General features: G+C 47.3%; 1 long non-coding RNA gene and 1 other non-coding gene across 2 annotated transcripts; one reads left to right on the plus strand and one right to left on the minus strand.

The window, feature by feature from the left end:
• Window positions 1-20690: 20690 nt before the first annotated feature.
• Window positions 20691-42036, minus strand: LOC117803431. Its single transcript, XR_004627290.1, has 3 exons — window positions 41916-42036; window positions 40607-40653; window positions 20691-20772 (listed from the first exon to the last, which is right to left on the minus strand). It is a non-coding gene; the product is annotated as an uncharacterized LOC117803431 (long non-coding RNA).
• LOC117803580 lies at window positions 27151-27257 on the plus strand. The gene has a single exon (XR_004627528.1). It is a non-coding gene; the product is annotated as a U6 spliceosomal RNA (small nuclear RNA).
• Window positions 42037-72089: the final 30053 nt, after the last annotated feature.

Genomic DNA, 72089 nt, shown 5'->3' on the forward strand with positions numbered 1-72089 from the left:
GCGGAGTCAGTACGTGCATTTTAACAAGCACGCTGGTGATTCGGGGCCGCGTAAAGTTGGAGGAGCATCGACGGAGAGGCTGCTAGGGTGGATGGCCTCTGGGAGCCGGGCGGGCTCTGCCAGGGCGGCGTGTCACCAGGCGGGCGTGCCTTTGGTCAGGGCCTCAAGGCTCCCCACCCGCAGGGTGTAGAGGCCGTGCTCCATGGCCAGCCTCAGAGGGCCGCGACGCCCGGCGATGCCCGGATGTCCGACCCCGGAACCCGCTGCGGCCCGGCGCCGACGTCAGCTCTCGCGTCCGCCGCCACACAGAGGCCGGGAATGAGAGCTGCCTTCAGAAGCACCTGCCCGACGACGCCTGGGAATCGCAGGGCCTTGAGCTCATTCCTCGGCCTCAGCCTGTGCCCCTGCAGCGTGGGACCCAAGGAGCCGGGAACCTCGCGCCCCCCAGTCTCGGGCTGGCCTCGAACTGGGAGGCGCCTCCTCCGCCCTCTGCCACGCTCAGGGCGGGAGGGCAGGTTCAAGGGCATTTGGGGCCAAGGGCATTTTGGACCTGTCTCTAGCGCCCCCGGAGCTGCCAGGGGTCTTGTTGCTCTGGGTAGGCTGCCCAGGAGTGCCCGACCTACTGACTTCCCGTGCGGTCAGGAAGGCCGGCCCTGTGTCTGCCAGGAAAACAGTGGCCCTCCTGGTCTCGCCAGCCCTACCTCACCCAGAAGGCAACCCCGCTTTCCTCAGGTGCCTGCCGTCCACGCGCCCGGTAACGCGGCACCCTGCTCGGGAGCATCACAACACCACCGGCGAGCGAGACACAAGGCAGAGGCTCCCAGGGCCAAGCGAGTGCCAGTTGTGTGGGTATTTTTAGCCCCGATCCCTCTGGAAAGGCAGCTCATGAAATCCTACTATGTCAGCGCTCCCTTCCTCTCTTGTCCCAGGAGGAGCAGGTGTTGCCTTGGTAACCCGCAGTGTGGATCTGCTGCTCAGGGGACACCTGTAGCACCCCCACAGGTATCTGGCGGGGGGACCCGGAGGCCCCCAACTTCGGGCTCTGGCCTCCTTCCTCTGGAAAGAGTCCTCAGGAATGGGGCCCCAAAGCCTCAGGAATATGCTGGAAACCTGTGCAGTCTTCACGGTGGCCTCCAGGGGAGACCCTGAGACTTTGGGCTTTCAAAGATGTTTACACACACTTAACGCATTAAACGTGTGAAAACAACACGCCGTTAAACACGCATTAAAACAGCACGGAGTGCCTACTTCAGCTCGGGTCTTCACATTTTCACGGAATCCCCGCTGGCCAAGAACTGTTTCCTCAGCTTATTGGCGGCTTAATTACTCACGTGAGGTGATTCTGCAGGGAAACGGCGGTGGGAGCAGGGGTAGGCCCTGATCTCCTCCTCCCCCTCGTCCTCCCTCTGCTTCTCGAAGACTTTCTCCTGGAAAGGGGTTGAGGGCCAGGGGCCAAGTGTTGCTCTGAGTCCCACAAGTACTAGGTGGCAGCTCTCGCTCCTCTCGTACTGCTTCTTCACTTTAATCAGGCACCTGGTGCAGTTCCGCCCTAAACCTCTGGTTCATTGCCCTTGCATACCTAGCTCACACGTCCCTGCAGTAATGAACTTGGAGTGATGCAAAGGGGCTGTTAGTGACCCTGCAGTGCAGACCAGGAAGGCCAGGCAGCTATGCCTTTCCCAAACCAGAAGCGGGCGGGAATGGATCCCTCTGGAGCTGAGCAGCCCGAGGCTGGAAGGTGGATTTAGCTGTTTGACCATCTGAAGAAGAAATCATCACCATCCCCATTCAATCAGTCGCATCCTGCTTTTGAGGCTGGTCACTTGAAGGCCTGAGACCATGAAAGATATTAACAGAACAAACCACAAAATCTTTAGTATAATCACATTGATTTTCTTCCAGGATGAAAAGAGCTCTGTTGAATTTTTTTCATGGTTATATAAGTAATAACCTGCTTATTATTTTTTTTAAAAAAATTAAACATTACAGAAAGTTATGGGGGGGGAGCCAGGATCGCCTCCCACCCAGGCATAACCCCTGGCTGCCTTCAATGGCCAGCTTTCACATCTCGCACTTCTTGCCTATAGACGTATGCAATTTGACATAAACGGGATTATATTACAGAACTCCAGCTTTCTTTCCCTCTCTGTAACAGAGTGTTTGAGTTTACCTCACTGTCTTCTCATCTGACATCCCTCCCTAGGTACCCAGTGTCAACAGCCTGTCCTATCAGCCAGGCTCAGACTCGAGCAAGTCCCCATGCTCATATATGCCTTGAAGGTGTCCTCCCCTGCTCCTGGGGACCATCTCACCACACTCCCGGAGCTATGGGCCAAAACTATGTCAGTCTCTGTTCAGCAACCTGGGGAAAGTGATCCTACAAAACCCTAAGTCACTTCTGTGCTAGAAATGGTACAAAAGCTTTCCATCTCTCATCAAGATAATAACAAAGTCCTTGAAATAACCCACAGGGTCCTGCATGAGCCACCCCTCTCTGCGTGTCTTCTACTGGCCTTCCTTTGTACCCTCTGCTCTGGCACTACCCCCTGCCACTGGCTCTTTGCACCTGCCATGTCCTCTGCCTGACCCTCTTTCTTGAGGTATTCACAAGCCTCCTCTCACCTCCTTGTGATCTTCATTTTAGTATCACTTGCTCAGTGAGGCCTTTATTTGCCACTCCATTTAAAATTATATAATCTTCTCCCAACGTTCCTTTTATCTCCCTTTTTTTCCTCCGGACACCTTCCTCCAGCTGACATGCCATTATTTTACTTATTTATGATCCGTGTCACCCCACCAGGAGGTGACTCGGTGACAACAGGGTCATTGATTCTGTTTGTGCACAGCTGTACCTTCAGCACCCAGACAGCACCTGCCACAGGTAAGTGCTCAATAAGTACTTGTTGAATGTGTGACTCCATGATTGCTGGTTCCTCCTACAGCTACACTTTCAAGGTCAACTGGTTCTGTGAGCCTTGCTCTTCATAAGAGCAGGGAAATGACTTTTTATTTCTAGAGTATGCCCTTGGCTCCTCAGACTCCAGAAGCAATAGGTTACTCCTCTCCAGCTGAGTTAATAGTCCAGATGCTCCAATATGGGCTCCACATAGAACCATGGGCTACCCCTGCCTCTGAGTCCTTGAAAGGGTCTCCAATGGGCTTCCCCATCAGTGTCCCGTCCTCAAGCCCTTCCCACCTATACTCTTACATAGGTGTGGCTTCTGTGTCTTTCTCTGAGAGCCAGCCAGTCTTTCAGCTCAACCTTGGCTTGCTGCTGGCTGGTGGTCCCACATCATGGACATCCTTGTCTCTTGACCAACACTGCAGCTCACTACATCCCGCCCTGTCCCTGACTGCAGAGAGTAATCAAGACATGTCAGCCTCCTTCCTAGGGCACAGGGGAGGCAACAGCAGCAGATAGCTTGAACCTGTGGCTGGTTCATTTCTCTTGTGTTTTGGTTTGTGTCTGTTTGGCCATTAATTATTATTATGTAATATGAACTATCTTTTAAAAGCTTATTACCCAGATAACAGAGGTAAGGCAACAAATGTATGAAAGTTCAACCTCGGGATGCCCGGGTGGCTCAGTCTGTTAAGCGTCTGCCTTTGGTTCAGGTCATGATCTCAGGGTGCTGGGATCAAGCCTGGCATCTGGCTCCCTGCTCGGTGGGGAGTTCTGCCTCTCCATCTCCCTCTGCTCAACCCCTCACTCATGCTCTCTCTCTCTTGCTCTCTTTCTCTCTCAAATAAAATCTTTAAAAAAATTTAAAAAAGAAAGAAAATTCAACCTCTTTTGAATTTTAATCTGCTCCATAATTGTGGAAAGTGGTGGGTCTGGGTGTATGGATGGGGAGATAGTTAATCAAGCACTCCTCTGCCCCTGTTTTGAGACCTTCTGACATCTGGCTAGAGAGTCTGTCTATGGAAAGAACACACATACAAAGAGACACACACGGAGACACACACAGACACACACACCACATTCACAACCCAGATGGCAGGAGCCTGAGTGCCAAGCTGTCTCTGGCAAAAGGCTGCCTGCCTCCACTCACCCACCATATCCAGGATCAGAAACACAGAAGACTAGAAATTTCTGAGTGCTGCCCTTGACCTTGCTGTTGGAACACTCTCTAGAAGCAAATACATACTCCAGCTGCCTCCGAGGCCAGTCCAGCTTATCCTCCCTGATGCTCTCCACTGCCTCCTTGGAGAAGGAAGGCCAGCCCCCTCCCAAAGCCTTCTACCCTCTTCTTCCAGGGAAAAGCTGCTCAGACTTGTCAACAGAGGATCAGGAAGGCAAGGAGACTAGGGCACCCCCCCGTGCCCAAATCCCTGCCAGCCGACAGGCAGATGGCTCCCTCCATCACAGGAAGGGGGGTGGGTGGCCAAGGTGGATGTGGGCCCCTTAGTCAGTTCAACATTTGGAGGATTATCTCCTCCCGGGGTGCCACAGGATTAAGTTTTTTAAAACTAAAATATAACTGATTTAGAATAAATGTGAAGGTGGGAACAGTAGTGAAATCTGTAGTTCTACCAGTTGTAGAATTTTTTCAATGTAATTATGTCTCTTTCAACTACACAGAGTAATATGAACTCCAGGCTAGACATTATACATAGAACAGCTCATTTAATAAAAGCAGTCTGCAAGGTAAATATTCTGATGCCATTTTATACTGATGAGGTAAGTGAGGTTCATAGAGGCCAGACGCTAACAGTGGATAAGTGGTATCCCTGTAACTATTGACATTGCATTAATCTCAGATGGATGGATGGATGGATAGATGGATGGACGGACGGATAGACAGATGAATGGGCAGCTTAGGAACAGAAGAAAAGGCAACTAAACCACACAACTCCCCATTTCACTAAACTAATGAAATGGTAGGCTATTTAAAGGAATTAATTGGATTGATTAGTAATTAGTATTTCAGCCCTTGAGATGAAGGGGAGGCAGGAAGGGGAGAAATTCTATTCTTAGAACCTGTGCTCTGGGAGTCAGACTGCCCAGGTTCAAACCTCAGACCCACCATTCACTAGCTGGATAACCTTGGGCTAATTATTTAACCTTTCTGTACCTCAGTTTCCTTACCTATAAAAACGGGGATGTTATAAGTTAAAATGTTATGGTGAGAATTAAATGAGTTACACAAAATTATATGTAAAATATTTAGAACTTTGCCTAGCACCTAGTGATGCCCCACGAACGTTGCTATTGTTATCTACATTTTGTAGAAGGAAACTGAAGCCCAGAAAGGGAGGGATGCTTGTTCTGCAATGATTCCAATAACACCACTTTCCATATTGATTGTTGGCAATGCTTTTATCCGGTCATGGTGCCACAAGAACATTTGAGCCAACTCTAGCCAAATAATCTTCAGCTGTGGTAAGGATCTAGATTTTAAGGAAGGTCTAGATTTTTCAGGTACAGCTTTCCACATAACTTTAGACAGGTACACATTTATACCACTTGCTGTCTTAGGAGTTCAGAGAAACTCCATTGTGACTGGAAAAAAAAGATGGATCTGCATTATTTTTAAACTGCTCTAAATATTTGTTGGGTGAATGAATGTTATCTATTATCATATCATTTAAAACTCCTTATTCAGAGGCCATGATAAATTCCTCCCAGAATTCAAGGAGTTTATTTCTTCTGAAGAATTTCCTAAAACACATCTGAAATCCTATATCAGAAACCTTAGGAGCCAGATGCCTTTCAGAATTTGGACTCTCCGGAATTTTGAGAGCTTCTAGAGGGAAGACACTTTAGTTTAAGATTTTTATTTATTTATCTGAGAGAGAGAGAATGAGAGAGCACAAGCAGGGGGAGCAGCAGATGAAGAAGCAGGCTTCCTGCTGTGCTGGGAGCCCGATGTGGGGCTCGATCCCAGGGTCCTGGGATCATGACCTGAGCCGAAGGCAGTCACTTAATCCACTGAGCCACCCAGTTGCCCAAGTGCAGACACTTCATACTGTGTAATCCCTCTGGAGGTCCGGGCTAGCACGTTATGATTATACACCCTCATAGTTCTGCAGAGAACCTTCTATGTGAACTGAACATTACACTGAGTGGGATATCTAAAGACCATAAGCAGGTCAGCATCAGCTCAGAAACTAAATTGATTTCTTACAAATATAAAAGCTTTGGGCTTTCAGAGCTTTTTGGACGTCAGCATGGCAGACAAGGGATGGCAGACAGGCAATGAATTATACGCTGTGTTTCCCCCTCATCCAGGCTGCTGTGAAGAGTTTGGTTTGTGTCTCACCAATGTTTGCTGGACACTCACCACATGGGTGCTGTTCTCAGCTGGTTTCTGTGCATTGTGTCATTTGGTTCTCAGAACAACTGTAAAGGATAAGTAACCAGCCCACAGTCAAGCACCATCTGAGACTCTAGCTAATGAAGTTTCCCAGCCAGCGAGGCTTTTCCAGTAGAGCTGACCCTTGAACATCACAGAGGGTTGAGGCATCGACCCCCATGCAGTTGAAATCTGCATATAGGGGTGCCTGGGTGGCTCAGCTGTTAAGTGTCTACTTTCAGCTCAGGTCATGATCCCAGGGTCCTGGGATCGAATCCCGCATCCAGCTCCCTGCTCAGTGGGAAGCCTGTTTCTCCCTCTCCCACTCTCCCTGCTTGTGTTCCCTCTCTCTCTGTCTCGGTCAAATAAATAAATAAAATCTTAAAAAAAAAGAAAAAAAGAAAAGAAATCCGCATATAACTTTTGACTTCCCCCCAAACTGAACTATGAATAGCCTACTGTGGGCCAGGAACCTCACCAATAACATAAACAAGTAGCATATCTTTTGTATCTTGTATGTATTATATATTGTATTCTTACAATAAAGTCAGGTAGAGGAAAGAAAATGTTATTAAGAAAACACGCTGATGGTACTAACTGTATTTATTGGAGAAAAAAGCCAAGTATCAGTTGACCCACACAGCTCAAACCTTGTTGTTCAAGTGTCAGCTGTATTTTTTTCTTTCTTCCCTCACTTTTTATTTTTTGGTTCCTAGCAAAAAAAATAATAGTTTTTGCCATTATTTTCCCTGTGTTTTTCTTGAAACTAGTAGGTAGAGGAGGTGCCACAAAATGTTTTTAAATTATGGACCTCCATCTCATCCTTTTCATGACACAGACTAAGTCCTCGTGAGGTTTTCAGAATATAGCAAGTTAGCTTCCAACAACAACCACAAATCCTTAGGCAGCAGGACTTGCCAAGACAATTTCTAGTGAATAGAATTCTACCGAGATTAAAGCATGGACAAACAAAATATTCACTCCAGAATCTCAGGTGGTTTGAGGTTAAATTCAAGGTCTCTGCTCAATTTTGCAAATAAAGGGTCTCTTTTGGTTTTCTCTATCCTTTAATCTCATTTGCCTCCATCCTTGTCTAGGGAGCACCAACCACGTGAGACGCACAGTGCAGGAGGCCGGAGCTGTTACTCTGGAGCCGAGGGCCATGAATTAGGTGGAGAGGCCGAGGAGGGCATTCCACACCAAGGAAATTGCATGTGTGTTTGGAGAATGCAGAGTGATCTGGGCGAGGGCCTCCAGGTGGCCCAGGGAAGGAAGACCTTCAGGGTGATCCTTCTGACACCCAGCCCTCAGTTGGTCCACAGACTTCGGAAAGCTGAAATCTGACCCAACAATGCTGGTTTCTCCAGAAAGATCCATGCAGGGGTGAGCAAGTCAACCCTCCCCATGCTCATAGGGAAAGCCCAGGCTGAGGAATAGATCACTCACCCAGAGCCACAGAAAAAGCCAAACAAGACAAAGGTGGACCCCCCAGGAGGGGCCCTCTCTAGGAGTGGCTGTTATTCATAGAACATCCTCCCTCCCACCCCTTAGGATCAGCTCTCACAGGGCTCTACCTTAGGGTTAGAAAGGGACCCATTTATTGAGCACTTACTCAGCGCTCTCTGCACCAGGCCCTGTACTGGACCCTGGGGATACAAAGATGAATGTGACATGGTTGGTCCCTGTTTTAAGGAGTTCAGAGTTCCCTGGAAAAACAGACATAAATCCAAACAATTAGAGTGAGAAAGACTACACTAAGGATTCAAGGAACTAGGTGGGGACCACGGCAAGTCATTTAATCCTCCCAAACACTTTGAGGGAAGTGTTGTTAGCCCATTTTCCAGATGGGGAGGCTGAAATTATGATGGTTCAATCACTTGCCTCGGTTCACACAACTAGTAGGAGACCCTGCACTGGTGTGCCGGGGCATCCAACCCAGGCTGCCGGAGCGGATTTTGTGCATAGAATTCTTCCCAGCTCCTCATCCAGTGACATCACATTGGTTACCCGACTCCTCCATCCATTGGACCACAGAAATCCATAAACACTACAAATCAGGTGATTGTCTGGTTCAAACCCAAGTCTGAAAGCCAAGACTTTCTCCAGTTTCACCCAGAATCTTTCCTGGATTGAAGCATCCCCTTCTAAAAAGCCTGCCTCCCCAAGGGTAATCACACCAGCCTGTCCTGGACAAGGCCAAATCAGACAGTGGATGTGATCTGCCTTCTAAGTCACAGAGGGCTGTACGACTAAGTCCCCATCTATCCCCTTAGCTCTGAGCATGCATCTTAGCAGACACACTGGGGTCCAGACATGGCAAGTGGGCCTGGGATGGGAAGGGATGGAGTGGGGTCAGGAGGAAGTGGGAGCTGAAGAAGGAGAGCAGTGTTCCATTCTCCAGAACACTAATCTCAGGAAACGTCACTAATGTGACTGATGAATCTGTCTTCCCTCACTAGCTTCACAGAAACAAGGACTGTGGCTGGTTTTGCTGACAATGCAGTGCCAAGCCCCGTGCCTACAAGCAGAAAGCCCTATATTAACATTTGCTGAAGGAATGAATGAGTGAATGAGGTAGGAGGGCATCAAAGCTAAACTACACAGAGTTGCCAGGCCTGCCTCCCTCCCAGCACATCCTATAAGAGAGGAGGGGGACTGAAGCCCATCCCTGCCCTGAGGGAAGCTGCCAGAAGAGCCAGGCTGCCCCAGTAGACTCCCGCTTCTCTGCTTACTAGCTGGGGAAGCTGTGCCTTTGTGTCCTCAACTGTGCAGGGTGAGATTGTGGTGTGGATTAAATGCGTTAACCAGTGTGAAGTGTGGGGCACACAGTAAGTGCTGTGGTTTGTTACACAGATAAGGAAGACCCCCCCCCACACACACACACACACACCCCAGATCACTCCCTCAGGGCGCAGAGACATTTTCTTCTCTGTTCAAATGCATATTTTCCAGCCATTCTACTCCCAGTAGAGGAGAAACCCTGGGGGGGAAAAGGGTTGAGCCTCCTCTTTCTCTCCTCACCCCACCCCACCCTACTGGGCCCTACCTCCCAATATCCCAACCCATACACTTCCATCTCTCTTTAAGTGACCCTGAGTCTTGTTCTGCCCCAATGGGCCCCACAGCCTGGGAGCCGCCCCCCCCCCGGGGTTCCGAAAAACGCCCCCTTCCCTTTGCCTCCTCTCCCCAGAGCCCCTAGGAGCCCCACTTCCGGCAGGGGTTCAGGGCACGCCGAAAGCAGCACTCGCGCCTAGAGCTAGAGCTGTCGCCCAAGCCCCGCACACTGCGGCCGGCTGCGCCACCCAGTGGCGACTTTAGGAATCGGCGGCGGAGATGACCTGCAGAGCCTGGAGGTCCAGAGGGGACCCTGGCTACCCGGCCTCTGCAGGGACAAAGGGAAAGAATGCAAAAGAAAGGGAAAGTGGGCGGGGGAGAAAATATCACCAACAGGGCTGGTAGGCTTTAGGTCACAGGGAGTAATTAATTCAGTCGGGAAAGCAGTGATCCTGATGGGGGAACAGAACGCAAGCGAAGGACAAAGCAGAAACTGACACCCCGCAACCCCCTGCCCACGGCCGTGGGATGTACGTGACATTCCTCAGGCACCCCTGGCTGCCCTAAAGGAAAAAGAAATAGTTAACCTATAGAGACCACAATCCTGCAAGACTTGAGTCTCCCTCAGTTTACAAATGTCTTTAGCGGTCTACAAGAACAAAGCATTTCTATCAACAACCTAGCTTCCAGAAGGGAATGTAAATACAATTAAATGTCTTATAACCTGCAGCACATAGACAGATACTTGAAGCGGACAGAGTGTAATGTTCCTCCAGGAAGTTCCCAACTATCTTCACGTTAATGACTTACTAGAGGGGTAAACAACCTTAACTTGACAATAGCAAGGCCTCTGGTATCCTATGAGTCTTCTTTAACATATGAAAGTACTTTCTTGAAACCTCCCTTTTTCCTTACCTCCCCCAACCCCATAGTATATAATCAGCCACCCCTCACAACCCGGGGCAGCAGCTCTTTCTGCCCACGGGTCCTGTCCCCGTGCTTTAATAAACCACCATTTTGCACCAAAGATGTCTCAAGAATTCTTTCTTGGTAGTGGGCTCCAGACTCCACCCCACTGAACCTCGCCTATAGTCCAAAACCACATCAATCCCTTGGCAGGGCTGTCTGCTGAGGGCCTTTGTCCCTGTGGGTGCCGGTCCCACGGTTCCTGCCTTCTCCTCCCATGGCTGGGGGCCAGGCTCCTGTCCCCTGATTTCCCTGCCTTCCCTGTGCTCTGGGCTGATGAGGAAACAAAGACAGAGGCTTTCATGGCCCTAAGGCCTGAGCAGCTGCCCCCCCCACCCTGGTGTCTGGAGGGAGTCTGGATTCCTATCCCCGCTCTGCCCAGGCTCCACTCCGCCAGCCGTGCCTGCATTTCCGCACCTGAGAAAGAAGATGATAAAAATAAACACCTCCCAACTTCCTTCATACAGGGCTTGTGAGACTCAAAGGACAGAATGCTGAGGGAAGGATTTGGAAGAACCGCCACTATTTGAAGTTTCTGGTCCCCAGGACTTTAGTAGCCATGTGACCACAGACAAATACAAATACATTTGCTTAAGGAGTAAGACCCTCAAGTCCTGACTATGAAAAGCTCCTCAGATGAGAGATTTTTATTTGGAGTAGAAAGAAAGGAACACAGAGCTGAGATCCAAAATTGCAAGGTTCCATATGGGAAATTTAAATGATCAAGAATGTCTTCAGGATTTTACTATATAGCATGTAGCAGGCAGCTCGCTCTTTAGGAAACCAGTGCAATAGACATTATGACCCCCCAAAACATTTGGAAGATGAAGGAGAAGCCAAAAGAGTTGTCTAGGCTCCTACTCGGAACCACTTCAAAGGTAGAATCACAGAATCACAGACCTGACCTTGGCCCATGACAGCCCTGGCAGCCACGGCACCTATTCAGATGGTGGGATTGCCTCCCCTGCAGAAGCATAGGACCTGCATAAGAACGAATCCACCTGCTGGTCCCATTCTGCTCTCAGAGGTGGAGCCCCAGCCTCCTGCATTGGCCCAGCGTCATCAGAACGAGGCTTCCCTCCCCTTCAGAGTCCAGCACCTGGAACCTCGGGACAGGATAAGAGTTGACATCAGACTCAGGGAGAGAAATCAGCAGCAGCCCTGGCCCCAAAACGCACCCCAACACGGAGCCATGAGCCAACCACATTTACTCACTGTCTCTATACCACCGGCACAGTGAGAAGACCTGCTTTAGGAAAGAGGATTGGAGTGGGCTGGCCAGAGGCCAGGCACCTGTCAGGGCAAACACAAGGTGGCATTTTAGTTCCTCTGCTTAAGATGCCTCTTAAAAGTCCCCTTTGCTACAGGGTCCCTATGCAGGTCCTAATGGCCCCCTTCTTGCCCTTGCCTTCTTGTCTTCTCTCCCTAACCAGAGAGGGTCACATTTGCTGCTCTCACAGCCCATGTATTTCCACCTCCTGGGGATTTTGTCCTGATTCATTCTGCTTCTCAGGCTTTTCTTCCCCTTAGCTCACATGCCACCATGTAATGCCTTTTTCTTCTGTGATAGTCTTCCAGAGAATCTTCCAGAATCTTTGGGTATAAACCTTCATAGACATCACCTCTGAGTCCTCCAAGCCCAGTGGGTCATCAGCATTTATTGAGTAGTGCTGTGTTGTACTTGCATGGAGGTGGGGGCGGGGGGGATCACTCTGATGTCAGTTCCCATTCTGTCCAGAGATTCCAGGTCTGGCAGACACGGACCATCACCCAGCTCATGCTGGCAGTCCCGGTTTCTCATTAATTCAACAAGTTCCCATCGCTTGCGCCCTGTCTTCAGTACTAGAGTGGGAATTGGGAGACTTCCCAGGTAAGATGGGGAGATGCTCTCAGGACTCCCTCCCTGCACACCTCCCCTGTCATTCTGTCCCAAGGAGGGAGAACGCTCATCTGACTGTCAGATGGAAGGACAGCGATTGGCCCAGATTTGCAGGTGGGTGTGGTTGCTATTCCCAAAATGTGGGCTGGGGCTTGGCTGGCCTAGCCCTCTCCTCCATTCACGCAGCAGATGTGGTTCCGTGGCCCAGGCTGGCTCATCCTTGTCCTTCCATGTGGCTGGCCAGAGCACAGAAAGAGCAGAAATCTGGAGAGAACAAGGCCCCCAGACTCAGCCCAGTTCACTATGTGGGGTGTGGGGTCCATGCCTAGCCACCATCAAATGCGACTCTTTTTTCTTCACTTCTCTTCCTCTAGGTCACCCTCTGAGACTTTGTGGGTAGTGTTTGCTGGATTTTGGGGTCTGCCTGGGTCCTCTGTTGTAACACATGTCTTGGTCCCTTCCCATTGCCAATACTTTTGTTAACAATCCCCATGCTCTGGGAGGAGCCATTCAGCAGGGAGCTTAGACTTAAGGTGCTGCCTTACAAGGTAAGAGTCAGAATATCCAAGCTGGGAAAGGCTTCACAGAGAGAGCAGAGTTTAAGATTGGCCTTGAAAGATATATAGGACCCCACAGACATTTGAGGATATGGGGACAGGTATTCCAGGCAGAAGGAACTCAACAGCATTTGGAGAAGCATAGAGTCCAGTTTGGTGCTAGCTGCGCAGATGTGAACAATGGAAGAAGATTCTAGAAAGTTGAGTAGATCCTACAGGTTGGAATCCTGAAATGCTAAGTGAAGATGTTTTCACCTAATTTAGTAAGGCATCTGGGAGCCACTGAAAGCTACTGAGCAGAGAGGACTGTGGACAGGACTGAGCTCTGCCAAGAAGAATCCAGCAGAAGCATGTGGGATACATTGGAGCCCAACAAGACAAGGGTAGGAGGACCCGTCAGGTGGCCTATACAGTGACCCAGGCAAGCAGAATGTAAGGGCTGAGCAGAGTTACGCGAACAGAGGCCCCAGGTGGGAGGACAAGCACAGAACACAGGGGACTGGAACCCCGAGGAAGTGATAAGACAGACTGTAGAGGGCAGCCGGAAAGGTCTCCAGGAAAACGGAGGCGCCCTCCACCAAAAATGGGAGGTCAGGGAAAGGGGAGCTGCTCTGACAAAAATAAGCTCAGCCACCCGCCCTGGGCCTCTCTACCTCACCTCTGACCACTGCCCCCAGCCCTGCCATCAGCCCTGCCCCACACTGCTTCCATCAGTATCCGGAGTGTCCTCCCCCCAGTCCCCTCCCCTTGCTCGCCAGCCTGCCTCCTGCTTCAGCTCTCAGGCCCGCCTCTTGCTTACCTCCTCCCCAGCACGGGCACTGGGAGGACTACAGGCACTGGTTCATGGCTCCACTTCCCCAGCACCCCCCACCGAAGCCTTCTGAGGACAGGTGTTCCATTTGTTCACTACGGAGGCTGCAATGTTTACTGAGCACACCGGGGAGTAAGTGCACCCCTGCTCTCATGCTATGCTTGGTCTGATGGAGGAGGGAGGTGACCAGGTACACAGAGACTGTCCACAGGAAAGGGGGCTTCTCTCCTTTGGCTCTATCTCCCACCCTAGCAGGCCATGGCACAGAGAGGACTCCACAAATGATTGTTGAGTGAAGGCGGGACATGCTGACTTTGACATGGGGCAGGACATCCAGAAAGCAGCCGGAAACAGAGGGCTGGCGCTCAGGAGAGATGACGACAAAAGGGATATTTTGGGAACTTGGCCTGCTTCCCTGTAGGTTACGTGGGTTGTGCTAAACCTGCAGTAGACAGGGGGTCCCAGAGCTTACCGGGAAGATGAGGAAAGTGAGGAAGATTCTGCACTCCCGCCCTGGCTTAAATGAACAGGGGACAGAGCCTAACACCCAGGGAGGCTGCTGCCTCTCCAAACACATCCCATTTAAGGCAGCAGGACATGGAGTCGCCTGCCCCCGAGGGCCAGACATCAGTCAAAGAGAAAACGCTCACACTATGGAATGTTCCCGTTCAAGGAAGCACCAGAGTCAGCAGGTGAGGGAGGGTGCCTCCGTGCAGTGCCCCAGGCAGCAAATCCCATCTCCAGGCTCCAGACCCACCAATGATTATGTTTTTCCTAATTTGATGGGAGACTTCAGCTCCATCTGAATGCCTGTGGCACTGAGCAAATCAAATGTACATCCCAAAGTGACATCAAAAACGGAAAGAGCCTGTTCTGGGCATAGTTGCTGCTGGTCCTAAAAAAGAATTACCTAAATTCCCTGTCAAGAGCCCCGCTCCTGGCTCCCCGAGGGAAGCCAGCCCACTGAGGGCTCCATCCTCCTCCTTCCCCCTCCTCTGAGATGCGTTTTCTCTGTGTTTACAGACAGATCACAGTTACCCACAGTTCCTAGTTGTCTGAAAACACTTGCAGGTAAAAAAACTCCCCTCCCCCCAATCAGACTGCATGGCTTGGCTTTGGAGGATTCTGGGCTCCCTGCCCCTCTGAGCCTTTTCCCCACCCCATCCCACCTGTGTAGTGCCTTTGACCTCCAGCTCATCCTCCAGCGACACATTCAGCATCTAGAATCCAGACAGAAACTACATGAAGGCCGAGGCCATGTCGTTCTGCTCACTGTTACATCCCCCACATCTAGGACATCGCCTGGCACGCAGTAGGCCTTTTACAAGTATTCATGACATAGATTCAACAAATGAGCACCTCTCTTGTATAAGATATAAGATGTGCAGGTTGTGCTCCCTGCCTTCAGACCTGACCTTCGTCTTAGGACACAGTACAGAAAGGGCAGCCAGGGATCCTCCCACCAACAACCTACTCTGCGGCCCAGCCAGGGCCTCCAGGGAGGCACTGGGCTCAGAGGAGCACGTGTCCAGCCCCACCGGCTCCCTCTTCCTGAGCACGGGTCCACCGAAGACCCTTGCTTTAAACCTACCATGAGCACAGGCTGGCCTCTCCCCCCGCAGCTGTCCTCTTCCCTGCCACCCCAGCGCCCCCTGCGCCCTCTGGGATGTTTCCAGGAATGTCTGGCACCACCTCAGACAAGATAAATGGCATGGCTTCCTTACCAACCTGGGATACTTAAGCCATCCAAATTACTTCTGCCTTTGTTTTAGTGACAAAGTAGGACAGCAGAATTCCTCATCCTCATTAAGAAGGGTTAGGGCACATTCCAGAGAGATAGAGTGGGTGAGAGGCAGGCTGGATCGCCAGCATACCTTCCCTCCAGTCCTGACTCTGCCGCTTACTTCCTGCTGACACCGGGGAAAGTTCTGTGTCTCTGTTGGCCTCAGTTTCCTCACCTATAAAATGGGGATAACATTAATAGTTGCTACCTCATCGGGATGTTACAAAGATTAAATGATATAATCATGTACAGCACTTGGAAAAGTGAATATGCGATAAAAATTAACTTTTATTATTATTAGTTTCTTTTGTTGCTATTATTATTACTATTAATCATTATCATTATCTTTAATTAGTTCAGAAAGGCCCCCGCCAGAGGGTGCTTACCCCAGCTGACAGACACACACACACTGGCTCCCTCTTCTCAGTCTAGGGGGGGCTCATTAAACCTTACCCCTCAGCAGGACGCTCTTCCCCACTTGCTCATGAAACGCTTCTGCCAAATACCACTCCCCCCCCAACAAAAATGATCATTTTTTTTTAAGATTCGATTTTTAAGTCATGTCTACACCCAATGTGGGGCTCGAATTTACAACTTCAAGATCAAGCCTCACATGATCTACTGACTGAGCCAGCCAGGCACCCCCAACAAAAATGATCTTATCACATACTCTCCTATATGCTCTATACTAATCACCACCGCCTGACTGCTGTAACGGCCTCTAAAGCCAAGGGCTCAACTCAGCACAGGCTTGTTTTTCACTCATACTCTGACATATCAAGGGGAAGGGATGCTCTGCTTCATGAAATCATTCAGAAGAGCAGGCTCCTTCCTAGTGGCTCCACCATCCTCCTGGGCCTTGGGGTCCCACCTGGGTCCTTTGCATCCAGCCAGAAGGTGGGGAGAAAGCCCATCGAGGATCACATGCAGGCTTTAGGACCATACTGGGCAGGGGTGTTTTTCCCCTTATCTCCTTCCTTTGGCCAGAAACTCCGTTCTCATGACAGCACCTTACTGCAGTGGGAGCTCAGGGATAGTCTGTCCACGTGTCCAAGGGGAAAACGAAATTGGCTCGACGAACACAGCATTTTTTCCACTACCTACTCCTTCGGAAGCAGAAGTCTCTTTAGGAGGGGACTTGAATTTCTGTTCTTAAGGGCATCCTCTTAGAAAATAGACCCAAAGAATGCTCCATGTGTTTCCCCTCCAAGCCCATAGCAGACGATGCCCCATCGCACCCGGGCAGCAGACGCGGGAGAAAGGCGGTTTGGGAATGGGGCAGAGCCGGGCCCAGCTCTCAGCTTTGCCACCTCCACGGGCTGCTCAGCCCCTCTGCCTCAGCGTCCTCTCTTGCAAAGTGCAAGTGGTCGGTGACACAGGATGGTTAGCAGCTGGGGGCAGCGCACTGAAGGCCGACCTTGGCCCTCCTCTCCAGTTCTCCCATACCCCGACCTCGTGGCACCATACAGGACTGAGGTCAGGATGGACTGTGAGTGTACGAAGTACATGCAAAATCTGGAAACCCAAATCCCTCCCGGCCCCAACCAATGCCAGCTTGATCCTTTTCATTCCTCGACCCCACCCCCAATCCCACACTTCTTGCCCTGATGCAGATGGCCTGTGGAGGCTGAGAGCCAAACAGTAGGAGAATTGGTTGTCTCATAAGCTCCTACAGATTCTGTCCCCAATTGCAAACCCTTTTGGGACATATTCTGAAACAAGAGGCTTTGCGCTAACCTCTAGTTCCTAAGCAAATGAGCAAAAATCAGGGTATAGCCTTGTTCCTTACTCTCCCACTCGCCAGGCTCCTCAAACACCTTGCTTTAAAATAATTACTCTGGGAAACAAAAGGCAACACCCACCTTGTTCACCCCTCCTGATGCCACAAGTCACCTCCATCTGTGCTGGAAGCAGGAGGCATTGTTCTCCTAGCAACACGCACTGCCCCAGCTGCAGGTCGGGGATGGTTGGGTTACCCCGGCCGAGGGCATTGCTAGGAGAAGCTGAACTTGAGTTTAAATTTGCAACCTTTCTTCAGGGCCACCGCCCTTCCTCAGCTGCAGACAGACACCCACTCTACAGCCGGACCCACAGCCCCAGGCCCCAGACCCATAGCCCCAGGCCTCGCAAGGAAATCCCCAGCTCAGATAAGACTAGGGTGTGTCCTTTTTTTGCCTCTCTTTTTTTTCTTTCTCTCTTGATTTTCAAACTGATCCGACAACCACACAAATACACAAGAAGTCTGGAGAACTATCTGCTAGACAAAAGCGACTGACCTGCTATTGCAATACACAAGAAGTCTGGAGAACTATCTGCTAGACAAAAGCGACTGACCTGCTATTGCCAGGCATCGTTGTGGGGGACACAGCTATGAAGAAAAGAGGCAAATCCTTGCACTCGCCTGCATCCAGAGGGAGGGGGATGATACACAGAGAGATACCGCATCTACCAGGTTCCCCAGACAAACACAACCAGTGGGAATTATGTGTGTGTGTATGGATACGGATATAAAGAGATTTATTTCAAGGAACTGGGTCACGTGATTGTGGGGACTGGCAAGTCTGAAATCCGTAGGGCAGGCTGGCCGGCTGGCAACTCAGCCCAGTGCTGGGGCTGCGGTCTTGTGGCAGAACTTTTTCTTCCATTGGGAAATTTCAATTTTGCTGTGGAGACCTTTCTACTGATTAGATGAGGCCCACCCAAGCTATCGCCAGTGATCTACTTCCTTAAAGTCAACTGATTGTAGATGTTCCCACAGTTACAAAGTATCTTCACTGCAGCACGAGGTGAGTGTTTGACTGAATAATTGGATGCTACAGCCTAGCCACACTGACACCAAAATTAACCATGACAGTCACATATACCCGCCTGGGGCAGCGATATGTGCACGGGGGAATGGGAGAGCAGGGTGAGGGAGTCAGGGAGCCCCAGGCAGGGGGACAGGAGGAGACCCGCTGTGGGCAATACAGCATGTGGCTCAATATGAACCTGAATGAACAATAAACATCCGTAGGCGACGCGCCCAAAAACCAGACTCCTCACGCGGTTGTGCATCTGCTTAATCGTGACACTGCTGCTTGGTGACCAGGACAGGAGATGCCACATGTAGAACTCTGATCAGATTGCCTGATGGCCAAAGCAAGCCTTACAGGCTCCTGATCCCATTCCTTCTGCAGACAGGGCCCCCGTTGCCACAGCCCCCTGGCGTCTACCCGTGCTCCCTGCCCTTCACTGCCCTGCCTGTGCCCCTCAGATTCCTGGGGCACCCTGGCCTGCAGGCCCTCCCTGCCATGCCTCCAGCCTCTTCTCCTCTGATCTCACCACCTGAGTGCCCCTCTTCCTGCAGCTTGGTTCCCGACACTCCTGGCCTGAGCCGGCCTCAGGGCCTTTGCCCTTTCTGCTTCTGCAGCCTGAAGGGTCCCCTCGTGGCTATGGCCTTGGCTCTCCCACTGGAATTCTGCTCAGAAAGGCTAACCACATGATAAATTAGCACCTCCCTGTCACTCCCTGTATGTTAGCCTGTCTGCTTTGTCTTCACAGCACTTACCTTAAATATATATTTCTTTGCTAATCATCTGCCTCCTCTCGCTTGAATGCAGGGGGCAGGAACTCTGGGTTTCATGTAGAGGAGCAGTAAAGTAACATAAAATTTACCATTTAAAGTGTACAATTCAGTGACATTTAGTACTTTTACAAGATTGTGCAACCATCACCACCCTCTAGTTGCAGAACATTTTCATCACGTCAAAAGGAAACCCCAAACCCAGTAACCAGTCACTGCCTGTTCCCTCCACCTCCAGCCCCTGGCAATCACTAATGTGCTTTCTGGTTTTCTGTCTCCGTGGATCTGCCTATTCTAGACATTTCATATAAATGGAATCATACAGGGAAACAAAAGCAAAACTGAACTAGTGGGACTTCATCAAGATAAAAAACTTCTGCACAGCAAAGGAAACCATCAACAAAACTAAAAGGCAACCTACTCAATGGGAGAAGATATTTGCAAATGACATTTCCGATAAAGGATTAGTAACCAAAGCATACAAAAAAATTGATAAAACTCAACACCCAAAAAATAAACAATCCAATTTAAAAATGGCAGAAGACATGAATAGACATCTTTCCAAAGAAGACATCCAGATGGCCAACAGACACACAGAAAGATGCTGAACATCTCTCATCATCATGGAAATACAAATCAAAAGTACAATGAGATATCACCTCACACCTGTCAGAACGGCTAAAATTAACAACCCAAGAAACAACAGATGTTGGTGAGATTGCAGAGAAAGGGGAACCTCTTACACTGCTGGTGGGAATGCAAGCTGGTGCAGCCACTCTGGAAACAGTATGGAGGTTACTCAAAAAGTCAAAAATAGAACTACCCTATGAACCAGCAATTGCACTACTAGGTATTTATCCAAAGGATACAAAAATACAGATTTAAAGGGGTACATGGACCCCAATGTTTATAGCAGCATTATCAACAATAGCCAAACTATGGAAAGAGCCCAAATGTCCATCAACTGATGAATGGATAAAGAAGATATGGTATAAATATATAATGGAATATTGCAGCCATCAAAAAGAATGAAATCTTGCCATTTGCAACAACATGGATGGAGCTAGAGTATATTATGCTAAACAAAATAAGTCAGAAAAAGACAAATACTGGTATTTCACTCACAGGTGTAATTTAGGAAACAAAACAGATGAACAGATGGGAAAGGAAAAAAGAACGAGGGAAGAAAACCATAAGAGACTCTTAACGATAGAGAATAAACTGAGGGATGATGGAGGGAGGTGGGGGGATGGGCTAGATGGGTGATGGGCATTAAGGAGGGCACTTGCTGTGATGCGCAGTGGGTGCTCTATGCAAGTGATGAATCAACAAATTCTACTCCTGAAACCAATATAAAACTATATGTTAACAAAAAAATTTTTAAATAATAAAATCTTTTAAAAAACCCAGAAAATGAAAAGGGGACTCTGTTTTCATTATTCCATGTCCCTGGCCTGTGAACAGACCTGCACAGGGAAAGGCTCAATAATTAATAAAGGGCAAGGCTTGGGCATCTAATGTCCTCGAGCTTTAGGCTCCCCTTCATCTGCCGTCTCTGCCACAGCTCAGGACTGAGACCCCTGCATCTTCCTCTTCCCAAACCCACACTCAGCGTCCAGGGCCAAACCCCACCCAGCAGTGGGGCAGGGGTCCAGCCAGGCTCTCCCCCAGCTGCCCCACTCCCCAGAGGTAAGCATAGCCAGGCCATCGAGAGAAAGGGGCCCGTCTGAATTCTCATGCAGGTCCAGGACGCCTCCCACAGCAGAGCATCATTACCTTCAGGTAAAGAATGATGAGTAGGATAATAACAGGCCAGACGTTTCTTTAGGTAGGATAAAATCTTCCATTTCACAATCAGAAGACTCTAAAAAAGATAACATCCCTGGCATTAGCTTCCTCAGGCCACCAAAACAAAGTGCCACAACCTGGGGGGCTTAAAGCAACAGGAGTTTATCCTCTCACAGTTCTGGAGCTAGAGGTCTGAAATCAAGGTGTCGGCAGGGCCCTGCTCCCTGTGACGGCTCCAGGGGAGGCTCTTCCCTTGCCTCTTCCTACCTGTGGAGCAATCCTTGGTGTTCCTTGGCCCACAGCTGCGTCACCCCAGAGTCTTCCCCAGTATCTCCACATCATCTTTTTCTAAGGACACCAGTCATGTTGCATTAAGAGCCCTCCCGATGCCAGTGTGACCTTATCTGAACTGAATTATATCTGCAATGACTTTGTTTTCAGAAAAGGTCACATCCTGAGGTACCAGAAATTAGGCCTTCAACATACCTTTCGGGTGCCACAACTCAACGCATAACCTTGGGGAAGGTGTGGGATACATATCCTTAATTTCACTAAAGTGTAAATGACTGATAATGTATGGGGAGAGGGGACGGGGGACTACCATGCAGAAGAAGAGGGGAGAGGACCATGCATACACCGTGCCTAGATGGGTGGTTCCACTGATGAGGAGAAGTGGGGTAAGAGGGCCAAGGATGGAACCATGAAGTCTGGTTTCTTCATCGTTCTCCTGATTTAGCTGAGGGCTAACACTTCAGTGGGTACAGGTGCATTCCTCTGCTCAAAACCCCCCAAGGGCACCCTTGGCAGGTGGCCTGAAGTCCATGAGGCCGCACACTATCCACCCTCTGCCTCCACACACACTTACCTCCTCTCACTGCCCCACCACCCACTCCATGCCAGCCACACTGGGCTCCTTGCTGGAAGCCACACTGGGCTCCTTGCTCCCACTGGAAAGTGTCCTGCAAGCATCTTGCCCCCAAGCCTTTGTCCTGCTATTCCTCCTGTCTGGAATGTTCTACTTCCTTCAGAGATCATTGTGTCTCAAATGGCATGTTATCAGGCCTTCCCTGACCACCCTAGCCCCACTCCACCCCGTACTTTCTTTGCCCTCAGCTGGCTAATTTTCTTCCACAGCACTTACCAATCTCTGATACACATATACTTGTCCTCTGTCGTTCTTCCTCCACTAGACTATGAACCCCATGAGGGCAGCACTTTGGTGTTTCACTGCTGTATCCCAGGCCCCCAGAGCAGCCTCTGGCACGGATGAGGTGTTCAACAAATTTACATCAGATGAAGGAAACTGCTTCTGCCCCACCATGTGCTTGGAGATCCTGGTAGCTACTTAGGGGACCTCTGTGATGACAGGGGCCCACCTGGATAACCCAGAGCAATCTCCCCATCTCAAGATGCTTAACTAAATCACATCCGCAAAGTCTCCTTAGCCATGTGTGGCAGCATTCCCAGGTTCCGGCCATTCAGATGTGGATGTATTGGGCCGTTATTCAGCCTACCACAGGCAGGAAGGGCAGGCCAGCTCCTCAGCCCTTATCATGACATCCATCCGCAGCCCTGCCTGTAGTGGAGGCTGCCTGAGGTGGGGCTCCATCAGCCTCTCCCCAAAACCCAGCTTCAGGGACTCCTGGCCAAATGGCATCCCCTCACCCCAGGCTTTCTCACAGCCCCAGAGCAGCAGCAAGCCCCAGGCTCACACCTGCTTCTTCCTGCTCAGGCAGAACCAGGCCGGGCAGCGCTGGAGCCACCATCCCCACAGCCAGGACGGCAGCACCTTCTTCAGCTTGTTTTAGGGAGAGTGTGGAGGCAAGAGGGGGATGCAGGGGCACAGGTGGGTATCCCAGGGTCTCTCTTTTTTTTTTAAAGACTTTATTTATTTATTTGACAGAGAGAAAGACAGCTAGAGAGAGAGGGAACACAAGCAGGGGGAGTGGGAGAGGAAGAAGCAGGCTCCCAGCGAGGCAGGGAGCCCAATGAGGGGCTCGATCCCAGGACCCTGGGATCAAGCCCTGAGCCGAAGGCAGACGCGTAATAACTGAGCCACCCAGGCACCCCACCAGGGTCTCTTTTGTACTTTCCCTTCTATTCTTTCACCTCCTGCTTCTTCTCTCGCCCAGGACAGGCTCTGACTTTTCTTCCTCTTATTCTCTATCCTCCCCCACCTCAGCACTGAGGAGAGAGGGTGCACTGAGCCCCTGCTATTTCTCTCCCTCGTGCACATACACCCATGTCCACATAGAGGAATGACACACTGAGTCATATTCTGAACAATATTTACTGGAAAAGGAGGCCAAGGGCACGGACCCCACTCCATCTCAGCCCTACGTGGTGACAAGAACTACAGAGCTAGAAGGGCCAGCCCCGATGCCATCAGCATCCCTAGCTGGCTGTGAGGCCTGACCCCTGACACTCGATGTTCTCATCTATGAAAGTGGTGATGATAGCCCTACTGGAATGTCTATCCCTATTTGTGGTCCCCAGAGTCTTGGCATAACTGTATAAGATATCCTTGATGTGGAAGAATCTTTGTAACAACTGAACAAGGAAGAAACAGAGATCATGGGTGCAAGAATCTCCTAACTTTTAACACCAGTGACAATTTTGTGGCTATTGGAGAGTCACAGTTGGTTTAGAGAGAGGGATGCCATTAGCAAAGACTAGCGAACTTAAGAGGAATTCTAGTTTGGTTAACTGGTTGAATCATTTATTCACCAAGGATTGGAGTACCTGGTCATAACCAGGTTCTGCTATGAAAGGGAAGAGACATTTACATGTAAAACAGGATATTAATGTAAATGTAAAAACAGGATCCCCTCCCTTGGGCTCACTGTCTAGTAAGGGAGGTAAACCTGTAAACAGGTCATTACAAGGCAGTGTGATATGTGCTCACAGAACTCTCTGTGTACCCGGGGCTGGGGCAGAGCAGGGGGAGCAGCCAGCTCTTCCCAGGACTGTCAGGAAGGCTGCTCACATCCCAGGCCAAGAGCGGAAGGTGAGAGGCAATGGCAGGTGAACAAAAGGGGGAAGGGAAATGAAAGCAGAGGGGCAATATAAAATGCAGAGGGGGTGATACAAGCCTACCTCAAGAAGCAAGAAAAATCTCAAGTGAACCACCTCACCTTACACCTAAAAGAACTAGAAAAAGAACAATCAACAAAACCCAAAACCAGGAGAAGGAAGTAAACAATAAAGATTAGAGCAGAAATAAATGAGAAACTAAAAAAACAATAGAACAGTTGAATGAAACCAGGAGCTGGCTCTTTGAAAAAAATCAACAAAATTGATGAACCTCTATAGGACTCATAAAAAAAAAAAATAGAGAGTGAGAGAGGACCCAAATACATAAAACTACTAATGAAAGAGATAACCACCACCACCACCACTGCACAAATACAAAAAATTATAACAGAATATTATGAAAACCTATATGCCAACAAATTGAACAACTTAGAAGAAATGCATTGATTCCTAGAAACATATAGCCTACCACAACTAAAGCAGAAAGAAATAGAAAATTTGAACAGACTAATCACCAGCAATGAAACTGAATCAGTAACCAAAAAGCTCCCAACAAACAAAAATCCAGGACCAGATGGCTTCACAGGCAAATTCCATCAAACATTTAAAGAAGAGTTAACACCCATTCTTCTCAAACTATCCCAAAAAATACACGAGGAAGGAAAACTGCCAAATTCATTCTGAGGCAGGTACCACCCTGATACCAAAAACAAATAAAGACACCACAAAAAAAAGAAAAAAAAAAAGGGAGAGAGAGAGGGAACTACAGGCCAATATCTCTCATGAATATAAAGGCAAAAATCCTCAACAAAATATTAGCAAACCGAATCCAACAATATATTTTTAAAAGTCATATACCATGATCAAGTGGGATTTATTCCCAGGATTCAAGGATGGTTTAATATTCACAAAACAATCAACATGATATGTCACATCAATAAGAGAAATGATTTTAAAAATATATAATATCAATAGATGCAGAAACAGCATTTGACAAAGTACAACATCCATTCATGATTTCAAAAAAAAAACTCTGCAAAGCAGGTCTAGAGGGAACATGCCTCAATGTAATAAAGGCCATATATGAAAAACCCACAGCCAACATTATACTCAGTGGGGAAAAATAGAACTTTTCCCCTAAGTTCAGGAACAAGACAAGGACATCCACTCTCACCACTTTTATTCAACATAGTCCTGGAAGTCCTAGACACAGCAATCAGACAACATAAAATGAAAGGCATCCAAGGATGCCTGGGTGGCTTAGGCGGTTAAGCATCTGCCTTCAGCTCAGGTTATGATCCCAGGGTCCTGGGATGGAGTCCCACATCTGGGCTTCTTGCTCAGTGAGGAGCCTGCTTCTCCTTCTCCCTCTGCTGCTCTCCCTGCTGTGTGAGTGCTTGCACGCTCTTTCCCTCTCTCTGGCAAATAAATATGCAAAGTCTTTAAAAAATAAAAATAAAAGGCATCCGAACTGGTAAGGAAGGAGTAAGACTCTCATTATTTGCAGATGACGTGGTACTATACACAGGAAACCCTAAAGACACCACCGAAAAACTACGAGAACTAATAAATGAATTCAGTAAAGTCACAGGATACAAAACCAATGTACAGAAATCTGTTACATTCCTATACACTAATAATGAAGCAGCAGAAAGTGAAATTAAGAAAACAATCCCACTTATAAGTGCACCAAAACCAATAAAATATCTAGGAATAAACTAATGAAAGAGGTAAAAGACGTGTACTCTGAAAACTATAAAACACTGATGAAAGAAATTGAAGATGACACAAAGAAGTGGAAAAACATTCCATGCTCATGGATTGGAAGAACAAATATTGTTAAAATGTCCATGCTACACAAAGCAATCTGCACATTTAATGCAATCCCTATCAAAATACCAACAGCATTTTTCACAGAACTGGAACAATCCTAAAATTTGTATGGAACCACAAAAGACCTCAAAGAGCCAAAGCAATCTTGAAAAAGAAAAACAAAACTGGAGGTATCACAAGTCTAGAATCCAAGTTATATTACAAAGGAATAGTAATTAAAACAGTATGGTACTGGCATAAAAATAGATGCACAGATCAATAGAATAGAACAGAAAACCCAGAAATAAACCCACAATTATATGGTCAACTAATCTTTGACAAATGAGGAATGAATATACAATGGGAAAAAGTCTCTTCAACAAATGCTGTTGGGAAAACTGGAAAGCTACCTGCAAAAGAATGAAACTGGGTCATTTTCTTACATCATACACAAAAATAAACTTAAAATGAATTAAACACCTAAATGTGAGACCTGAAACCATAAAAATCCTTGAAGAGAGCAAAGGCAGTAATCTCTCTAACATCAGCTGTAGCAACATTTTTCTAGATATGTCTCCTGAGTCAAGGAAAATAAAAGCAAAAATAAACTATTGGGACTTCATCAAGATAAAAAGCTTCTGCACAGCAAAGGAAACAACAAAACTAAAAGTCAACCTACTGAATGGGAGAAGATATTTGTAAATGATATATCCGATAAAGGGTTAGCATCCAAAGGATACAAAAAACTGATAAAACTCAACACCCAAAAAACAATCCAATTTAAAAATGGGCAGAAGACATGAATAGTCATTTCTCCAAAGACATCCAGATGGCCAACAGACATATGAAAAGATGTTCAGCATCACTCATCATCAGGAAAATCCAAATCAAAACTACAATGTGATATCCCCTCTCACCTGTCAGAATGGTTAAAATCAAAAACACAAGAAACAACAAGTGTTGGTGAGGATGTGGAGACAAAAGAATCTTCATGCACTGTTGGTGGAAGTGTAAACCGGTGCAGCCACTACGGAAAACAGGATGGAGTTTCCCCCCAAAATTAAAAATAGATCTACCCTATGATCCAGGAATTGCATTACTGGGTTTTTACCTAAAAAAAATGCAAAAACACTAATTCAAAAGGATACATGCACCCCTATGTTTATTGCAGCATTATTTACAATAACCAAACTATGGAAGCAGCCCAAGAGTCCATTGATAGATGAATGGATAAAGATGTCACACACACACACACACACACACACACACACACACTCAGGAATATTATTCGGCCATAAAAAAGAATGAAATCTTGCCATTTGCAACAACATGGACGGAGCTAGAGGGTATAATGTTGAGCAAAATAAGTCAGTCAGAGAAAGACAAATACCATATGATTTCACTCATGTAGAATTTAAGAAACAAAATAAACAAGGAAAGGAAAAAAGAGAGAGAAAGAGAGACAAACCAAGAAACAGACTCTTAACTGTAGAGAACAAACTGATGATTACCAGACCAGAGGTGGTGGGGTGGGGGGATGGGGGAAATAGGGGATTGGGATTAAAGAGTCCACTGATCATGACGAAAAAAATGAAATAAAATTAAATTAGTACTCACTTCGGCAGCCCATACCCTGAAACTGGACCCATACAGAGAAAGTTAGCACGGCTCCTACCCAAGGATGACACTCAAATTCGTGACACGTTCCGTGTTTTGCGCAGTTTCCCCAGTGAACCGCCACCCTTTGCAGACTAACTCAAAGGAAACAATATGAGTCAAAGCCCAATGTGCAGCACTGAATAATGAAATTGTGATATTTCACTAGCAAAATATTTTTTAATGAAATTAAAAAAAAAAGGAATCTCGGGAGATGGCTGGGCTCCTGGGGTCAGAGGTCAGGGAATCCTCACATCCAGATCAAGCCTTGACCAGAAGCAGCTCCAGCTTTCATCACACATTACACACGGGGATAGCCGCAGACCCCTCCTCAGACCCCCACCACACCCCATCCGGCCAGCAGAAGGGGCCATGAGAGCTCTCTTACCTTGCTTTACCGCACACTGGTAAGCTGAGCGCTGCTCTTTGAAGAAAGAACTTCCCTGAAGGGTCCAGGCAGTGCCGGCTGCTTCCGTAGGTGTCCCACCTCCTCGTGCCTTCAGAGGCCATGTCGAGGGGGCACCTGGGGGGCTCAGTGGGCTGAGCATCTGCCCTAGGCTCAGGTCATGATCTCAGGATGCCGGGATCCAGCCCTGGGTGGGGGTCTCCCTGCTCAGCGGGGAGCCAGCTTCTCCCTCTGTCCCTCCTGCTACTTGTGCTCTAATAACTAAATAAAAAATCTTAAAAAAAAAAAAAAAAGCCACCTAAAGACAAGGGAAAGTGGGGTAAGAAGGCCTTTGTACGTTCACAGCTACCTGATGGTTAGAATTGCTCAGCTCCTCGTCCTCAGGTTCATTGTGGGGGTGGCTCCTGAAATCGTGTGGGGACAAGCTCACAAGGAGCCCTCAGGAAACACCAGCGCTCTCCCCAGCTGCCGCCGGGGGGTGCTCTCGGGCGGTTCCCCGGAGTCTCTGAGCCTCAGTCCTGGGTGACACGAGCTGCCCGCTGGCCCGACTACCTCGCGATACCAGATGTGGTAATGTGGGTGAGGGTCATCCTGCAAGGATGATAAGACACCACCCAGATGTTTTATGTAAACGAACAATGAGGAAGAAAGTAAACAAAATAATGTGTTAGGTGGTATATTAGTTGCCTGGGCTACCATGACAAAGTACCACACACTGAGCGGCTTAAAACAACGGAGATTTATGGTCTCACATTCCAGAGTCTGGAAGACTAAAATCAAGGCGTCTGCAGGGTCCTGCTCCCCCTGCAGGTGCTAGGGAAGGAACGGCTCCATGCCTTTCTTGTGGCGTCTGGTGGCCCTGGGTGCTCTTTGGCTTAGAGATACAACACCCCAATCTTCCACGCTCACATGGCGCTTCCCTATGTCTTCACGTTATTTTCCCTCCGTGTGTGTCTGTGTTTTAAAATGCACCTGGGCTTTTGGGTTTTATTCTGTGAGACCAACAGATCAGGGGATGATTGCAAATACGGTTGGTTACTCCTAGTTCCCGGGGGGGAGGGGGCACGCATATACCATGCAAGGCCACCCAGGGATGGTCAGGGGGCAGACAGAGTAAGGAGAAAGTGTGGCCAAGAGTCCGGGAAGGAAGGAGGAAGGCAAGATAGGCAGGCTGAGTAGGTTTAGGGTTAGATATGTTCGACTAATCTCAGCGAGCTCTGGGCTGTGGGGAGGGTCCCTAGTGGTCTAGTACTTGGACCCCAGGTGACTAGGAATATTACCTCCTGCAGTGTAAGAGCCAGATGGAGGAGGCAGTTTGGAATATGGGCTCTGGATGGTTAGTCTGCATACAAAAGGCACGCCCATGCAAGTCATTTGCTATCTCTAGGAATTGGTTAATCCTGGGAGGGCGTTCTCACCCCGTCACTGAAGTTCCCGTGTCTGAGCCTCAAAAATGCAAAAAATAAGAAAATATAATTAACATATTCTGTGTCCCAACTTCCCCTTTTTTTTTTTTAAAGATTTTATTCATTTATCTGACAGAGAGAGACAGCCAGCAAGAGAGGGAACACAAGCAGGGGGAGTGGGAGAGGAAGAAGCAGGCTCCCAGCAGAAGAGCCCGATGTGGGGCTCGATCCCAGAACTCCGGGATCACGCCCTGAGCTGAAGGCAGACGCTTAACGACTGAGCCACCCAGGCGCCCCCCAACTTCCCTTTTTATAAGGACAACAGTCATATTGAAATAGGGCTCACCCTAATGACCTCATTTTAACTTGGTTACCTCTGGGAAGCCCCTATTTCCAAATATGACCCCATTCTGAGGTACTGGGGACTTCAACATCTCTTTTTTAGAGGACTTAATTCAACCCATACAGACAAGGAACAGTAAGCTTTTTCAGTAAAGGGCCTGATAGTGAATTTTTAGACTAGAGGACAGTAATTCCTCTGTCACAACTACTCAGCTGCTGTTGTAGCAAGAAAGCAGCCATAAACAGTGTATAAATAAATGAGCATAGTTGTGTTCCAAAACACTTTACTTACAAAAAAGGTGCCTGGGTGGCTCCGCCGGTTAAGCATCTGCCTTCGGCTCAGGTCATGATCTCAGGGTCCTGGGATTGAGTCCTGCATCGGGCTCCCTGCTCAGCGGGAAGCCTGCTTTCTCCTCTCCCTCTGCTGCTCCCCCTGCTTGCTCTCTCTCTCTTTCTTTCTCTCTCTCTCTGTGTCAAATAAATAAATAAATAAATAAATAAGATCTTTAAAAAAAAAAAAAAACTTACAAAAACAGGCAGTAGGCCAGACATGGCTCACAGGCCGTAGTTTACCAACCCCTAGGTTAAGAGACAAATTTTCAAAACAAGAAAAAAGGAGTTTATGCAGCATTTCTGAGAGAGGGAGTTCAGGGAGCAAAATTTGAGTCCCCAGAAGTGCTAGAATGAAGTCAAGGTAGGCCTCGGCCAGGCTCTAACTCAGAATTCTGGCCCAAAATCAGAGACGTGGATTCAAAATGAGAGAAGACCAGCACGCTGGCGCCCTCACAGCGCTAGGCCCCAATCTTACGTAAGGACAGAGTGAATTGTGGGGAAACAAACCCAGGTGATCTCACTGAGGCTGAGTTTGTAACCACTAGGTCTACACCTCCCAGGCAGGGGGCTCCGACTCCAGAAGACAAGACTGGGGGGGTGGGCTGGGCATCAAGTGGGCCAGAGAGCCTGGAAAGAGAGGTGGAGAGCAGAACTGGGTGGTTCCTTAGAGTCCCTGGGTGGGGGGCCTTTATTAATGTCCTTCCCACGAAAGCAGCCAAGATGGGGCACCTTTGCTCTGAGTTAACCAAGGTTCTATGAATTGTGGTAAACATAAATTAATAAATAAACACTCAGGGTTGCAGAGAAATAGAAGCAGAAAGGTCAGGATACTAATGGCAAGTCGCTAATTGAGCTTGTCTAGCTTCGTCCTAAAGCTTCACCCTTATTGGCCTGTCATCTTCACACCTCATTGAAAATCCATTAAAACAATGGCTGGGCCATTAACCCTGACGTGTAGGCGGAAGCTTCCCTTGGGCACAGTTTTTGACTAGGGTCCTTTCATTAATACTAAGTGTAATTGCTTGCTGGCAAGCTGGGTAATTGTGATTACATACCACTATTTAAATACGGAGGGGGAGCACCAAAGGTTCGATCTTTTCTGGGCATCTTTTTAATAATATAAGCGCAATCACCCCCCTCAGGCAAGATAATATATTAAAACTTGAATTTTTAAAACAGATAAAAGGCTGATGGCTCCATTTACAAAAGAATTTGCCATAGGATTTCTTAAATAGTGAGCTCCCAGAGCAATCAAAATTTTTTGATTTACGAAATTTCAATTTGCTAGCATTTTTTCCCGTTTTACAACCCGAGCATAAAGGTTATATATGAAAAAGAAACAGAACTGCTAATGAGCACCCTAGCAACAGCTAAGTTAGAGAGCTAAAGGCTTGCGTTTATAAGCAGGGTGGCCAGAAGGCATATTTTAAGGACACCTTGAAGATCAGCCTCAAAGCCTGGGATAGGGCTGTGACCTGTCAGGATATGCAGGGTAGACAGGTGAGCCAAACAGGGACATCAATCAGAGAAGAGGGGCTAAAGAGAGCAGACCCCATTGCATACAGAGGGGAAAGCCCTGGTTGCCTCCATTGGAATCCTAGCCATACACAGTGAGACAAACCTACCCAGGCCGCTTCAGATACTGCCTGATATAGAGCTTGGGAGGACATTAAAGACCTTGTCCACAGGACAGTGGCTTCTCTTTAGGACTTCATCAGCTTCCATGGCTCTGCATTAAAAACCAGCCACGAGAAACTGCAATGCCATCTTCCAGGTACGCGGCAACAAAGCCTGTAGGCTCGGTTGAGTAGTCATTTGTTACTAATTATTGCTGAGAACTGGCTTTTGCTAATGATTTACTCTTTGGGTTGTGGTTTTCAGAGTAAATTCAAGGTTCCCCCTGTGTTCATATCATGCTCGCTCACTTGCATTTCCTTATTCTTTTGTGAGGCAGACAGAAATGTGTAGAGATGCTATGCCGAGCACTGCCCATAGCCTCCCCACACAGGCGTGTGTCCATTTGTGACCATTGATTGTCCAAGCCAGAGGAAAAACCAGCTCGCATGCTGGCTCCCAGGATTTCATGCATCACACATCATCAGTAAAATGAGCACAAAAAGCGTAGGGCCCCGGAGGGGATTGCAAATGTTGTATTTGCAAAATAAGAACACTTGATCAATAATCTGTCATCTGCTGTGACCATCATTTCATAGAAGAATGAATTTATTAACACTGACAAAGTCAGTAGGACGACCTCCAAGCGTTCCCTCAAACAAGAGAGGCAATAACCTTACATTCACTGCATATATTAAAAAACATGGTTATGGTTCGTATTTTTCTCATTTTGTGGCAGATCGGTGGAAATGTTACTTGGGAACCTACAAACATCAGTGCAAAAACAGGGAAAGACAAAGTTTAGAAACCACACCCTAGACCTTTGCCGTCCGATTCAGGGGCTGATAGTCGTGTGTGACTCTTGGGCACCTGTGACGTGGCTGGTCTGAACTGAGATGTGACATAATTGTAAAATTCACACCAGATTTCAAAAACATAGTACAAAAAAATGTAATAATATGTCTTAGTAATTTTATATTGATTACTTATTGAAATGATAATATTTTGGCTATATTAATGTATCATTAAAATGAATGTAACACGTTTCTTACTTTATTAAAAATGAGGCTACTAAAAATGTTTCAAGATTTGTTTATTTATTTTAGAGAGAGAGTATGTAAGCTGGGGAAGAGGCAGAGGGAGAGAAGCAGACTCCCCAGGGAGCCGAGGCAAGCCTCCATCTCAAGACCCCAAGATCATGACCTGAGCTGAAATCAAGAGTCCGACTTCTTAACTAGCTGAGCCACCCAGGTGCCCTGAGGCTACTAGAAAATTTCAAATTACTGTGTGCCTCGCATTATATTTCTCTTGGACAGTGCTGCCTAGATGGTCCATATCAGTTGAAGGGTGTTATATGCCATGGAGATCAATAACAGCTTCTGATTATATGTGTGTGTGTGTATGTATATATATATATATATATATATATATAATATATTTGGCATTGGAATATCAAGTATATAGGACTTAGATTTATGTTTCCATGCAGAGCAGGGGAGTTATGACTATGAGAACATTAATGTGTTCAAGACAGACTGGTGCTGGGGCATTTTACTTGCAGTTCCCAACTATACGTGTGATTCACATTGTGGCCACTAGAGGGAAGCAGCGTATATAAAAATGTGAGCTTTCCCCCACCCATTAACTGAGTAGACCTCACAGGCAGAACCATTACGAGGCAGGTACTCAGTAATTATTAGAGCTGATCCTCTTTCCCACCCTCTTAAGTGTCATGTCTTGAGAAAAAGGAGAAACCACGGAGGACTGTAGGGCCCTTAAACTATAAGCAAGGCTCAGACAAAACAGCAAAGCAGGAGAGCCATTCTGTAAGAGAGAAATCATATTCAGAGGAGGATGTTCAAAGACCCAGGGTGTAGAATCAGGTTTACCTTCCTGGCTCTGCTACTAACCAAGTGAGTGGCCAAAAGCAAGTCACTGCACTTGGTTGCTTCCTCTGTGAAATGAGGTGGAGCAAGATGAGCTTTAATGCACCCCCCAACCTCAGCATCCTTACTTTGAAAAGTAAAGCCTGCAGGCCTGGTACTATTATAGGTTTAATGGGAAGTCAAAGAGAGCAGTGATATAAGACTTGCGAGCACAATGGTATTATAAATTCATGCTTTGAGGCCCCCTGTGCTCCAAACACTTAACAATAACAGATGAAATACAAAAATTTAAAAATTTAAACCCAAAGCCTTGCCTAAAAAGATGAACATCTCTGAGGATCAGAACAACAGAGACACTACACTTTAAGCTGGATGATGCTGGGGGAATGTGAGGCTCCCGGGCAAGAAGCAGGCAGAGGTGGAGAGGAGCTTTTAGAGAATACCACATGAGGCAGTGTCCCCAAACCAGGGACAGTGTGGGGCTCCCACACCCAACAACCAGGGGCATGAAATACATAACTGTTTCCAGAGCTGAGACTTACACCAAACTTCTCAGCCCCACATGAAGAGGACCTGGTTCCCTGGCCCAATGACAAGATCAGGAGCATTTCCAAATTACGACAGCATAGATACCTGAGCTGACAGTAGAAAATCTGGTTCTAAGCTGTGGGCTGTGGAGGCTAAGAGGAACCAACTGTAAAACCACTAGTTTGGGGGCATGAGCATGGGAGAGATCAAAATTACTAATAATAACCCCCCCAAGAGAAAGACTAAGACAGGCAACCAAACCTTGCAATTAAAAAATTATAATGGCAGGAAGTGAATTCAATTTAAATGAAGTGAAATAGTAGGACAATCCAGTATTGATTTTTAAAATAAGATTTCATTACTTATTCAGCAAATATTTTAAGCAACTACAATTTCCCAGGTACTGTTTTAAGTGCTGGGAATATAATAATAAAGAAAACAAGAAGAGAAGGAGGAAAGGGGAAGAAGGTTTATTTGAGGAAATTATAGCTGAAAACTTTCCTAATATATGGAAGGAAACAGACATCCAAATCCAGGAGGCACACAAAACTCCTATCAAAATCAACAAAAGCAGGCCAACACTAAGACATATCATAGTAAATTTGCAAAATACAGAAATAAGGAAAAAATCCTAAAAGCAGCAAGGGAAAAGAAATCCCATGGGGCATCTGGGTGGCTCAGTTGGTAAGCATCCAACTCTTGATTTCAGCTCAAGTCATGTACTCAGGGTCATGAGATCGAGCCCCCCATTAGGCTCCATACAGAGCAGGGAGCACAGCATGTGCATGGAGTCTCCTTAAGATTCTCTCTCCCCCTCCCATTGCCCGGCCCCCCCCCACTCATGCTATATATACATACATACATACATACATAAATATTAAAAAGAAATCCCTAACCTACCAGGGAAGACAAATATGATTAACAGCACATCTTTCCACAGAAACTTGGCAAGCCGGAAGAAAGTGGCATGATATCTTCAACCTACTGAATGGGAAAAATATGCAGTCAAGAATATTTCATCCAGCAAGGCTATCACTCAGAATAGAGAGAGAGATAGAGCTTCCCAGACAAACAAAAACTAAAGGAGTTCATGAGCACTAAACCATCCCTGCAAGAAATATTAAAGGGGACTCTCTGAGTGGGAAAGAAAGACCAAAAGCGACAAAGAGTAGAAAGGAAAAGGGAATCTCCAGAAACAGCAACTTAACAGGCAATACAACGGAACTAAATTCATACCTATCAATAATCACTCTGAATATAAATGGACTAAATGCTCCAATAAAGACATAGGGTATGAGAATGGATTAAAAAAAAAAAAAAAAGACCCAGGGTGCCTGGGTGATGCAGTCGTTAAGCATCTACCTTCAGTTCAGGGCATGATCCCAGCGTTCTGGGATCGAGCCCCACATCAGGCTTCTCCGCTAAGAGCCTGCTTCTTCCTCTCCCACTCCCCCTGCTTGTGTTCCCTCTCTCGCTGGCTGTCTCTCTCTGTCAAATAAATAAATAAAATATTTAAAAAAAAGAAAAAAAGACCCATCATTATACTGCCTACAAGAGACTATTTTATTTATTAAGATTTTATTTATTCATTTGACACAGAGAGAGAGTGCACAAGCAGGGGAGTGGCAGGCAGAGGGAGAGGGAGAAGCAGGCTCTCCACTGAGCAGGGAGCCTGATGGGCTCAATTCCAGGACCCTGGGATCATGACCTGAGTGGAAGGCAGAAACTTAACTGACTGAGCCACCCGGGCACCTCAAGAGATTCATTTTAGACCTAAAGGCACCTGCAGATTGAAAGTGAGGGGATAGAGAACCATTTATCATGCTAATGGCCATCAAAAGAAAGCCAGAGTAGCCATACTTGTATCAGACAAACTAAATTTTAAACCAAAGACTGCAACAAGAGATGAAGAAGGGCACTCTATCATAATAAAGAGGTCTATCCAACAAGAAGGTCTAACAATGACAAATATTATGCACCCAGCTTTGGAGCACCGAAATATATAAAACAATTAATAACAAATATAAAGAAATTCATTGATAATAATACAATAATAATAGGGGATTTTAAAACCCCACTTACAGCAATGGACAGATCATCTAAGCAGAAAATCAACAAGGAAACAAGGGATTTGAATGACACACTGGACCAGAGGGACTTAACAGATATATTCAGAGCATTTCATCCTAGAGCAGCAGAATACATGTTCTTTTTGAGTGCACATGGAACATTCTCCAGAATAGATCAAATACTGGGTCACAAATCAGGCCTCAGCAAGTACAAAAAGATTAAGATCATACCATATATATTTTCTGACCACAACACTCTGAAACTTGAAATCAACCACAACAAAAAATTTGGAAGACCACAAATACATAGAAGTTAAAGAACATCCTACTAAAGAATGAATGAATTAACCAGGAAATTAAAGAAGAAATTTAAAAATTCATCAAAACAAATAAAAATAACAACACAGTGATCCAAAACCTTTGGGATGCAGCAAACTCAGTCATAAGAGGGAAGTATACACCAATACGGGCCTACCTCAAGAAGCAAGAAAAGTCTCAAATATACAACCTAACCTTATACCTAAAGGAGCTAGAAAAAGCCAGCAGAAGAAGGGAAATAATAAAGTTTAGAGCAGAAATCAATGATATAGAAACAAACAACAACAACAAAAACAGTAGAATAGATCAAGGAAACTAGGAATTGGTTCTCCGAAAAAATTAAAATTGATAAATCCCTAACCAGGCTTTTCGAAAAGAAAAAAGAGAGGACCCAAATAAATAAATCATGAATGAGAGAGGCGAGATCACAACCAACACCACAGAAATACAAACAATTATAAAAGAATATTATGAAAAACTGTATACCAAAAAATTGGATAATCTGGAAGAAATTGATAAATTCCTAGAAACATATAAACTACCAAAACTGAAACAGAAAGAAATAGAAAATGTGAACAGACTAAAAGCCAGCAAAGGAATTGAATCAGTAATCAAAAATCTCCCAACAAACAAAAGTCCTGGGCCAGATGGCTTCCCAGGGGAATTCTATCAATTAAAGAAGAGTTAATACCTATTCTTCTCAAACTGTTCCAAAACTTAGAAATGGAAGGATAACTTCTAAACTCATTTTATGAGGCCAGCATTACCTTGATCCCAAAACCAGACAAAGACTCCACTAAAGAGGAAAATTACAGGCCAATATCCCTGATAAAAATGAATGCAAAAATTCTTAATAAAATACTAGCAAATTGAATCCAACAGTACATTAAAAGAATCATACACCACAATCAAATGGGATTTATTCCTGGGCTGCAAGGGTGATTCAATATTCACAAATCAATCAACATGATCTACCACATTAATAAAAGAAAGGATAAGAACCATATAATCTTCTCAATAGACACAGGAAAAGCATTTGACGAAGTATAGCATCCATTCTTGATAAAACCCCTCAACAAAGTGGGGATAGAGAGAACATACCTCAACATCATAAAATCCATATATGAAAGACCCACAGCTAATAATATCCTCAACGGGGAGAAATGGAGAGTTTTCCTCTACAGGCCGGAAAAGACTGGAACGTCCACTCTCATCATTGTTATTTAACATAGTACTGGAAGTCCTAGTTGCAGCAATCAGACAACATAAAGAAATAAAAGGCATCCAAATTGACTAGGAAGAAGTCAAACTTCCACTATTAGCAGATGACATCATACTCTATGTAGAAACCCTGAAAGACTCCACCAAAAAAATTGCTAAAACTCGAATTCAATGAAGTCACAGGATGCAAAATCAACATACAGAAACCTATTGCATTTCTATACACCAATAATGAAGCAGCAGAAAGAGTAATCAAGGAATCGATCCCATTTACAATTGCACCCAAAACCATAAAATATCCAGGAGTAAATATAACCAAAGACATAAAAGATCAAAACTCTGAAAACTGTAGAACACTTATGAAAGAAATGGAAGATGACACAAAGAAATGGAAAAACCTTTTTCCATGCTCATGGATTGGAAGAACAAATATTGTTAAAATGTCTACATTACCCAAAGCAATCTACACATTCAATGTAATCTCTATCAAAATACCATCAACATTTTTCAGAGCTAGAACAAACAATCCTAAAATTCATATGGAACCACAAAGATCCCACATAGCCTAAGCAATCTTGAAAAAGAAAAGCAAAGCTGAAGGCCTCACAATTCCAGACTTTAAGCTATATTATAAAGCTGTAATCATCAAGCCAGTATGGTACTGTCACAAAAACAGACACATAGATCAATTGAACAGAATAAAAAATCTAGAAATGGACCCACATCTATATGGTCAATTAGTCTTTAACAAAGCAGGAAAAAAATACCCGATGGAAAAAAGACAGTCTCAACAAATGGTGTTGGGAAAACTGGGCAGTAAGATGCAGAGCAGTGAAACTGGACCACTTTCTTAAACCATACACAAAAATAAATTAAAAATGCATGAAAGACCTAAATGTGAGATAGGAAATCATCAAAATCCTAGAGGAGAACACAGGCAGCAAGCTCTTTGACATTGGTCATAGCAACTTCTTACTAGATATGTCTCCAGAAGCAAGGGAAACAAAAGCAAAAATGAACTATTGGGACTTCATCAAGATTAAAACCTTCTACACAGCAAAGGAAACAATCAATAAAACTAAAAGGCAACCTGGGTGGCTCAGTCGGTTAAGCGTCTGACTCTTGGTTTTGGCTCAGGCCATGATCTCAGGGCCGTGGGATTGGGCCCTGCATCAGACCCTGTGCTCAACGCAGAGTCTGCTCAAGATTCTTTTCCCCTCCTTCTCCTTCCCCCTCTGCTCCCTTCCTCTAAAATAAATAAATAAATAAAATATTTTTTAAAATAAAAGTAAAAAATAAAAGGCAACCTTTGGAATGGGAAAAGATATTTACAAGTGACATATCTGATAAAGGGTTAATATCCAAAATCAATAAATAACATAGCAAACTCAACACCCAAAAAACAAACAATACAGTAAAGAAAAGGGCAGAAGACATGAATAGACACTTTTCCAAAGAAGACATCCGGATGACTAACAGACACAGGAAGATGCTTAACATCACTCATCATCAAAGAAATACAAATTGAAACTATAATGAGGGGCGCCTGGGTGGAACAGCGGTTAAGCGTCTGCCTTCGGCTCAGGGCGTGATCCCGGCATTGTGGGATCGAGCCCCACATCAGGCTCCTCTGCTATGAGCCTGCTTCTTCCTCTCCCACTCCCCCTGCTTGTTCCCTCTCTCGCTGGCTGTCTCTATCTCTGTCGAATAAATAAATAAAATCTTTAAAAAAAAAAAAAGAAACTATAGTGAGATATTACCTCACATTTGTCAGAATGGCTAAAATTAACAACACACACAAGAAACAATAGATGTTGGTGAGGATGCTGAGAAAGGGGAACCCTCTTACACTGCCGGTGAGAATGCAGACTAGTGCAACCACTCTGGTAAACAGTATGGAGGTTCCTCAAAAAGTTAAAAATAGAACTACCATATGACTCAGCAGTTGTACTACTAGGAGTTTACCCAAAGGATACAAAAATATAGATTTGAGGGGCACATGCACCCCCATGTTTATAGCAGCATTATCAATAATAGCCAAATTATGGGAAGCCCAAATATCCATCAACTGATGATGGATAAAGAAGATGTGGTACAGGGGTGGCTCAGCTGGTTGGGTGTTGGACTTTTGATTTCAGCTCAGGTCACGATCTCAGGGTTGTGGGATTAATCCCCATGCTTAGCAGGGAGTCTGCTTGAGATTCTCTACCTCTGCCCCTCTCCCCCCCCCATTCTCTCTTAAATAAATAAATCTTTAAAAAAAAAAGATGTGATACAAACACACACAATGGAATATTACTCAGCCATAAAAAAATGAAATCTTGACATTTGATGTGGATGGAGCTAGAGAGTATTATGCTAAGCAAAATAAGTCGGTCAGAGAAAGACAAATACCATATGATTCCACTCATATGTGGTATTTAAGAAATGAAACAGATGAACATGGGTGGGGGGTAGAGCGAGGCAAACCATAAAACAGACTAACTATAGAGAACTAAGGGTAGCTGGAGAGGAGGTGGGTGGAGGAATGTGTTAAATGGATGATGGGCATTAAGGAGGGCACTTGTTGTGATGACCACCAGGTGTTATATGCAAGTGATGAATCACTAAATCCTACTCCTGAAAGTAATATTACACTATATGTTAATTAACTAGAATTTGAATTAAGAAATTGAAACAAACAAACAAAACAAAACAAAAATGAAAACACCGTCACTGCCTTCACGGAACTTACATTCTAATGGAAGTGACAGACAATTACTAAAAATTATATGTCAAGTAGTAACAAGTGCTATGAAGAAACGTTAAGACTCCTCAAAGATATAAAGGAATGATTAACAGCTATATATAAAAACATAACTTATGAAACAACACAAAGGCAAAATTTTAAAAAGCAACTTATAAAAAAGAACCAACTGAAATGAAAAATACAGACATTGGATGAACACTGTGAAATCATAATGGAAGAGATTAATTAATTAGGAGGCAGTACCGATGAAATCACCCATAATGCAGCACAAAGAGAGAATAAAAGTATAAAAAAGCAAATATATGTATAGATATATACACATACATATATAGATATAGATACACGCACACACACTAAAGCAGTAAAGAGACATAGCACCAACATACAGCTAATAGCAATTCCAGAAGAAAAGAATAGAAGGAATAAGAGAGAACTGATGTCCACAGAGATAACACCTGAAGTTGTCCAGGATTAAAGTTAGAATTCACTAAGAACTCTAGATATGGATATACAGGCACTCTTGCCTTCATACCTTACCTTCATATGTCATAATGTATCTAGGGGCCCAAACATCATAAGCGAAACTGCAAAACATGTAAGGATAAAGGAAAAAGTCATATTTGAGAAAATAAGACAATCTACAAAGGAAAGCAAATCTGATGGTAGCAACATCAGCAGCAACAGTTGCCAGAAAACATGGGAGGAAGTCATACAAAGTGCTGAAAGTTGCCAATCAATATAGGATTCTGTACCCAGCTAAACTATTATTCATTCAAGAGTGAGAAGAAAAAAATTTTTTCAGGCATGCAATAATTAAAAGAAATAATAGCCCATGGGTCCCAGGTAAAAGAACTACTAAGGAATGAAATCATAATGGAAAATACAACAATTTAGAACTGAACAACAAAAGTACAACATTTCTGAACAATAGTAACAATAATGGCTACAATACGTTGTTTCCAGATATGAGGCAGGAATTATATCCAGCATTTCCCAAGTAGATCTCTCAGCCCTGGAAGTCAGGAAATGAACTGGTGTTAATAACTCCTTTGTAAGGATGAGAAAGCTTTCTGGTAGAACAGGATAATCACGTTGACATGGACTGAATGTTTGTGCCCCCCCATAAATTCATATGTTGAAGCCCTAATCCCCAATATGATGGTATTAGAGGTGGGGCCTTTGACAGATAATTAGGTTTAGATGAAATTATGATGCTGGAGCCCCCATGACGGAAGTAGTGCCCTTATAAGGAGAAGAAGAGACACCAGTGCTTCCTCTCTCTGCCACGTGAGGATATAGTAAGAGGGCAACCATCTGCAAATCAGGAAGGGGGCTCTCACCAGAACCCAAACATGCTGGCACCCTGATCTCACACTTCCTAGCCTTCAGAACTGTGAGAAATGTCCACTGTTTAAGGCACCTAGCCTGTGGTATTGTGTTACAGCAGCTCTGGCTGACTAAGACACATGCAATGATAATCTGGGTCTATACAAAGATAGGAAGCAGAAGTAAGGAGGCAGGTGCAGGTGGATTTTACTGACCCTTGGGAACAGACTAGGGGGACTGTGTGAGGTACAAACAGCTGTTGGCAGGGAGGAGGGGGGAGGCACTCTAATTCCCGAGTATTTCATTGCCCTACCCACCTGTCCCCGAAGCCCAACTGAGTTTGTCCCATTTTAAACACTATGATATCAGCTGGACCAGGTTTTCCAGCTATAAACAAAGAGACATTTACAGGAACCGCACCCTTGGACTGAGGTCCCCAAGCCTGGCTGCACCCAGGAATCTGCTGAAGCAAATCGCTGTCTTCCCCCACGATTTGTATTCCATTGATCTCAGGGGCTACCTGGGCAGTAAGATTTTTTCCAAGCTCCAACGGGAATACTGTTGTCCAACCACAGCTGAGAACCAATGGCCTAGAACTGGCTAAGACAAAGGAAGATGTTCTTGCTGAATGTGACGACAGGGACCTGTCAGCCCCTCTCAAATGCCAGGACAAGCACTTTGGCAAACCTCAGAGGCCACTGTTTTGACAGCTTCGAGAACTGGTTCCCCTTTCCTTGAAGGAAAAGTGTTCTCTTTTCTGAAATCAGAAAAGAGGAAGCATAGAGTACTTGTCAGCAAAACTAACAATTCTCCCAGAGTGGAGGAGGGGAGCTTTCTCTTCCCTCGACCTGGCCAGAATGAAAGGCCAGCAAACTAGAATAGGGGTGATATGAGGAGACAGTCCAGTTCCTCCTGTGTGTGGCCTCAGCAGGAAATGACCTAGACAACACTAGTTCTGTGAAAACTCATCCCCTCAGGTCTAGAAAGCACTTCCCCCTCCTCCCCTCCCCCTTGCTCTCCCCACCCCCAACCTCTGTCCCAGGGTTAGAGAACATCTGGAGCCCACTCTTCCCATTCACATCGTCCCACTCCCACTCCCTAATCGGTCCCCCACCCAGCACCCCCAGGCACCTGGACATTGCTCTGGCTCCCCTATGCTCCCATACACCCTCATCCTTGCCATCCCTGCCAGCTCAGGGTCCTGGCTGCTCATCTCCTGGGCCACTACCCAGGAGAACCCCTGAGTTTCCAGCAGGCCTTCTGTGGACCACCTGCCTGTCTCACAGAAGGAATTCCTCCGTCACCACGTGCTGACTGAGGCATCCTCCCTCCTATGTTCATGACTCCCCGGGGTGCTGACTACACAAACCCCACTTCTTCAGCAGAAGCTTCAGGTCTTCCTTTGGCCTGAACTCCCCCTGTCCCTCCCTATCACCTGCAGTTCCTGGGCTTGGGCTCTCCACCCCACACACATGAACCTGCCAGTGCCTCCCTTTCTCTCACGAGTGACTTCAAACTTAAAACTGACCCAAACCCACTTCCTCCTCTCTTCTTCTGAAAAGTTCATCCCCCCCCCGCCCCCCATCCCCCAGTCACTCCTGCTTCCCCCATGGAGCCACCTAGGTCCTCAGGGCTCTCCTACCCCATGGGCTACCTGCCTTGCCAGCCTTCTCTCTTCCCTTCTCTCTTCCCCCTTGATTCCATCTTGGGTCCCTAGTAGGAAGCAGAAACTGGAAAATCCATAAGGTGGATACACCCAGTTTGTCACCGGACTCGCCCCACCATGACCAGTACCCAGGTACCACGAAAGGAAAGCTGCTGTCTGAGCAGCCCAGGAGAGAAAGAGCATTCTGGACAAGAGGGACTGCCGGCTTCCTGACAAGAGTCTGCCGCTCAGACGTCTCCAGCACCACGCCTATCACTGAGATCTCAAGGCCTGGCCCACCTGCCAGGTAAGTTCTTTCCTTCACTGGACACAGAGGTACAGCCTTCTTGGGGCTCCCAGGGAAGTGGGGTGGGGTGCACGGCCAGGTAAACAACTGTGACATTTAGGGAACTGACGATTGCCATGAAGCAGAAGGAAGGCAGAATGGAAGGCAGCAAGGAGAAAGGGGACCTCTGTGGCAACCAGACAGCTGGAGCCCCACTCTCCAGACTGAGGCTTCTGACCTGGTCCCCCCTCCCTTCCCCCTCGGCTTCAGACTCCCACTGTCTCTCCTGCATCTGCAGCTATGTCCCCGTTCTCTACCTGCCCCTCTGCTTTGCTCTCTCTGACCCTTTTTCACCCCCAGTCCCTTCTGCTCTTGCAGCTATCTCCACCTAAGTGCACCCCACACCACCCCATTCTCCTGGGCTTCATGCCACATAGCCAGCCGCCTCCTGTGCCTCCCCCCACAGTCACAGCCCTACTTCCAGTGCTGCACAAGCTCAGCATTTCTCCCCAGAAACTAAGGACCCCTCTAGCCAGTAGCCCAAAAACCCTCCCTTGGAGCCACCGTCCTGATTCACCCTCCCCGAATCCAAGCTATAGTCAGATCCTGTCTATTCTTTTCCCGTGTCCTTCCTTCCCACCCCCTCCCTACCTTCCACTCCCACTGGGGATACGAAGTCCAAGCCCCAGCCTCTCACTCAGCCTAACCTCTTCCCCACCCCACCCCCCACAACACCCTCAGCATCCCACCGCTCAGTCCCACACAGGGCTGCCAAAAAATCATCCTGGGCCCCTGCCCTCCATATGCTGCTGCCCATCTCTCAGGAGCACCTTCAGTGGTCTCCACTGCCCACAGGACTCTGCATTCCAAGACGCTCCTCCTCCAGCCTCTGACCCCCTCCACCATCCTACGTCCTCCTTCCTGCCCTCCTAACCCCCCCTACTCAGTGACTCCACGAGAACTCGAGAACTCGGAAGGCCTCTGGGCTTTCGCTCATGTAGGTCCCCTTCCTGGAAGGCCTTCTCTTTCTCTCTATTGGGTGAGTGGAATCCTTCCTTTAGAGCTGGATTGAGCTCCACCCTCTCCAGGAAGCCTTCAGGAGAGCCCCAAGCATCAGCTTGCTCCCTCCCCAGGCACTCCTGTGGTTTTCTGTGGCACTCCCTCCCTCGGGGCACCAGCTGCCTGGAGAGTCTGGACAGTTTCCCTGTGCGCAGTCCTACCTCCTCACACACACAGTCAGTCCCTCGGGGTCTGGGACCATGGCTGTCACTGCACTGGGCAGCCAGTGCCGGGCTGCGTAGAACAGAGACTTCCTACGGGCTTGTGCTAATCATACTCAGTGGGTCTGGTCAACAACTCGCTGCCCCCATCCCGCTTTGGGAGAGCGGTTTTCAGAAGGCCCGAGGCCCACTCCTTCGTATGATGCACCAGAGCAGATAGGACGCTGGAATGAGAGGAAAGCCTGCTGCTTGGTCCCATCCCCTCCAACCAGAGAGGACCATTTATGCCCAGAGCTCAGTGCCGAGCATCACGGGGTGTCCCCAGGGAAGGAAACAAGGCAGATGCTCCCCGAGCCTCAGAAAGGGAAGTGAGAAAGATGCCCTCTCCTCTAGGGCTCAGAGCCAAACGGACTTGGAGTTTTTCAAGGGACCACACGGAGCTCACCTGATCCAACTTCCCACCAACCCATTCCCGCCCAAGGGCCCAAGTAACTATCCAGCCTCCCAGGCCTCCACTGGTCTGTGGCAGGAGGCTTCGACCTCCCTTTCTGCTCGTAAGTCAGAACATGATACATGTATGATCAGTGGCCACGGACGCGGGGGTTGCCACAGGTCACCATGGCTGTGCAGGTGTTGTGTGGCTGGCTGGACAGATGGTGAGGTTGTGTGGGTATTGTGTGGCCGTGTGGGTGTTGTGTGGCTGGGAAAATAGTGTGGTTGCTACAGTTTTCATACTTACTGTTGTCGTTAGTTGTGTGATCGTACACTGTGGTTGTTGCCATCATGGCGGCGGGGTGGGGGGGTTCGATCCTTGTGGTTGTGTGGCTGTTGCCATTGCTGCCTGCTTGTTGCAGGGATTCTGGATGCTTCACCACAGCCTGAGGAGGAGGCCTGCTGCAGGGAGGGGTGGCTTCTTGACACCTGACCCTCTCCAATCTCATGGCATCAAGCTGCGCCCGGGCAAGCAGAAGGGACAGGCAGAGAGAGGGAATCTTCTCCAGGTGAGCGGCAGTTGGACGCACAAGCTTCTCCAGCCCCGCACCCCCCTCTCCAGCTGTGGGTGATGCCCAGCACAGCTACGCAGGCCACTCACCCAGAGCTGGGGGAAGTCCAAGCCCTTGAAAGCCTGAAGGTTCTCCTCTGCGCAGCACCACCTCTATTCCTGAGAGTACTTTCCTGTGCAGAAACACATTATCTGCATCACCAGAAACAGACCTTGCCCCATCCCCCTGCCCTGAGGGTGTCAAGCAAGCCCCGCCAGACAGAGGGGGGAAGAAAGCAAGCAAACATCTGTCGGATGGAGCATATGGGAAGACATGTCTCACCTCAGATCACAGCAGAGGGCCCAGCCCGTCGCCCAGCCTGATGCCCACCTCTGTGGTCTTGGACCTGAACTCAGCATGAGGCAGGGCAGGCTGTTCAACCCTCACCTCCACCCACCACCGTTCTGAGGGCCCCATGAGCGGATTAGAGCTGTGCTGAGGCCATGTAGTTTCCCCAGCACTGCAAGCCAAGACACTCGGTTCTTAGTACCCAGGATGGAACTTTACATCGGCCTCAGGGAACCTGGGTCCTGTGCAATATATCCGCTCCCCTGCACTCTGCTCCCAAGCAGAAATTTATTTTTTTTTAAATGCATTAGTAGATAATACATCACATGGTCCAATAGGCAAATGTACAAAAAGGGCATACAGTGAAATGCACCCTCCCACACCTTTCTCACATGAACTACCAGACAGTTCATGACTATATAAGCAAATACGCACATGTATCCATACAAAAGGACATGGTATGTGGGAAGAGTGCAGATTCTGGAGCCAGACTCCCTGAGTTTGAGACCCAGCATTGCCCGGTACCAACTGGTCCATGACCTCGGGCAGCCTCTCCATGCCCCAGTTACCCCCATCTGCAGAGCAGGATGTGATCATGCTACCTACCACGTAGGAAGGGGTGAGGTTAAACAATGCATGCCAGCTTCCCTCTAATGGATGTTCTTTCCTTTCCTGTTTTACAGAAATGATAGCACACTGTTTTGCACATACTATTCTACACCTTATTTTTCTCACTTTCAAGTGGGTCTGTAGCTCATTGCCCCATTAGTACATGAAGAGTTTCCTTGGTCTACTTCAGAGCTGCGTAGTATTTCATTGGCTCAGTGCACCTTAATTTATTTGGATGATCCTTTTTTGAGGGACATTTTGGTGGTTTCCAATATTTTACTCTTACGAACAATGCTGCAATGAATAACTTTGTACATACTTTATTTTGTCCAAAAGAATGATTAGGATAAATTCCTACAAGTAGAATGTTAGTCAACAGGTATATGCATTTGTCACTTTTTGCCATCCCTAAAGGTTGTACAGATTCGATATGTCATAAGCAACATAAAGACTTTCTGTTCCCCATGCTTGTACCGGCAGAGTATATAAACAAGTGTTTCATCTTTGTTGATTTGGTAAGAGAAAAACAGTAAATGCTATTTCTCTTTATTTTACAGTATCTCTTAATATGAGTAATGTGAAGCATCTTTTTACATATTTATAAATCACTTGTGTTTCCTTTTCTGTGAACTTTCTGTTCATATCTTTTGCCTATTTTCTTATTATCCAGTCATTTTTCTTAATGATTAGTAAAAGGTCTTTATGCATTGGGAATGTCACCGTATCTTTCCTGGTTTGACATTACTCTGTAGAATTTGCTCTTGCTAATTTTCCATACATAATTTGGGCGGGGGGAGAGGGAGAGGGAGAATTTTTTTTTAAAGATTTTATTGATTTATTTGAGAGGAAGTGAGCGAAAGAGAGAAGGAACAGGGGGAGGGGTAGAAACAGATTCCCTGCTGAGCAGGAACTCTGGGATCATGACCTGGGCCGAAGGCAGATGCTTAACCAACTGAGCCACCCAGGTAGGTGCCCCAAGGGTGAGAATCTTAAGCAGGCTCCACACCCAGTGTGGAGCTCTCCACTCTGAGATCATGACCTGAGCCAAAATCAAGAGTTGGATGTTTAACCAACTGAGCCACCCAGGTGCCCCACCATGCATAATTTTTAATGCAATAGAAGTTATCATTTGTTTTCTTTATGACTTCTGTACCTTATGTCATACTTTGAAAGTTCTTCTGCATTCCAAAATAGTCATTAGATTACTTCTTAATTTCCCACAGTTTCTTCTAGCATTTTAAAAAATTTAAATCACAGATCTCTCCTGGTGTGTATCCTGATATAAGAAGTTAGGTATGGATCCAACTTAATTTTTTTCCAGATGGCTACTCAGTTGTCTCAACATTATTTATTGAATAATTCATCTTTTTTTCCCAATGATTTGAAATGCCATCATTATCATAAGCTAAATTCCCAATAGGTTTTGGTCTATTTCTGGATTTCCTATTTTGTTCCAACTGCAAGATGTCCTACACTATTTTAATGATTGTAGTTTTACAATATGCATTAGAACTTACAGCGCTAGTTTGCCATTCACTTTTCACCTTCTTTTTCCATATGAACTGTTGGTGTGATTGCAATTTCTTCTAATTTATAGGTTAACTAGGAGAAACTAACATTGAGTACATCATTGGTGATGATGTTGATTCAGTTTGGGGAGAATTATACTTTCTCAGAAAAGTATCCAATATATCAGGTTTTTCAAACTACGGGGGTTCTCAGGGCCACCCTTAGGTTTAACAATTTGTTAGAAGGACTCACAGGACTCACTGGAAGCTATTGTGCTCGTGGTTACAGTTGGTTACAGTAAAAGGATGTGGATTAATGCCAGCCAAGAAAAGAGATGCACCAGGCAGAGTCCAGGAAACGTCAAGCACTGAGCTTCCATCTCTTCTGGTAGACCCGTGGCCAGCACTAGTCTCCTAGGAACAACGTGCAACTGTACAGAAGACTGACAGCTGGGGAAACTCACCTGAGTGTCCAGAGTTTCTACTGGAGCTCAACCACATAGACGTGACTGACCCCCACACGTGGCTGACCTTGAGAGCAGAGTAGAGATAGAGTGAAGAGTGTACAGCCCAAAGCTCCCATCCTAAATCCCATTGTTAAACTGTTCCATGTGGCCTGAGGCCCCCAGGTAAAGAAAGACATTCTTATCAGGCAGGACATTCCAAGGTCCTGGAGATTATCTCCCAGGAGCCAAGGACAAAGGCCAGATATCTCTTTGAATAATGTTCATTTTTCTACAAGACCAAGTTTTTAAATGTTGAGCAAAATAGTCCCTAAGGTCTCTTTTAATTCCATCCATCTGTGGGTTATTCTCTCCTTAGCCTTTCTTTTTTGGGCCCTTTTCTTTCTTTTCTCTTGACAAGGTTAGCTGACGATTTACAAATCATGTTTTTTAAAAGAATTAGCTTTAAGTTTATTTGTGAGTTACTTGTTATAATTTATTACTTATAAAACTTTCTTGTTGTATAATTTATTGATTTCTGCTCTAACATTTATGAATCCCTTCCGCTTTCCTTAGGTTTATTGCCTTTTTTCTAACTACTTCAGTTGGATGCTTATTTCATTTTTCATTCCTGTTTAATTTTTTATTAATTCGTTATAAGACTATGTGTACTAGTTAGGGACTAGTCTCTAGAAACACAGAATCTCTAGGATATATAAAGAAATTTATTCTAAGGAATTGGCACATGCAATTATGGAGGCCGAGAAGTCCCAAGATCGTCAGACAGCCAGCTGGAGCCCCAGGAGGGACGGTGATGTAAGTTCCAGTCTGAGTCCAAGTTCAAAGGCAGGGAAGGATGATGTCCCCACTCAAAGAGAGGCAGACAGAGAGAAAGAATTCTTGCTTAGTGCTTTATTCTATTCAAGCCTTCAACAGATTGGATGGGGCCCACCCATACTGGCGAGAACGACCTGCTTTGCTCAGTCGGCCAGTTCATGTGTTAACCTCATCCAGAAACACCCTACAGACACACTTCAAATAAAGTCTGACCAAATATCTGGGCACCCTGTGGTCTATGCAAGTTGACACATAAAATCTCACTATGCATTCTTCTCTGGACACTCCTTTAATTCCATCTCCTAAGTTCTGATAAGTACGCTTTTACTATTATTATTTCATATATAATCATTCCATGCTGAAGTCCCTTGTAGCTTTATAGCAGGGATGTTTTGCTACTAAATTTTGACTAAACCATGAGTACACTGACTTGCCCTTTTGTGTAAGTTTGATCTGATTCTCATAGGGCCAATACAAAGGTGAACCAGGACCTCCTGGGGCCCAGATGTTGCTTTGAAAGAATTCTCTCAGAACTTGAAAAACTCACTTAAATATCAATGGAAACACGTACCTTTTTGCCTAAAGGAGTCTCTTAATGACCAAGGTCAAGAGTTTCCCTGTGGAATCCAAAAGGGAAAAAAAAGAAGTCACCATTTCTCTTTTATCCAAATGATCACAAATAAAACTATTATTAACAAAAATTATAATAGCCACCATAATACCACTAAAATGTTTCCAATGTTTTATATATGTCATCTTATTTAATTTTTGCTTGAGTTCTTAGAGGTACCACACTCTACTTCTTAAAGATGAGAAAACGAAGCCTCAAAGGGGATATATAACTTGCTTAAGATCACACCTCTTTTTAAGCAAAGGAACTAGGATTTCATGCTGGTTGTGTCTGATTTAAAGCTAAAGGAAAGCCAATGCTACTGACTCCATCTTTAGCTCTTTATCCTGTTCACATCTACTCACTGACACCCTCCCTCCCCAACTCTACCCCTTCTCCCCCCACCAGGCTGTGTGTTCCAGGATCCCGAGGAGATTAATATACACACCTTACAAATGCCTGCCAAGGCTTCTGTCTAAGATGGAGGGAACCTTGCTTTGGCGCTCCGCAGGTTTGTTCAAGATAACATGGTGTCTGCCCTTCCTCACACAGGTGGTGCCACAGGCTCTAACAAAATGGTAGATGTCAATTAGGTGCGTGCGAACCCTTCGGTATCACCACAATGCCCTTCTGCACATTCCCTCGTTCTATAAAATCTGTAGGTTAAGGGGCGCCTGGGTGGCACAGCGGTTAAGCGTCTGCCTTCGGCTCAGGGCGTGATCCTGGCGTTGTGGGATCGAGCCCCACATCAGGCTCCTCTGCTATGAGCCTGCTTCTTCCTCTCCCACTCCCCCTGCTTGTGTTCCCTCTCTCGCTGGCTGTCTCTATCTCTGTTGAATAAATAAATAAAATCTTTAAAAAAAAAAAAAATCTGTAGGTTAAGGTCCAGAACAACTCTGCAGCTAGATGACCACCTGCCTCATTCCGCCCCCCCCCAGGAAGTTACCATGAATAAAACTCTGTATAAACTGTATGGCATAGCCTCCTTCAGTTTTCAGTCTCAAAGTGCCTTCTCAGTTTGGGGAATACTTTACAGTCCCTCCCCTGCCTTCTAACAAAAGCCTGTGCATTTTCTCAGGATGCCTCTCTCATCTCCCCTCTGCCCCAACTTGTAGCGATAAAATGGTTCTACCTCCTTTGTCAAAACTTCTTTTCCAGGCAGTGAGAGTACATCTGCTATTGTCCAGTATCGATTAGGGAGAAGTCCAGCCCGGAATTCTGGAATTGAGACACAGCAGGCCACCAGCCATGGAAGGCCTTTGCCTGCAGAAGCCATATGGATGAAGAAAATTCTGAGCCAAGCACTAATGAAGAGAAAGGAGTGGGAAATCAGGGGCGGGGGCTGAGAGAGTGGGGGTTAGGCACGGCAGCTGCAGGAGGGGTCCACTGACCAAGGAGCTTGCCTGTGCCGGACCCTCCCGTCCCTCGTGCCAAGCCCGACAAGCTCAACTCAGCTGTCTGGCAACTGCCCTCTAATGAAACGAGCAAACGACTTCCCATGTTGAAGGTTTCAGTTAGTGTCGTTGGCCAAGTCTCAGCGGCAACCAGAACAGATGACCACATGGGGGCTGGAGGTCCCGGTGGCAGCAGCCAGAGCCCACTGGCGCAGCTCAGAGCACCTGCCAACTGGGCGCATTATCAGAACCCTGCTGCACAGAGATAAGGAACGTCCTGATCCAGCCCCTAGAAGAGCAGGGCTTTATATAGCAGCCCGTGTAGGCTGCAAGGGAATGTCCTGGCTCAAGGCCTCCCTAGCCCAAGCAGAGAGGGGAGTGGGTGGATGAGAAGGAGGCAGCTTATAAATAACCTCGGGCATGCTGATGGGCTCAGCAGCGAGTCTTAGCAAGGCCTGAGATCTTGGGGAGGGGGGGTCACCTACAGATCAGTTTTATCGTCTTCATACTCCTCTGTAGGTTCCAAGTTCTGCGCAATGAACCTGAGCTCCTCTTACAGTCAGCAAACATGAATACAATTTTTAAAAGGTAAAAAAGAGAGGCACAAAAGGAATTCCTTCCACTAGGAATTCTGGTAACCATCTTCCCCCTGCTCCTGGGTCCCCAATCCTGGACCAGTCCTCTCCCCTCTTCTCTGATCTCTCCCAGAGGAGTCCTCCAGGTGCTGGCACGGCCTTTCGTTTTCCTGCTCCCCCAGGGTTCCTGCGTTCTGGTACTTTCCCCGCCCCCACCAGTTCAAACGTCACTGTTCTTGGCTTTGCTGTCTTTAGATAAGGTATCCCTGTTCCTCATCTCTGCTGGGGTGCAGAAAGGTCACTCAAGTATGTCTGTCCTGCCTGCTTCCGGGCCCCCTACCAGCAGCTTAGTAATGGGGCGGGGAGGGAGGGGGTCACCGATGTTACTGGAGAGAATGTGTTTTGCACTCTGTGCTTCAGACTCCTTGTCTGTAAAACGGGGGTGATAATAGCACCTGCCTCATAGAGATGTTAGTAAGAATAAAATAAGACCGTGAATGCAATGTGCTTGACACATTGGAAATGCCCAACTAAATATTAAGTCCTTATCAATCCACCATGCCTCCTTCTCCACACCCACCCACCCCCTGGAGGACCATACTTACCAAACTTGGCCAACAAGACTTTCATTGTTTCCAAAAATAATTGTTCCCAGGAGGTGTGAGGATTCACCATCCTGACACTGGCCCTGATTCAAAGCAGGAGTTCTAAAAATGCTTCGAGAGGTGACAGGCTCCTTGGAATAATAGCCTTCAAAGGGCCTCCTTATAAGGCAGGAGTCCTCATTTGGATGTGTGAGTCATGGGAGGGCTGCTAGATAAACAGATAATAGAATAAACATGTTGTTACTTTGTAGTAACCTCATGTAGGCTGAGTTTGGCTAGCTCATGACCCTGCGGCAATTCCAAGGAGACAAAAGTAGGTGAGATATCAGCTGATCCCTATTTTTTGAGCAAGTGCTTTGTGCCAAAAGGCAGCGTGCTAGGATTCAAAACTGAAACGAAAAAAATATATGCAAGTCTCTGCTGACAAAGAGATGCTGAGAAAGTAAAATGCAGATTCAGACAGAAAGCTCCCCCAGCAAACAGGATATGATCCTTGGCAGGGGGTAAGGTGGAGAGCCTGGAAGAGACGTCCCACTGGGTTCTGGAGGTCAGAGCAGGTCTTGTGGAGAAAATGAGCATCATGGACAGGTGGGTACCACGCCTTGTAGTTCCTGATGGGATCGTGTTGGTCTGAGGGAAGGGGTCTCGCCTGTCAGCGTCAACAAGGCATGCGCACACCTAAGTACCCCATCTCGTTTGATCCCAACAACAGTGTTGTGCAGTGTTATCATTCCCATTTTACAGAACAGAACAGTGGCTCAGAGAAGCTCCGAAACGTGAAGCCATAGACTGAAAGTCACAACAGCAGAGGCAGAATTTGAAGTTCTGCCTGCTCTGTGGTCCATGGTCTTGCTTTCATCACCTGGCACTGCTAAGACCTCCCTTAAATCTGGCTCCCAAGATAGACCTGGGCTGTCTGTGACCAGCAGTGGGGTTCTCATTCCAAGGCTGTGGCCTTCCAGTAGAGAGGAGGCTGCCCAGAGTGGCTAGCAAATTCTCTGAAGATATACCAACATTGCATTGCCTGCCAATATCGTGGGAGAAGATGGGATGACTTCTAAAGCCTGGATCAAAATAATAATTTTGCCTACGTTTTATAGTTTTAAATTTAAGCCCCTCCTTCCTCTTAGTAGTACTTGTCCCAGTTCGGAAACTCACCCCTTTTATCACCATAACAATTCATAATGAGCAGCAGGAACTTTTCAGGAATGACATCAGAATAAGATAGGAATAATCTTCTAAAGGTGACCTTTGCCCCCAGCTTTAAATCATTCGGACTTGAAGGATTTTTATGACATAACAAATAGCACCTGCTGGTTAGCGCTGGAAAATTCCCCAGATGCACCTGGGTGCAGCTGATACTATCGTCCAAAGGACTGATCTGTCATCCGTGCCCTTTGGTGTCATGCCCAAAGTCCACCAATGCCGATATCACACAAAACCCAAGAATCACATTCCTGAAGGAAACAACCCGCAATTATTGAGCGCCAGGCTCATGGTCCTTAAAACCAGTTTGAAATTATAAACCAGAAATTATTAACTTAATCACAACTCAGACTGTATAACTATATCCTAATCATGAATGACAATGGGAAAGCTCCTTAAACGGATAGTGTTATGGACTGTTGTGTTCCCCGCCACACCCCCACCAAAATCCTTACGTTGAAATCCTAACCCCCAGTATGTCTGTATTTGGAGATAGAGTCTTTCGGGAGGTAATTAAAGTTCAGTGAAGTCATTGAATCAGAGTGGAACCCTGATTCCATAAGACTGGGGTCCGATAAGAAGAGGAAGAGATACTGGAAACCTGTCTGTCTGCATGCACACAGCGAAGAGGTCATGGGAAGAGGACCCAGCAAGATGTCTGCGAGCCACGAAGGGAAGCCTCACCAGAAAGCAACCCCAATGGCACCCTCCTCTTAGCTTCTAGTCTCCAGAGCTGTGAGAAAATACATCTCTGAGGCTAAGCTCCCCGGTATTTTGTTATGGCCGCCCAAGTTAATACAGGAACTCAGGCTGTAAGGGAGCCGTAAAACCAGTCCGCAGGGGATCAGGGAAGGGTACGGGGTATAGGCCATGGCAAGCTGGCCTCAGACTTCCGCCCTACTGCTGGGAGCCTTCTCCCTGTGTTGGGGAGAGCTAGAAACAAGGACCATCTCTCTTCTGTGAATTAGCAATACTACCGCTGATCCAGGAAGGGTGACAGGTACACAGTAAGAGAGGGCGTCCTAGCCCTGCCCCCAGGATGAGGCCCATCTGCCCCCTCCCCAGCGCTAGCAGAGCTGCATCCCTGCAGGCCTCCCGCTGAGGGGCCTGCCCCACGAAGCTGCGTGCCCAGCTGAAAGCCAACAGTAAGCCACACTCTCCAGACACAGCCAGATTCTGAGAAAGTCAGGGAGGGGCTGAGCCAAGTACCCTCAGCCCCTTTCCCCAAGCTCACGAAGCTGTTGAACTACCAAGGAGAAAAGAGGAAGGGGCAGAGAGAAGCCCAGAGTGTTATCCTAATCCAACTCCCTCCATATGGAAACATGAAGAGAGGGGAAAGAGAGTTCCTTTCAGCACTCACCCCTGTTCCATTCCAGGCAAACACATACCCCTCTTCAAGTCTCTCCAATACAGTAGGATGTGTGTTCGGCTTTCAACTAAACAATAAAATTCGCAGCTTGCATAGAACCTCCCCTACTTACATAACCCATGCACACACACACACACACACACACACACACACACACTTAAGCAATCTTGGGACACATCCCACATGGAAGGTAAAAATGTCCAGGTGCTGAAGATGTGTGAGCTACGTTGTGGCCCTGTTTCAGAAGGGGACGGTGCACATTTGTTGAGCGTGGCTTGCACTCTTGCTGCAGTCTGACTCCGGGCCCGCCCTCTTTTGATGGAAGATGGGTCCATTCATTCATTTTTTTATTCAGTAGATATTTGCTGAATGTTTACTGTGTGCCAAGCATTGGGCTAGGCTGACTGATCAGGAAAACAAGAAGCCATAGATACTGGCAAACAGCAGCCCTAACCCAGCTCTTTGCCCAGGCCATTCACCTGCCCATCTCCTCCCCATTCCTCAACCTCCTTATCCAGTCAACCACCAAGTACTAACATTCTATTCTTCATGTATCAATACCCCTTTATTTCTTTCCATCCTCTCTTTCTTCTTCCTTGGTCTTGGCCATCATGGTCTCTTCCTTGGATTTCTGCAGCAACCTCTTAATTGATTAGCCTGTTTTCAGACTTACTCTCGTCCAGTGGAACTGTCACACCACAGTGCATAGTACGAAATAAGGCCTCACCTAAACAGAGATCTGCCCTCTCTGTCTGGGCTCCTGGGAGAGAATCCCTAAACTTGCAATTTTCACAGCAAGAGGACTGTCTTTGTTATTCAAGGTCCACCGCTCCTTTATGCTAATGAGACGAGTCAGGGTGGGGCTGCCATGTCTGAAAGACCAACCATGTGACTTGTGTTTGGGGCTTTGGGCCATGTGACAGCCTGACCTCCAGCGAGGAGAAGGAGGCTGGAGATTGAGTTCTACCATGTGGGCAATTATTCAAGCAATCATGCCTACGTAATGAAGCCTCAGTAAAAACTCTGGCCACTAAGGCTTGGATGACCTTCCCCGGCTGGCAATACTTGTACACATTCATCTAGGGATGCTGGGAAGAAATGCATCCTGGGGACACTGAAGTGTCATGTTTGGAACCCTCTCAGGTTCCACCCTCCGGAGTCCAGCTAATTGCATCTTTCACTAATTCCAATTTGTATCTTTTCATTATAATAAAAGTCTACTCCTAAGTATAAAACTTTCCTAAATATCAGATTATCAACTGTGAGGGTAGTCATGGGAACCCCTGAATTTGCAGCCAGATGCCATGAAGAGAAGGTGATCCTGGGGATCCCCAAACTTGGGGCTGGTGTCTAAAGTAAAGGTAGACTTGTGGGGACTGTACCCTACACCTCAGGCTGGCTAACTTACTATACACAGCCAGCGGGGTTTTCTAAAATGGGACTCTGATCACATCACATGTCTGCCTAAAACACGTGAGGGATGTCTCCTTTTCTCTAGGATGAAGTCCAGATGCCTAAATATGGCTTCCAAGACCTCTGATGATTCTCCCTCCACACAACTCTTCAGTCCCATGTCCCCCAGTTGCCCTCAAATTTGGTATTCCAGCCACATTGAGCTACTCGCCACTCCCTAAGTGTTCTCATTTTTCCAGCTCTTGGAACATATGGCCCCTCATCCTGTCACATTCTGTCCTCTCTGCCTTCCTACCACACCCCTTCTCTTAGCTAACTCCCATCAGTCCTTCAGGTCTCAGCCTAGATGTTACCTCTTCTGGGAAACCTTTCCATATACCCTCCACCAAGTCAGAGCTGGGTGCTCACTCCTCTCAAGGGACTTAGAAATGGCCTGGTTACTGGTCTGTCTCTCTAACCAGACTATGAACTTGCTGAGCACAAGGACTGTGTCCCTCCCCCACCCCACCCCCACCGTTGTAACCCCAGGGCTTAGCAGACTAACATAATTCCAAAGAGAGAAACAATAACTTTGCAGGGGAGAAAACTGGCAGACACCAACATGACCAGTGTTGAAGAAATGAACAACTACATACATAGGTTTGGGAAAGGTCTTCAGTCTCCTTGATGGAGATTTGGGAAGCACCCTAGCTGTATCCAGAAGCCAATCACAAATCATCTTTCAAGATGGTTCCACCCCAAGCTCGTTTGTTAATCGTACTCATTTAAGGTTGATTTTTATGGACTTCAACTTTAGAGGATAAATTTTTTTTTTAACTTGGTCTACAAAATTCTAAGAAGTGTCCCTGTCTTGAGGCCTGTACTTAACTGTGAATTGCCCTTTGGACATTTCTTTGACCTATCACTGTAAGCTTATATCTTCCACCCCACCTGCAAGGTTGTATAGCATTTGTAAAGAGAGGGACAACAATGTATTTAAATATAAATAATTGGATGATTTATTAAAGGAACATTCATTACCAGTTCATACATGCAATGTGCACCTATCCATACTTTTTTTTAAAGATTTGTTTGTTTTAGAGAGAGAGAGAGTATGTGTACACACATGCAGGTGGGGGGAGGGGCAGAGGGAGAGATGGAATCCTCAGGCAAACTTCCCACTGAGTGCAGAGCCCCACAAGGGGCTCAATCCCAGGACCCAAAGATCATGACCAGAGCCAGCCTTTCAACCAACTGAGACACCCAGGCACCCCCATGCTTTCTTATTAATCGATACTTGATAAAGCACTTGCTAGTTAGGTGAAATGGCATCTCCTTTTTCTTCCTTTCTAGCTTCCAGTTAAAGCAATCAGCACAACCTTCCTTTTCTTCCTTTATTCTTCCCTTCTGGACATGGACTAGTCAGCATCAAGCCCCCACCAGATACTGACAGGAGAAGAGGGCTATGCAGTGGAGCTCCTTTAATGAGATACTTACTGGTGCCCAAGGACACAAGATCCTGGAGGATGGGAGCAGGGAATGGAGGTAAATGATACAGTTGGTATGATAGGGAGATTGATTCTCTCAAGCAAGTAAGTAAACTTACTGAGCAAATAGGTACATATATTGAGGATAATGAGAGCCTGGTTGAGAAGGGAGTTGCAAATATCAAAAGGGAGAAAACTGTAAGGAACAATGAAGATGGAATGGAATTAGAGGTATAAATATCAGCTTATTTTGTTAATACACACATACAGGTTTATATAGAAATAGTTACAGATTACAGTATGTGTATACACGTGTGTATATGCATACATGTATTTCCTAGCTCTCTCCTCCAAAAGGGTCTAGAAGCAATGACACCCCAGTAACAATAAACACACTAAGTACCCAGATCTTGATTTCTAAATACCATCCTCCACTGAAAGGAAGCAGGTCTCCCGGGGAAAGTGCCAGTTCCAGGCTGGGGCAGGAAAAGCACCAGATGAACCTGAGACCTACTGTTGTATCAGAAAGTAAAGAAGTGTCGAGAATGATGGTGACAGGCCAGAAGGATGCAGGAGCACAGGCTGCATCTGGGACAATATGAATAGCAAAGTAAACAAGGACAGCAATGGAATACAACCTACTGAATAAATTGAGAGCTCCTGCTGAAATAAATATATAAGCAAACACAGAAAAGGGGAATGCTCCGTCTTAGGGTAACCGGCCAGTTAATAAAAGGAGAAGGGATGATGAGAATAGAAAATAATCATTTGGCAACTGTCAGAGTGGTGGTTGATTCCAGCAGGGACAGGGATGGAGGCTAAGATTTTGGGATGACAGTTTGATAAAGAGCAGGAATTATCTCCCCACGAAATGTAAAAGGGGGAAATGGTGAGTTCAGGTGGGAGAAACCTGACAAACATCAACGTGACTAGTAATCAGGATGAATATCACCAAATGAGTGAAGGTGGTCAAAAAGTACAAAAAAAAAAAAAAAAGAGAGAGAGAGAATGAGAGAATGAGTGAGAGAGAAAGAAGTATCACCGGTGGTGGGATGGCCTGACATCATATGTTTCCCCATCCCATCACCATTTCTGTGGCATTCTTATCAAAAAACATGACCCATGCCTGGTCATGGGAAGACACAGAACAAAAGGCCTGTACTCTTTAAAAGAGTTGAGGATGTGAAAGACAAAGAAAGACTAAGGAACTCTCCCAGATGGGAGAAGACTAACGGGACATGAGAGCAAGGCCACGGGTGTTTCTAGATATAATCATGAAAGAGACATTGTGGAGACAGCTGGGAAATGTTGAATGGGGAGTCTCTGGTTTAGACAGTGTTGATGTGCCAAAGTTTATTCCCTGATTTGTATGGTTGAATGATGAGTAGATAGAATACCCTTGTTTGGGGGAGAATACCCTTGTTTATAGGGAAATATAGACTGGAGTATTTAGAAGTGATAGGGCTTCATATCTGCAGCTTGCTCTCAAGTGGTTCAGAAAATACATATGTGTATATATATATGTATACACACGTGTACATACATATACACACATGCAAATGCATAGAGAGAGAGAGAAGGAGAGAGGGCGGTTAATAGGGCAAATGCACTGAAATGTTAAGGTTTGGGAAATTTGGGTGTGGAATATGGGAATTGATTATACTGTTCTTGCTACTTTTCTGAAAGTCCGAAATTATTTCAAAATAAATTATTGAAAGTTGTATACACACACACACACACACACACACACGTAAATATATAACTAAACTTCCCAATTCAGACACACGGCCTTTTCCATAGCAGTGAGCCTTCCGGGCTTCCTGGGAGTTCTATTTCTAACATCTTCAATCAAAAGCTGCTGCTTTTGCCTCTTCTCATAATCAGTGTTTCTGTCTTCATTTGACGAAGAAAAGACATTTTTTGAGGAAGTTCTCTTTATCAGTTTGCCAGGGCTGCCGTCACAAAATACCACAGACTGGGCAGTTTAAACCACAGAAATGCATTTTCGCACAGTTCTGGAAGCTAGAAGTTGGAGCAAGGTATCAGGAGGGCTGGTTTCTCCTGAGGCCTCACTTCTCATCCCACAGATGCCTGCCTTCTCGCTGCATCCTCACGTGGCCTTCCGTCTGCACCCAGGCGCCTGATGCCTCCTGTGCCCAGATTTCCCCCTCTCATAATTTCACCAGTCAGCTTGGATTAGGGCCCATCCTAGTGACTCATTTTACCTTCATCACCTCTCTGAAGGCCTGTCTGCAATTACGGTCACACTCTGAGGTCCTTGGCGGGGTGGGGCGGGGCGGGGGAAAGGGGTAGAACTTCCATGTAGGGTCGGTGAAGACAATTCATCTCCTCACACGTGCTATGACACCCACCCTGGGTGTCCGCGGGTTCAAGGTGGCCAGACAAGGGCACCATCCTCATGGGGCCCACAGTCTAGCTGATGCTGACGTGAGAATAAATGCCAGCAATGATGCAATGGAGAGACTAGAGGAGCCACGGAGAAAGTGATCAGCACTGCCTGGAGACTCGGGGAAGGCTTCACCCACACAGTGGCCCCATTTGAGCTGGTCCCGGAAAGAACACATTTCTACAGGCAGGGAAGGTCGTTCTCCGCAGCTGAAGGTCATTCTCTGCAGCTGAAGGAGTCTTGGAAGATGGTGGCTCTAGTTCTGTCATAAATGATGAATACCTTGCCAAAGCCCCCGGGACACGTTTCCTCCAGGCCTGACTATTCTGTGTGACATCTCACCACTCCACACAACAGCATTCCCTCCTCGTACTCCGGAATGTAATTACATATTGGGCACATCTTCTTCCTCTGTTCATTTTCTGGCAACATCTGGAACTCCAACATCATGTCAGGGTTTCCGCATCCTCGTTCTCTTTTTGTCTTCCGGGCTATCACTAAGCATTTGCCTTCTTCCTGCCCTGCTCACGCCCCCGTTTTCCTAACTTAAGGGGCTCTTTGTTCTCTGGGGGTGCAAGGTTGCATTCTGCCTCGAAGCACTCTTCCCATTAGCTGGGGGATTTTTTTTTTTTTTTTTGACAAGAAAGGTGTATCTAAACCCATTTTCTGTAAAATCTGTCACTGCCTAAGTGGTACCCTGCTGCTTGAGGCCTCATCCGTCTCCATGGCAATATTCTGAAACTATTCTGCTTGTGTGAGTAGGTTCAAGGCCCATCAAATTACTTATCATAACAGAGCCAGTGTAGCCCACCGAGGTACACAGGCACACATCTGGTGTCCTCGCAGCAGCACTCCCGCATGCAGCCACCATGGTTCGTATTCATGTCGACAACAGCAGCACAGCCTTTGAAATGGAGAGCCCCCTCATCAGCTGACTGCATTTACTCATTCACTGCTTCATGTATGCATCCAGCTTAGCGGGGAGCCGGGGACATCAAAACCCCTCCTCCTAGGGCTGGGGGTGGGAATCAGGGCTGGCTTCACCAAGGACTGGTCAGCTGACCACCGAAGGGGGTAAGGCTTTCCTGACAAAAACAAAGCACCGGCAGAGGCACGAAGATGTGAACGAACATTTGAGGTAACAAAGGGAAACTGTCAGATAAGGCTGCAGCAATGGGATGGAGGAGGGGTGACGGAGGAATGGACAGACACAAAGCAGAATTGGGGCTCGAGAGAGGGGTAGCCATGAGGTCCTGAGGGGTGCGTGTAAAATACTAAGGAGTTTGCACTCCTTGAGCAATGAGGACAATCCTAAGAGGAAGTGCAGCATGATCCGATTTACATTCTAGAAAGTTCTTTTCCACTGTTGCCCCAGAGTTTGCTTAAAGGCCCAGAGCCAGGATCAAGCCAGGGACAAGCTGACCAAAGACTGGGAGTGTGCACAGGAAAGAGGCAACACAACGTAAGAGGTAGGGCAGGTACGACTTCTTGACCAATCAGATGCAGGAGGGATGGACACCTTGAAGATTTTTGGGGCCCAGGTGACACCAAAACAAAAAAGCCGGGTGGGGGGAGAAGATGAAGCATGTAGCTGGGGACAAAGACACCCCTGTCCTCCGCTTTCCCCACACCCTTAATTCTCTATCACAGGGACAAAGCAATGTGACGAGCTAATCCCCACTAAGAAGTAAGGGTTTGACAGGGGACTCCCCCTACCCCGCCCCAGGAATCATGTTCAGTTAACAAGGGAGTACCATGTAGCCAATGTTAATCAAGGGAATGAGTCTCCTCCAGTGAAAGTCTGAGCTACATGTTGGGCAATTTGGGGGGATGTTTTCAGGTAGGGAGGTCTTCATCCCTAAAATCACATCATGGAGGCTATGGCTAAAACTCTTAGTGAAGAGGATGCTTTTAAAATCTCATCTTCATTCCAAAGAATCCCATTCATAGCATAGAAAAAGGTATCTTCCTCCTGGACAGGATTCTGCTCTCTTAGCAGGGTGATGGGACACCAGATGTCCCAGAGCTCTGGGGTCACTGAGTTCGGGTCCTGGCTCCACCTTTTCCTGTTAGTTAACCTAGTCATGTTAGCTAACCTAAGACTTGATTCCATTATTCATTAAGCAGGGGCTCAGAACACCTGCCTCTCAGATTGTCGTGAGCCTTGATGTAAATGACAAGGTCTCAGTAAACACTGGGTCTTTCTTGCGTCACCTCATCCCGCCCCCACCATCTCATTTCAGACCTGCATCTTCATCAGTCTCCCTCACTACCTCCACCATTTATCACAGTGTCTTTCAACACCCAATTCACTTGGAGAAGCCTCATTCTCTCCGTGTTCATGGGCTATTAGCTGCTCTGACAACTTTAGGTGATGAAAAGCCACCCTTTGGGAGGCAGGGGCTCAAAGCCTCCAAACCCCCGGGGCTGAGCGCTGTGCCCCAGAGTCTCCTGCAGGGGGCAGCATCGGGCAGCATGAGGCCAGCCCGGAGCCCCTGGAAACCGCTGGAGCAGGGCTGGGAAGAACCGCGGAGGAGGGGCTTGAATTCAGACTCCAGGTGACAAAGGACCCAGTTTAGGCCACGTGGGTCTGACAGTCAGCCTCCCAGGGAGTCGGGTCTTTGGGGAACGGGGGAGCAGGGAGTGATTTTTTTCAAGCACTCCAGGTCCCAACAAATCCAGCCGGGTTTCCCCAAATCCACAAAAGGACTGACTACTGTTACCTTTCATTAGAGCATCCATCCTCCCCACGCCCTGAGAAGCAAAAGGCTTCTTCTTACCCAGCCATTGGACCCTTGTTGCAGATGGCCCTTCCTCCATGACCTGATGGGAGAGAGCGCCTGACAGGACAAGATGGGGCGCTAGTTCCCCCACCAGCGGTTTCAGCTGCTCGCATCCTCAGCCCCATTTGGAAGTCCTGGAGAGGACCAAAGAAATAAAGAGACACAGCTGCCGACGCTTAGGAGCTGTTAATACTGTTGAAGACACGCAGATGTGAAACTGGGGAAAGACACAAGAATACGCATCATCACGTGCTCTGTTTCCCATCAAACACAGCCAGAGTCTCCGTGTTCCCCAAACCTCAGGACACATGGCCAGACCTGGGATGATTTTTTATGATTTGTGAATTTATTTATTTTTTTAGATTTACTTTTTTATTTGAGAGAGAAATCCTGAGCAGGGGGAGGGGCAGAGGGAGAGAATCTCAAGCAGACGCGCCACTGAGCTCTGAGCTGGACATGGGGCTGGATCTCAGGACATCGCCCCACCCCCACACCCAGATCACAACCTGAGCCGAAACCAACCAACTGAGCCACCCAGGAGCCCCCGTGAATTTATTTACATGGAAAAACAAAGGGATAAAATTATTAAAATCAATCAAGGCTGCCCAGAATATGGGATCACTGTAGGGACAGATGATCTGAGCTGTGGGCATTTGGAGAAGAGATTCATTAATGCCAGTGGCATTATGTGGCCTGCAAGATCTGGGGGACTTGGTAACCAGAGGCCTCAGGGCTCAGTGCCAATGAGAGACACTCGTCACTCACTCTCCTATTGACTTTGGCTGGGGTGGGGAACTGCGATGTCACCATGACATCACACCTTCCAGGAATCACTGAGTCAGCTTGAGGCCCCAGGCAGGACCCACTCACTTCCTCCAACTGCGGGGGCCAGGCAAGGCTTTGGGCCTGGTTTTTCACCACCATCCACCAGTGCTCAGGGTGGTCAGGACCCGGCCCAGAGTGCATCAGCGGGGCTCCCTCCCACCCACACTGTGGGCTGAGGAGAGAGCGCCCCCCCCCGCCCCGCCAGAGTGGCTCCCGGCTTGGAGCACCAGTGCCCCTGGGAGAGGTAGCTCTTTCAGCTTTGTCAGTCCCTCATACCTCCTTGCGAACTGTTTCTAAGGACCTAAGTTGTGACGGAGGAATTAGGAAGGAGAAAGAAAGGGGGAGTTGGGGCTGGCAGAGTAAGTGTTGGAGCCAGATGGGGAAGGCTGGGAAGGCTAGAAGAACACCTTGCCCACTTCACTTCGGAGGGTTGCTCTAGATACGGTAGCTCAGACAGTCACGGGGAAGCGGGGAGTTGTCCACTCCTTTCTCACAACAGGGTGGGTGCCCGCACAGCCACACTCATCCCATGGCCAGAAACCCGGGAACAGGGCCAGAGCTACTTGTAGCCCTCAGGGGACGACTTTCTCTCGTCCCTTCCCCAGCAGAGTCATAGGGGCCTCCCTTCCTCCCCAGGTCAGACCCATCCTTTCCCTTCCCTTCCCTTTCCTTCCCTGTTAAGACGATCCAAGCCAGATCTGTCCACACCTTATCATGAAGACAAAAATTAACTGGTAGGCAGTAATGAGATTTTCTAGCACTGAGAAGGTCCTGTCCTTGCCTCCCTCTCTGCCCCCTTCTCTTTCTTTCTCTCTCACTGTCACACACACACACACACACACACACACACAATCGCTGTTTTGCTCTTTTATCATATTCTTTCACTTAATGCCAACAGAACCCTGCCAGTTAAGTATTGCCATTTCATAGACGAGAAAAGGGAGATTCAGAAAGGTGGAGCAGGTTCTCTGGGGTCACGCAGCCAGTGAGTGACAAAGCCCAGTCTCAGAAGCCCGAGCGATCTGACTCCAAGAAGCTGGGGTCTGACTACTCAGATACTCTGACTCAAAGTAGGAGCCACCTCTGAATCATAAATTTTAAAATGAGAGTTTCATTCAGCAATTCACCAAGTCTTAAGGTTGGAAGACATTTTAAAGGTTGTCCAGGCAGATGTCTGAATTTCCTACGTAATATCCTGGCTTCCGCTCGGAGACACCAACTCCAGCAAGTGCCTTGTGTCCTGATTCCGCCCAGACCAGCTCAGAATTCTTTTTTTTTTTTTTTAAGATTTTATTTATTTATTCTACAGAGAGAGAGACAGCCAGCGAGAGAGGGAACACAAGCAGGGGGAGTGGGAGAGGAAGAAGCAGGCTCCTAGCGGAGGAGCCTGATGTGGGGCTCGATCCCATAACGCCGGGATCACGCCCTGAGACGAAGGCAGACGCCCAACTGCTGTGCCACCCAGGCGCCCCCCAGCTCAGAATTCTTAAACAGTTTTTCTGCGTTTGGAGCTGAAATCTTTCTCTGCCTGTCATGTCTCCATCTTGAGTCTGCCCTCAGGGACACAGAGAACCTGAGCAGTGTGTCACTCCTGAATTGTCCTTCTCCAGACGACACATTCTAGATTCCTTCCTCCTTCCTCTCATGCGGTAGTTTCTCACCGTTCTCGGAATGGAGTCTGGTTTGTCAGTCCCGTCCCTTAGGGAGACCCCGTCATGGCTAGAGTGCTCCAGAAGCAAGATGACCGGCCCAGAGAAGAATGGGACCAGACTATAGAGCCCCTTCGTTTTATTTCACGGCTCTTCATAGGCTTGGCACTCATTTTGATCTTGTCAGAAATGAAAACCTTTGAAGTGCCTTTCCCATGTGCTGACCCTGAGCCACATCCTCTCCTGCCCCTTGTCTAGCTGGGCCTGCGATATTCCTGACCTGTTCTCTCTGTGTAGGCACTGCCTGCTAAGTACTCCTGGGCAGTCTGGCCACGCCACCTGCTGGGTAGGCCCCCCTCCTCAGTGTGCCCCGGCACCTCTGACCCACGAGGGCTCAGCCACACCTTCCCTCTGGTGCCAGCTCTGGTCGTCTACTCTGAGACTCTGCTGAGGGGTCCCACGGACCCAGTCACCCCTCAACAGGCATGCTGGCTCTTAATTCTCTGCCACCTTTTGCACCCTCAGGCATCACCTGGGAAGTTCTGGAGACAAGCAGGGGCCACGGTGTCTGACCCTCCCTCTGCTGAAACACAATTTGCCAGCATTTCATGTGCCGTGGGCCCCCCATCCAAGGGATTTTCTTCCCAGTAATCCAAATCTACTTTCTAATTCCTGTCACCCCATCTGGGCTGTTTCTGCCACCTTGCCCCCCACTCCCAGCTGGCTGGTGGGCAGGGGCACACAGCACCTCGCCACATTTCTCATCCCTTCTGAGTCTTGCTCCAAGCTTCTCCTGGCACCAGATGAGTTTTTCTACAGGGCAGGTACTTCCTTTGTGTCCAACCCTTTATTCTTTCCCAGCGTGACGGCGTAACACATCGCTCTGTGCTCAGATCCTCAAGCTTTGCTCTACATACAGAAAAGGAATCTTCTTGAAAAGTAGAAAGCCTCTTCCCTCTCAAGAACCAGGCTCTCAAGATTATTGATTATTAGCTTGCTATGGATTTTTTAAAAACTAATTTAAAACGTGAAGCTGAGCAAGACTTCTTTGTTCTGGTATATATGGGGCTCCCCTGAAGCCCCAAATCTATTGATTCAGTGAGTAGGAACATTTTGATTCCTGAGAGTGAAAATCCATTATTATATCAATAATAATATCTTGTTTCTTTCTCGTGGCCCAAGACAAACATCTAAAAGAACTGACCTCTTTTGCATCCCGTTCTCGTTACATTCTTCTGTCCTTACCACCAGAGCCTTCCTGCGTCCGGAATTTGTTTCTTCTCCATCTCTGCTTGACTCTTCTTAACTACATCCCTTAGTTATCTTTGAAGGGTCAGTTTTACTCATTAGTCATCCCACCTTGTGGCATAAAGGTCACACCCTCCAAAGGTGTGCTCGCATCTGCTCATATCACTGTGCTTTCAACACAAGGATTAGCATATTTAAAACCAATTAAGCTGATTGTTTTCACCCCAGCCATACTACTCTCAATCCATTGAATATGGATGGAAAAGCGGGGCTTGTGGTTCATGTTTAAATGACGTAGCCTGATGTATTATAAGCATAGACGCAATAATGTCTAAACCAATGGTGCCCCCCCCCCGTCACCCTCCTGGAAACATCAGCCCCTACACTACCCTGGTCAGGCACTAATTCCAGGATCTGTGCTTCTAAGCCTCTTTCTCCCCCAACCCATCGGATGCCCTGCAACCACTAACGCCTCTCACAGCCGTGCTTGACCTTGATTTCAAGCCAGTCCTCAATCGGCAGGATTCTGGGGGCTTATGCAGCACCCACCTCCCAAAGTCTCTTCATACTCCATAAAATTTCCCTAGCACAGAAACATTTTTTCATTTGCTCTCTCTGATGCATTGTAGATTCATCCATTCATTCTGCAAACACCTTCACTGTCAGGCACTGCTCTGGGCAGGACAGCTACAGGGAGCAACAGGCCGGACAAAGTCAGGCTTCCAAAATTCCATTCTAAGGGTACCTGGGGGGCTCAGTTGGTTAAACATCCATCTCTCAATCTCAGCTCAGGTCTCGACCTCAGGGTCATGAGTTCATGCCCCACGTTGGGTTCCATGCCGCATGTGGGGCCTTCTTAAAAAAAAAAAAATCCCATTCCAGTGGAGAAGACACACAATAACACAAGGGTGTGGTAAACAGACAAGAACACTGCAGATTGTGATTGCATTCTTTGAAGGAAATAAATAGGATCTTAAAAGAGAGCACAAAAGGAGACATTTTAGAAAGGGAGATCCAGGAAGACTTCTCGGAGGAGGAGGAAGCTAATATTTAAATTGACATCTGCCAGGTAAGAAGAGGCAGCAGGGAGGAAAGGTGGTCCAGACAGAGGGGTAGGCAAGAGCAAAAACTCAACACCAGGGGGGAGCCTGGAGGCAGGGAGACCACCCAGGCCTGGCAAGGTCAAGGTAAGAACTGGATTTCACTCTACCGGCCAGGAGGTGATGCGAACTGATAAAAATGGTTAAAAGTCACTCTGGCCACTGTGTGGAAAACAGAACTGAGGATTGGCACAGGTGAGGGAGTGGGAAGGAAAGAGCCATTCCGGCTATTGCCCTTGTCTCCACCAGAAATGATGACCAAGGTGTTGGTAATGAAAACGGAAGGCAGCAGAAGGACGGAGGTACAATTTAAAGAGAGATATACTTCAGAGCTAGGACTGACTTTTGTCATATTGTCATTGTCAGACTTTAGGAAAGTGCATGAAGGAGCATCTCACACTGGGAGTCAGAGAGACCGACATGTGAGGAGGGGGTACTGGAAGAGGTGTCCTGTCCTGCTGTGTGTGGGGGGGGGTGTGGGTGCGTGCACGCATACGCACACTCAGCTCATATGCACGTGTGCACACACATGCAAATGATTTGGGGAAGAGCTGAAAGCCTTCTAGAAAGAAGGGAGGGGAGAGGGTAGGAAGAGGCGGAGGTGTACCAAATACTAACAACCTGNTTTTTTTTTTATTTTTTTTTTAAAGATTTTATTTATTTATTCGACAGAGATAGAGACAGCCAGCGAGAGAGGGAACACAAGCAGGGGGAATGGGAGAGGAAGAAGCAGGCTCATAGTGGAGGAGCCTGATGTGGGGCTCGATCCCACAACGCCGGGATCACGCCCTGAGCCGAAGGCAGGCGCTTAGCCGCTGTGCCACCCAGGCGCCCCNGGTGTGGGTGCGTGCACGCATACGCACACTCAGCTCATATGCACGTGTGCACACACATGCAAATGATTTGGGGAAGAGCTGAAAGCCTTCTAGAAAGAAGGGAGGGGAGAGGGTAGGAAGAGGCGGAGGTGTACCAAATACTAACAACCTGAAAATTGAAAGAAGCGCCTCTTGCATGACATCATCAGCCCCTCCTCAAGTATCGGAGGCAGCATTCCCTGGGTCCGAACAAAGGAAAGGTGCACGTCGCAGCCTCATTGCTCTCTCCTATTGTTTCATTGTAGCCACGAGGATCCAGTGCTATGTGCACATTTCTAGGCTAGCTTCAGAACTTTGCCTGCATCTGTAACAATGATTCTGTGAAGGAAGGTGGTCCAAGTTCCTAACAAGTGACCTAGAAATAACCCCGTGGAGCACCCAGTGTAGGGAAGTTCCTCTCCCTTGTCCCACTGAGGGAGGGGGGGCTAATTCTCTTTTCCCATTTCACACTTGCCACAAATCCGCTTTTTCTTACAAATCAGTATCTCTGCTGCTTACTCATGTTCAGCTTGTGGCCAATCATGACACTCCAGGATTTATTTTCTTCTGTAGTGTTGCCCAGAAGGGTTTAAGCTGTTAGGGTTTGTGCCAGTTCATAGTAGAAGGGCCCAGAGGAGTCACAGCAGGAAGCACTTTAAAGAGCCATTTAAAGAGAGTCATACCTCCTTCTAAGCAAAGGCTAAAGAAAGTATAATATTTGAGTCAAGCATGAAAACGTTTCTGTTTTTAAAGACCTATAAATGTTACCCATGATTTTCCAGCCTGCCAGTCTGAGACACAAGAACAGTAGGAACCCATCACTGGCTGGTTCTGAACCACACCTGCTCCAAGCTCCCCTGAGACACCCCATCCAGTACCTCTAGGTGTCTCACAAAGTCTCCAGAAAGGACAGTGATCAGGAGCTTGGCCCTGTAGCACTCCACTGATGACCAGACGTATGAGCCTCCATTTCCCCATCTGTAAACTGCAAAATGTAAACTATGAAAGTCAGGATAAGTCTCAGCTCGAGGTGGTGTCCTAAGGACAAAATGATCTAATACCTGCAAACGACCAGAGCACGGTGCCCAGCAAATAGGAGCCCTTCCCTCAATGATACCCACTCCTACTACCCGCATCATCACACCGTGCTCCTCAACACGCACCCTACTCCCCCAGAGCACAGCTCTCCTCCCCTCCCCCGGCCAAGGCATTTCTCCAGGCCCAGCTCCAGTTCAGCACGCTTCAGAATCCAGTAGCAGCTCCCAGGGATCTCTGCGGTCTCCACGTGAGTGGGCTCCTGGCCAGCCTGCCCCACCAGACATGCCCAGGCTTGTCTCCCTCCCTCTCAGCCTCAGGCCAGACTGCTGACACACAGATGTGGAGATCCAGGGACACAGGGACAGAAACACAGGATCCTGCCACCCGCTGTCCCTCGCTACCCCCTCCTACAAGGCATGCTCACTCCCAGGCTCGGAGACCAAGGCTCTGACGAAGCTGGCTCCTGGCAGGGGAGGTAAATGAGGCAGGGTCCTCCCTGAGAGTCTCTGAAATTGTGAGTAGGCCCTCAGAGGGGTCAATGGTGAGAGCCAAAAATAAATCACCTACTATAAAATCAGGCAACTGGGAGAAAAGAGCAGGGGGCATAAGGGACGCCGGGTGTGGAAGGCAGGGGAAAGGCAGGGGTAACGGCAGCTTCCCTCGAGTCCTCCCCCATGGAGGCCCAGCGCTGTCAACGCAAAGCCACAAAAATACTTGAGGCAGCACTGCCTTAAATGCCAACTCTGACATTTGTAGAGTGACCTCTGACAAGTCTTTCATCTTCTGGGGAAGCACAATGTCCTCATTTAAAACCAGGAGAGCAGCCCAGACTGCCCATCCATCTGCAGTGCGGCCATTGCCGTCAACTTCACCTAGACCCTGCGCAGAGGCACGGTCATCCTTGCCTTTCCTGTGCACTTGCTGTGGGCTGGCGGCTGTCAGGCCTGGAGAGTGAAGGGGAGCAGAACACACCCCCCCCTTAGGCCGCTTCGGTGTAAGGACTTGGAGCCAAAGGCAGCCGAGAAGATGCAAGAAGAGCTCTCTGCCCTACTGCTCTTCGCCCAAAAACAGGACATAAATTTGTAAAGAGGTTCCCACTCCCCTCATTACCAGGAAGATCAGAAGTTACTCACCAGAGACAATTCCAGACCCTTATCAGGCCAGAGAAGGCACCAGGTGGAGGGTTTGAGAAAACGTCAAGAATTGGTGAAATGAGGGACCAGGAGTAGTCAACTGCCAGGATCACTGTCTCTTTCCCTTCTCATGCAGAAGTAAAGCCAAGAAAAGGAAACTGTCTCTTTTCTTCTGGTCAGGCAGGGCCATTGTCATGACCCTTGAGCCAAAATGCCACCCCAGCCCTGCTGCTGCCTCCATGCCCCTGTGGAAGGGTGAACGAGGTCTTCCCTGAAAAAACCAGAGGAGTAGGTCTTGCAGGAAGAGCCCTCTAGGGAAATTCTTCGTCTGTAACTTCCCTGAAGGTCTGGGGAACCCACATCTGGGGGCAGGAACTGTATAGTTGTGGTCTTTGTCCCTTAGCACCAGCTGGTAATTGGGGCCCTCAGCTCCCACGCCATCCAAGGTTCTGACGCCATGGGGAGACACAAATGTAAGTCTAAGAATCCCAACAGTGAGCTCAGCACCTCGGGGAAGAATGAAGAAGCTGGACGTTCAAGATGAGGTTTTAGGATTAATTATCAGTGAGCCCCTCCTATTCCCTATGGCCACCTGGAAGTCCCGCTAACAACTGACTTCACCAGGTTCAAATTCTAATCTCTTCTTTGTCCCCTCCCCCACACCCGAAAGCCCCTCCTCTCTGTGACTTCCCCATTTCTATAAACAACCGTGCCACCCTCCCAGCCAGCTCCACAGTGTGTGTTTTATTCCTCCTGGCCGCTCACACACCTCTCCATCCTTGACCTCCCCACTGCTCACAGCCATGGTCTTCCACTTGGCCTCAGATCCCCCTCTGACCCCTGCCAGGACAGCCCTGACCACGTGACTCCCCTCATCCAAACTTTCATCAGACCCCACGCCCTAGGGAAGAAAGCAAACCTGCACAGTGGCTTTGAGACTCCACAAAACTGAGCCACCCTGCCTCCCAGGCTGGTCTCCATCCAGACGCCTGTTCGTATTCAGCAGTCTACCCAGATCCCCGCACGGGCCCTGTGCCTCTGTGCCGGCTACTTCCTCCATTCAGAAGAAGCATCCCTCTTCCAAATGTCAACATCCTGCTCATTTGTCAAGGCCATTTCAAAGGCCCTCCACGAAGCCAT

The sequence above is a fragment of the Ailuropoda melanoleuca genome, chromosome 8 (genome assembly GCF_002007445.2).
Source record: "Ailuropoda melanoleuca isolate Jingjing chromosome 8, ASM200744v2, whole genome shotgun sequence".
Lineage (NCBI taxonomy): Eukaryota > Metazoa > Chordata > Mammalia > Carnivora > Ursidae > Ailuropoda > Ailuropoda melanoleuca.